The sequence below is a fragment of the Microcaecilia unicolor genome, chromosome 14, assembly GCF_901765095.1.
Source record: "Microcaecilia unicolor chromosome 14, aMicUni1.1, whole genome shotgun sequence".
In the NCBI taxonomy this organism is placed as follows: Eukaryota; Metazoa; Chordata; class Amphibia; order Gymnophiona; family Siphonopidae; genus Microcaecilia; species Microcaecilia unicolor.
This window is the reverse complement of record NC_044044.1, coordinates 44,587,427-44,659,515: the sequence shown is the minus strand read 5'-3', so window position 1 is coordinate 44,659,515 and position 72,089 is coordinate 44,587,427. Positions and strand designations below refer to the sequence as shown.

The window sequence follows — 72,089 nt, the reverse complement described above, 5'->3', positions numbered from 1 at the left end:
TGTGCAGGGATTTATGCCACATTTTCGTTGGTGTAAATGGAGGCATGTAGTTGTAGCCGCTGGGATATCAGCTAAGCGTATTCTATACACTGCACCTAAATCCACTCCACTCATTATTTTATAGACCTCTATCACATCTCCCGTCTCTTCTCTAAGCCCTAGACGCTTCAGCCTTTCCTCACAGGGAAGTCGTCCCTTCCCCTTTATCATTTTTGTCATCCTTCTCTGTACCTTTTCTAATTCCACTATATCTTTTTTGAGATGCGGTGACCAGAATTGAACACAATATTCGAGGTGCGGTCGCACCATGGCCCAATACATAGTAACATAGTAGATGACGGCAGAAAAAGACCTGCATGGTCCATCCAGTCTGCCCAACAAGATAAACTCATATGTGTATACCTTACCTTGATTTGAACCTGCCTTTTTCAAGGCACAGACCGTACAAGTCTGCCCAGCAGTATTTCCCACCTCCCAACCACCAGTCCCGCCTCCCATCACCGGCTCTGGCACGGACCGTATAAGTCTGCCCTCCACTATCCTCGCCTCCCAACCACCAACCTCTCTTCCCCCACCTGCTCCGCCACCCAATTTCGGCTAAGCTTCTGTGGATCCATTCCTACTGCACAGGATTCCTTTATGCATATCCCACGCATGTTTGAATTCCGTTACCGTTTTCATCTCCATCACCTCCCGCGGGAGGGCATTCCAACCATCCACCACCCTCTCCGTGAAAAAATACTTCCTGACATCTTTTTTGAGTCTGCCCCCCCCCCTTCAATCTCATTTCATGTCCTCTCGTTCTACCGCCTTCCCATCTCCAGAAAAGATTTTTTTGCGGATTAATACCTTTCAAGTATTTGAACATCTGTATCATATCACCCCTGTTCCTCCTTTCCTCCAGGGTATACATGTTCAGGTCAGCAAGTCTTTGTTCATACGTCTTGGAGCGCAAATCCCATACCATTCTCGTAGCTTTTCTTTGCACCGCTTCCATTTTTTTAACATCCTTCGCAAGGTACGGCCTCCAAAACTGAACACAATACTCCAGGTGGGGCCTCACCAACGACTTGTACAAAGGCATTATAACGTCCTCACTTTTGTTTTCCATTCCTTTCCTAATAATATCTAACATTCTATTTGCTTTCTTGGCTGCTGCAGCACACTGAGCAGAGGATTTCAACGTATCATCAACAACGACGCCAAGATCCCTTTCTTGGTCTGTGACTCCTAACGTGGAACCTTGCATTACATAATTATAGTTTGGGTTCCTCTTTCCCACATGCATCACTTTGCACTTGCTGACATTAAACGTCATCTGCCATTTAGACGCCCAGTCTCCCAGTCTCGTAATGTCCTCTTGTAAATTTTCACAATCCTCTCGTGATTTAACAACTTATTCATTCCCTTATTGATTTTGATAATGGTAAACTGCTGAGCTGTTATGATTTGAAGTATATATAAAAAAGTGAATTGTGAATTTAAGCAAATAGGGTTGGGAAATGTGGAAAGTTTATAGTCTCCTCAAGTCTATCTTAAAAATAGCTTATGGACTTTTCTTTTAAGGAACTTGGCCAAACGTTTTTTAAACTCTGCTAAGCTAACTGCTTTTAACACATTCTCTGGCAATGAATTCCAGAGTTTAATTACACATTGAGTGAAGAAATATTTTCCCCAAATTGTTTTCCTTTTATGTGTCTGGAACTTTGTCTTTTGGAAATAACTGTTGTGCAATTTCATCCCTTTTCCTTTTGTCTTTTTTTTTCTGTTTTCATTTTGAGTTGGTTTTGTTGACTTTTTATGTTATAACATCAGTTGTTTCTAAATGATGTTGTAAACCGACTTGATATTTGTTTGGAAAGTTGTTTATCAAATTCAATGAAACAAATAAATAGATGTACGTGAGTGGATTTTATCCACAGTTGTTGTAAATTGTGTGAAACTATTTTAAAAAGGCACAGAGGTGCCTATACTAACTTTGTAAAATAGCCCCAAAACAGGTGTTTACTTGGACTTTGTACCTTGCTGACCAATATAAATTTACCTCCCACACGTCTCTATTTTTATCCCTACAAGAAATGGATTGGGGGAATCTGTTTACAAAATTCAGAAACGTTTTGCAACGTTCAGAATATCTTATGAAAAATCTAGAACTTTCCCGGAAGTCCAGAAAACCCCAAGCCTGCCCTATCACAGACCACTGAAAGCCCCTCTGTTGTGTCCTCTACTCCTGGCGAAAAACAGATTTCAAACGATCTTCTCTGTGCTGCAAACTCATGAGCCTCTGAGTGTCCTCTTCAATTCAGCAGCCTCCCACAGAGCTTTGAATGCCACCAAGCATTCATTTCTTGAGATGTAATTTATTTCCCCGGGAAGGCTATGACTCAGACATAGCCCCGGTTGGCACCAGACAAAAGAGCCCATTCTCTGGTCATTCGGTGATAAAGTGCGATTGCTCAGCAAACCTCCGGCACAATGGCGCAATTGAGAAGCGCCGGCTGCAGCGACGTATTTCCAACCCTTAAGTATTATCAGAGATAGAATGAGGCATTCCTCCAGGTCTCGTGCTAGGCAGAATTGGGAAGACATTGAGTTGTCCAACTCCAAGCTTCCTCCAAAAATATGTTTTAGGGGTAATTTGAAAAAGGATTTTTCACTGAGAGACACTGCTGTACACACGTTAACAGGGGAATTCTATCTATAACGCTCAAATTTACGTGTGCAAATTTGGGCACACGGCTAATTGGAGTGCACAATTTAATTGAATAATGAGCCAATTAGTGTCAGTAATTGAATGCTAACAATTATTATGTTAATTGGCAACAATTTGGATTTACGTGCACATCTTGCTTGGCGTTATTTTATGGAGATGCACACATAAGGGGTCGTTTACTAAGACTAGAGCATGCTAAATGTTAGCGACACCCACTATGGGCATTGCTAACGTTTGGCGTGCCCTAAATATAAGCACACACTAAAAATGCTAGCGTGCCTAAGGGCCCCTTTTACAAAGGCACGCTAGCGTTTTTAGCATGCGCAACAAATAAACTTGCGCTAAATACTAGAGACACCCATTTATTCCTATGAGCATTTCTGGTGTTTAGTGCGTGCTAACCATTAATGCACGCTAAAAATGCTAGCACGTCTTTGTAAAAGACCCTCTTAGTGTGCACCTGAAAGGGGGGCTTGGCTATGAGAGGAAAAGGGAAATGGGACTTGATATACTGCCTTTCTGAGGTTTTTGCAACTACATTCAAAGCGGTTTACATATATTCAGGTACTTATTTTGTACCTGGGGCCAATGGAGGGTTAAGTGACTTACCCAGAGTCACAAGGAGCTGCAGTGGGAATTGAACTCAGTTCCCCAGGATCAAAGTCCAATGCACTAACCACTAGGCTACTCCTCCACTGCAGGACGTCAGACTCACAGAAACAGAAGCCTGCGCGGCCGCGTTGCTGATCTGCAAGGGCAGGCTTCTACATGGAATGTTGCTAGTGGAATAGCAACATTCCATGTAGAATCTCAAATAGGCTAAGATTCTGGAATATTGTTGTTCTTTGGGGTTCTACATGGAATGTTGCTACTTTTTAAGATTCTGCATGGAATCTTGTTAATGGGACTTGATATACCGCCTTTCTGAGGTTTTTGCAACTACATTAAAAGCAGTTTACATATATTCAGGTACTTTTTTTGTACCAGGTGCAATGGAGGGTTAAGTGACTTGCCCAGAGTCACAAGGAGCTGCAGTGGGAATCAAATTCAGTTCTCCAGGATTAAAGGTGCATCAGCAGGTCAGGGGCATTCATTAAAGTTCGTACACTATTATAGAATTCGGGAGATTTGCGCCTAATTTTCATGTGAGGATTTACACCAGGTTTCAGTTGGTGTAAATCTTCATGCCAGAGTCGGGCACGGATCCTGGAGCTGCATGCCAGTCTCTAAACGGTGCCCAGTTCAGAGCACCGTTTTTAGAGTAGCGCTCAACACTCATTTTTGTAGCACCCAAATTTTGGGCGCAATTTACTGAATCTAGCTCTAAAGGCTTCTTGTAAAAAGTAGTCATAGGGCTAGATTCTATATATCGCGCCTCGATTACCACGTGAAAATCAAAGGGGATTCTACACAGTACGCTTTAATTTAGGCATACGTTATAGAATACTAGTGGAACCATGCCCGTTTCCTCAACAATGAAATGGGCCCTAGGAAGGCTGTCATGTGAGTTTCTTTTTTTCTCTCTCCCGTGCCCTCCCCTCCATGTCCAGTGATTCTCCTCTTCCCTGCCCTCCCATCCATGTCCTGCGATTCTCTCCTCTACTGTCCTCCCATCCCATCCATGTCTGTCAATTCTCCTCTGCCCTCCCCTCCCCTTCCTCCATCCCTCCCCTTGATGTCCCATGATTCTCTCCTCCCCTCAATTTGTACCTGAACATTCTCTGGCTGGCTGGTGCTGGCTTCCGTTCCGTTCGTAACATCCCTCCTGACGTCAGCTCGCCTCCAGCGTTCCCTTCCCTCTCACTGTTCCGCCCTCTGACGTCATTACGTCTTGACGCGAGGGCGGGACAGTGAGGGGGAATGGAACGCTGGAGGCTGGCTGACGTCAGGAGATGTTACGAACCCAGGCAGCCAGACATGGAACGTTGGAGGTGCAAATTATTATATAGGATGCCGTGTGCTGCTCCGCACGACTAAATTTAGTCACGGTCAATTAGGCCAACTAAAACCTGGTGTAAATTCCAACGCTTACTTACATTAGGCATGGAGCGAGTGTATTCTAAAACAACGCATCTAGATTTTAGAAATGCCCACGCCACACCCACTTTTCAACTATGCGACTGAGGGGTAGATGCACTAACCAAAACGTTAAAGCCCTTCCCTTACCGATTCCTTAGCAAATCGGTAAGAAATGGGCATGCATCAAGGAAATCGCATGCAAATGAGCTGGTCGCTGCTAGCCCTAGCACAGCTGCATATGACTGATGATTTTCCAACTCTTATCAGCAGCTCTGAGGGGGTCCCAGCAGTGGTACCTGCTTTCAGGGGGATCCCAGCAACACCAGCAGCTCTCACGGGGGGTGGGAGGTGCCCCAAATGACCACCGCCAGCATCGGGACATGCGAGGACGTCCAAATAAAAAAACTATTTGGACGTCTCTTTCGATTATGCCCCTCCTCCAGGTCTCTCTCAGCCAATCACAGCGTGTTTAGCTGACACTGGTGGAGGTGGTGGAGACAAGCACTGAATCTGTATTCAAGAAAGCGTGGGAAAGGAGGCGATAGTGGATGCTGGGCAGACTGGATGGGCCATTTGGCCTTTATCTACTGTCATGTTTCTCTGTTTCTATTTAGAGAGGTGTTTCTTGAGTGCAAATAAGTGGATAGAGGTTAGAGAAGGAGTCAGTAGGTAATTTGGGGATGTGATGATGAAGAGGGCTAGGGCCGGAATTTGTAAGTATTTTTTTTTATATATGTTGAGTTTAGAATGCTTGTTGTGTGCTTGGTTTTATGATTATTATTTTTGATGTTCAACTATAATCCCTTTGCAACACAGTGGCTAACGGAATATATATGTCTAAAAAAAATGAAAACATAATGAATCATTCTGTTATCACATTCTCCACTTGCTTAGACAGTCATTGTGCAACTGTCCTCGGTCGAGGGCCATGCACCAGGGGCTCCCTCTGAAGCTCTACCATCGTAGGCACATGCCCAGCCATTAGAGGTCACCCTTGCATGATGACTGAGACTCTCCCCCTCCCCAGTGGCTGTGACCACTGCCCTGCGGCATCCCCAGCATCGGCCGGCCTGGGAAGCAAAAGCGGGTCCTTCCACTTAGCAGCGCCCAGCGCCACCAGGCCAACTCACAAATTCATGAAAACGGGAGCTGTTACAGCTACTAAGGTCCCCTCCATATAGTATTCAAATTGTATCCTCCCGTGCCATGGCGCAGTAGAATTAATCTGTTTAGAACTGTACAGGGGCTTTAAGTCATACATAAATGGTACCAGATGGACTGAAAAGCCTTGGTTCATATTTCCTGAGATGGAAAAGCTAAAATGACTTGCAAATAGGCAGATAGAAAGAACAGCCACCCTCAGCGACACTGTGAAATGAATCCTGCAGTCCGCAAGCAAAGTGAATGCTGTCAGGCCCCAGATGGATCACATCCGGTAGCTTTGACGGATGAAAATAAGTTTACTTCAGCTGTCCAAAGAACAGCACAGATGCTGAGACATTATTAGACCACGTTTCAAGCCTCATGTGACATTTTATTACAACTCGGAGAAAAGAAATAGGCTGCAGGAATTGTTCCCCTTCTGATTCTGTGTGTTAAGAAGTTATTTCTAGGCTGGTGGCTCTCCCCCACCCCCACCTTCCAGAAAAGTCCAGTTGTGTTGCTATTTGAAATGTGGCAGTCAGCACCCAGAACTGCAGGAGGAGCTTTGTAGCCAGAGAGAAGTTAAGGAGGGCAGTGGGCACCCATGAGGCAGGGCCCAATCGATTAAGGACTTCTTCAGTCTAAATATTGTGGACCGGATTTAAGGGTTAGGGCCATAAAAAAAGATGTGAAGACCCTGCCAAGATATTACATGAAGTGAAACCCCCGTTCATTTCCATTTTCCATTTATTTCTTTTTATATCCCGCATTATTCCAAAGCAAGTTTGGTTCAATGTGGTTTACAGAGAACAGGATTAAATAAGTACTTATGTACATAAAACATGTGAGAAACTACATTAGTACATAAGTAATGCCACACTGGGAAAAGACCAAAGGTCCATCGAGCCCAGCATCCTGTCCACGACAGTGGCCAATCCAGGCCAAGGGCACCTGGCGAGCTTCCCAAACGTACAAACATTCTATACAATCAAGCCATTGTGACATCACTAATGAGGTTGGCTCTTATTGGTGGAATGAGCCACTATGACATCACAATAGGTTAAATCACTGCTCTATGTAATAAAAATGAGCCAAGTAGAGGACATAAGTACATAAGTAATGCCACACTGGGAAAAGACCAAGGGTCCATCGAGCCCAGCATCCTGTCCACGACAGCGGCCAATCCAGGCCAAGGGCACCTGGCAAGCTTCCCAAACGTACGAACATTCTATACATGTTATTCGTGGAATTGTGGTTTTTTCCCAAGTCCATTTAGTAGCGGTTTATGGATTTGTCCTTTAGGAAACCATCTAACCCCTTTTTAAACTCTGCCAAGCTAACCGGCTTCACCACGTTCTCCGGCAACAAATTCCAGAGTTTAATTACGTGTTGGGTGAAGAAAAATTTTCTCCGATTTGTTTTAAATTTACTGCACTGTAGTTTAATCGCATGCCCCCTAGTCCTAGTATTTTTGGAAAGATTGAACAGACGCTTCACATCCACCTGTTCCACTCCACTCATTATTTTATATACCTCTATCATGTCTCCCCTCAGCCGTCTCTTCTCCAAGCTGAAAAGCCCTAGCCTCCTTAGTCTTTCTTCATAGGGAAGTCATAGAGTATTACAGTGCGTTGTACTATTTTGCATTATAACTAAACGTTGTACATCATCGTACTAAAACTATGTAACAACATTCAGCATGGTGCTGAGAGAGGGGAGTGGATGATTTAGGGGAGCGAAAGGGAATCTGGGAGTGGTAGGGTGTTTGTAATGGGGGGTCATAATGGGGTTCATGGGATTTGGTATTGATATCCTAAGTCGTTACTGAATTGTTTTGAACAGATGTGCTTTTAGCATTTTTCGAAATATTAAGTAGTCAGTGATTTTTCTGACAGCAGGCAGTAGGGAGCTCTGTGTTTTGATGGCAAGGTACGAAAAGCAGGAGGAGTAAATGGATGTATAGCCTAGTCTTTTGTGGTGTTAGTGGTGGAGAGTCAGAAAGTTTTGAGTTCCTGCAACGGCGTTTCTCATTAGGAGATCGATTAGCATTGTGAGGTATTCAGGGGATTGGGCTTGAAGAATCGTGAAAACAAGTGTTGTGATCTTGAAGATAGTCTGGGAGCCAGTGAAGTGCTTGTAGCAGGGGCTAGGAAGATGAGCTATTTCAAAACTGTGCAAAGCAAATCTGTGGATCTTATGTGGGTATAACTGTCAGCAGGGGCGGCCATTGGGGGATGTAGAGGAGTATGGGGCCATGTGCAAAGACTCACTGCGGGGCCTCAGTTGCATATGTCCAGGAGCTGAAAAACAGGGCCATGTGCGAAAAACACAGTCACTCAATGATAGGGTTGACCCCAAGGAGGTTTGATAACAGGAGATGGCATGAGCCTATCTGGCCTATTATGTGGGCTGAAGCCAGTAGGTGGAGCATGTCACCCTATCAATTACATTGTTTTGGGTGTACCAAGATGGCGGCAGCTGCATTGGGGTGAATTTTATCTCCTTGAGTGGAGTGGATGGAAACCGGCTTCAGCCTTGTGCCATCATGCCATCTCCTGTTATCAAACCTCCTTGGTTGACCCCTGACCGTTAGCCTGGATGTTCCCTAATCCTTACATCTGGCCCTATAGCAATGAGAACAAATTTCTCAAAATACATTCTTCAGTTTCTGTGTTTCTCTTTGATCAGTCTACAATGATATCCCATATGCATAAAAATGCCAAGATGTGAGAACTATTACTACCTACTAGCACTTACTTTCTATAGCGCTACTGAATGTGTGCAGAGCTGTACATAAACACGTAAGAGATGGGCCCTGCTGCACTATAATACTTTCCATATGGTGACGTTCATTATATGAATTTCAGTGTAATAGTGCACTTTTAAACATTACACACTGTATTTTCCTATGGGTATCTAGGCAAGAAGTGGGGTCAACTGCTGAACACAGGAACCAGTACCGATGTTAGACATGCAGGGGCCCAGGGCAGAAACTGGGAAGGGGCCCCCAAAACCTGCCTGCAAGCTATGAGGGGCATAATCGAAAGGGACTTTCTCGATTCGATTTGGACGTCCTCGCAGAATGTCCCAATTCAGGGGCGGGGAAACCCATATTATTGAAACAAGATAGACTCCATCTTTTGTTTAGATAATACGGGTCAGGGACGTCCAAATCCTTAAATTTGGTCGTCCCTAGACTTAGTCGTTTCTGATTTTCGGCGATAATGGAAACCAAGGACGTCCATCTCAAGGTCGTGGGAGGAGCCAGCATTTGTAATGCACTGGCCCCCCCCTGACATGCCAGGACACCCTAGGGGGCACTGCAGTGGACTTCATAAATTGCTCCCATGTACATAGCTCCCTTACCGTGTGTGCTGAGCCCCCCAAAACCCACTACCCACAACTGTACACCACTACCATAGCCCTTATGGGTAAAGGGGGGCACCTAGATGTGGGTACAGTGGGTTTGTGGTGGGCTTTGGAGGGCTCGCTGTTTCCTCCACAAACTTAACAGGTAGGGGGGGATGAAGTTGGGTCCGCCTGCCTGAAGTGCACTTCACCCACTAAAACTGTTCCAGGGACCTGCTTACTGCTGTCATGGACCTGAGTATGACATCTGAGGCTGAAATCAATATTTTTAAAGAAGTTTTTGAGGGTAGGAGGAGGTTAGTGACCACTGGGGGGAGTAAGGGGAGGTCATCCCCGATTTTCTCCGGTGGTCATCTGGTCAGTTCGGGCACCTTTTTGTGGCTTGGTCGTAAGAAAAACATGACCAGGTAAAGTCGTCCAAGTGTTCATCAGGGACGTCCTTGTTTCTTTCAGTTATGGGTCGAGGACGTCCAAGTGCTAGGTATGCCCAAGTCCTGCCTTCGCTATGCCTCCGAGACGCCCCCGTGAACTTTGGCTGTCCCTGCGACGGAAAGCAGTTGGGGACGTCCAAAATTGGCTTTCAATTATACCGATTTGGACAACCCTGTGAGAAGGACGTCCATCTTCCGATTTGTGTCGAAAGATGGGCGTCCTTCTCTTTCGAAAATAAGCCTGTATGTCTCCTTCAGGTTAAGGGAGGTTGGGGCCCTGGGCAATTGTCCTGTTTGTCACCCTCTAACGCCGACCCTGACAGGAACTAACCAATGAGAAGGCAGGTTTAAAAATTATGTTGACCTGCTCTATGGTATCATTACCTCCCTGAGAATTCAAGTGCGAGGGACTGACCCAACCCATTTTTCTGTGTGAAAAAAAGATGAAGGAATTTTAAGCATAAGGGGCTGGGAATCATTAGGCAATATTCGATCTGTGGCAGAATCTGAATGAAATTGGATGAAAGGTTCAACAGTTAGTGGAAGGAGAAGATGACAGATGTGCAGACATGATGATCTCAGAAGACCAATTTCCCTCTGGAAAACAAGGCTGAAAAAGAGAAGCCCATAGGGGCCAGTTTGTCTCCTAGAGAATGAAAGGACTCACCAGACACGAGCGGAGTCATTTTCTGAAGTGCTTTAGCAGATACAGCCTTTCCAAGACAAACAGAAGCGTTCACTGGACGGCCTTTGCTGTCTTCCACATCATTTCTCAGCATTCACCGTGAGCTAGTGCCATGAGATGGGGGCAGAAGATTTACTGCATTACCTCATCCTAGGGACGTCTCTGTCTGACTTTCTTCAAGGAGCTGGAGCCATCACTGAAATAAAGGGGAAAACAATTACAGCTCTTCAAATATGTCAAGTAAAAGGATTTGCACATTTGGCTTAATCTTGGCTGTTCTTTTTTCCTTCGAATACAGAGGGAAATGGTATTGTTATCTCGCTAGTAATGGAGTTTTTTTTCCATTCATTTCTCCATATAGGGCTAGGAAACATAATATGAGAGACTTTGCCAGCAGTGATGCTTGTGCTGATCCCTCTTCCCTTCCTGAGATCCTCCAAAGCTTGGAAGGTGATCAGAGAGCAGTTTGGAGATGGACAAAGGAGCAGGAAGCCAGAGCCTGCCAAGTGAGCCAGTTCCAGGAGAGAAAGTTTGTGGCCAGTCCTCCTGGCCTTAAACTTACATCCCAAAGCTAGTACCTGATTCTACCCCTTGAAATCAGTGCTGCAGGTCCCATAATGCACCAGAATGAGGTTGGCAGAAATCCAGGACTGGCTTACCATCTCCCTTCTGGAACTGAGTTACTTGGAAGCTCTGGGAAACTCAAGTCCACTGCCAGGTCTTGCAGAAGTCGGGCACCTTCCTTGTGACCCAAGAAAGAATGAACGAAAGTGAGAAAGGGAACCCCCACTTCTTCAGATCTCAAGTGGTCCTTCATGTCCTTGATATTAGGATTGGCCAACTGACGATAATCAGAATAAACTGATTATAGCAGTGGATTCCAAACCTGGTCCTGGAGAAACTCCAGCCAGTCAGGTTTTCAGGGTATCCACAATGAATATTCATGAGAGATTTGCATGCACTCTCTCCACTGCATGCAAATCTATCTCATGAATATTCATTGTGGATACCTTGAAAACCTGACTGGCTGGAGTGCCTCCAGGACCAGGTTTGGGAACCACTGGATTGTAATCTGGTTTCCACTCTCCCCCGTCACAGGCATGACTCCCCCAAAGAAAACGGGTACTACAAATCCCTACAGGTAATGGGAGAGGTTGGGTAAAATGAGACAGGATTATACTATGCTGAAAAAAAAAATGGAACCAGCTGATCATCCTACTCAATACATTATCCAGAACATACTCAAGTTCAAAGTGGCGAACAGTAAATCAACAACAGATGAGGTTTACAAAGCCATAAACAAAATATCACATGTAGACCATTGATGGCCAGTTGCAATCTAAAATACTCCACCAGTGGATAGAAACCTCTCAAAGAGGAGAGTTTTCAGTCTTTTATGAAATGCCAAGTAATCCGGCTGACCTTTGATTGCCATAGGCAGTGAATTCCACCACTTAGCACCCTGGTATCTAAAATCAGCAGAGTGAACTGACTTATAATGCATTATTCCTTGTTATGTATCCTCCAGTGGCGTTCCTAGGGGGGCTGACACCCGGGGCGGATCGCCGATGCACCCCGCCCCCCGGGTGCAGCGTCCCCCCCCCCCCGGAACAGTGTGAGGCCCCCCTCGGCGAAAGAACCCCCGATCCCCCGGCGAAAGAACCCCCCCCCCGGGTGCACGCCGCTGGGTGGGGGGGGGGGGGTGCCGTGCGCCTGCCGGCTCTTTGTTTTCATGCTCTCTCTGCCCCAGAACAGGAAGTAACCTGTTCCGGGGCAAAGGGAGCATGAAAACAAAGAGCCGATGGGCACGTGGCGCCCCCCCCCCCCCCCCTTGGTACACCACTGGTATTCTCTACTGTTTATTGTAAGCCACATTGAACTCAAACTAGTTTGGGATAATGTGGGATATAAACGTCACAAAAAAATATAATACACTCTCTTGCAATCTCGAAGAATGACGTCTAAGGTAGTCCCTAGAACCAGAGGTTATATTGCCTAGGGGAATAGTTATTAAGGGCTGCATATAACACGGTGTCATGCCATATAATATTTGAAAGACAAAAACACATAATTTAAAACTTATCCTGGCTTTAATGGGCAACCAGTGCAGCTTGCATAATAATGGAGTGGCTCTATCAAAACGTGATACCTTGAGGACAAGTCTAGCTGCAGTATTTGGGGCCGTTTGTAACCTTTTCAGGACACCCTCCTTACATCCAGCATAGATGGAATTGCAGTAACATTAGGCTTAATCCTGCCCCAAGGCATCTATATCAACAAAGAGATATTGCAATGAGTATTTCATCTTACTTGCCCCTTTCATTTATTCGTATTGCCTTAAACTCTTATCCACAGAGCCAGGACCCTCAGAAGGACTATTGTCTTTGCCCTACCACTTCTAAATTATTCTCACACAGTGGCTCTGTTATCCGAAAGTCATTCACCAGGCTATGTGATCTAAGTCGGTGGGCTTTGTCCAGCTGGCAAGGGACAAGTGTGCAGGTTTCAAAAAAAATAGCAGCCCGGTGTGATGTAAAAATGAGCTTTCTGAAGAAAGGTCAAAGCTAAACTGAGCAGGGAAACTCGCTTATCCTCCTAATGAAGATGGGGAGGTCATGTCTTCCCTACACAAAGGCATTGTGGGGATCAAGCTTACACTACTGCTTTAAATCACCAGAAAATAAATTGCAAATAACCTCAGGTAAACGTAATATAGTTGTCATGTTGGTTGAACTGATAAAGCTAGTCAAGAGATGTATTGAGTTAATCCAGTTGAAAGCTAATACCAACTTTTTTTGTTGAGTTTTATTTTCACTCTGCGCAAAATTACTCAGCCAGGTGCTGCTACCCAGATGGCCAGTCAGACGGTTTCACTGGCGTTATCCGGATTATGCTGCTGAAAATTACACAGACCATGGGAGCCAGGGGGTGCTGAGCACCCCCAGTATTGACCAAGCTCCTTCATGGTGTTTAGGGAGAGCTAACATGTATTGTGTTTGGCACCCATGCTACAGACCACTGGAGCACTGTGGGGACAGAGCCAAGATTTATCCAGAGACTGGGCATACTCAGTGTCCGTATCTAGATACCTATCTGGATAACGTAGGGGTGTGGTTATCAACGTGGGCTATTTTAGCACAGGTCCCATTTTATGCAATGAGATCTAATTACTAATAACTGGGGTTGACATCTTTACGGTAGCCCACGTTGAAAACTTTCCCTCTTAATTAAAGATAAAAGTAATGTCTGTAAAAATGGAAATCGCTACTATCCTATATAATAATTCTCACCTCCAATGTTCTATGCGTCTTGCTGCCTGTGTCCATGGCTTCTTCGGAGTTGGTCTGCTAGGCTCCGTAGCTCAGGTTGACGTCACCGTAGCCATTGTGGCCACACCCCTGGGGGTGGGGCTGTCCTGGGAGTGGGGGCGGGGCCGTGACGTGTCCCATGTCCAGCCGGCTCGGTGCTCTGTGCAGCCTGGGAAAGAGCAGGGCGGGCGGAAGCAGCCAGGCCACGGCGATCAGGAGCAGGAACCCCCCCTCGGCACATCACCCCCCCCCCCGAGTGCATGCTTGCCGTGTGCACGCTGCTGGGGGGGGTATCGGTTCCGCTGGTTCCCTGCTCCCTCTGCCCCGGAACAAGAAGTAACCTGTACTGCCCTCCTGGCACAAAGCCGACATTCATGTAACATAGTAACATGGAGGGGCATAATCCAACTGGGCGCCCATCTTTAAGGGTGCCCCGGCGAAGGGGTGGGGCATCCCGTATTATCAAAACAAGATGGGCGTCCATCTTTCGTTTCGATAATACGGTCGGGTCGACCTTAGAGATGGCCAACCTTGGTTTTGGCCAATAATGGAAACCGAGGACGGCCATCTCAAAAACATACAAATCCAAGCCATTTGGTCGTGGGAGGAGCCACCATTCGTAGTGCACTGGTCCCCTCTCACGTACCAGGACACCAACCGGGCACCCTAGGGGGCACTGCAGTGGACTTCACAAATTGATCCCAGGTGCACAGCTCCCTTACCTCGGGTACTGAGCCCCCCCCAACCCCCCCCCCCCCAAACCCACTACCCACTGAAGTGCACTGCAGTACCCACTAAAACTGCTCCAGGGACCTGCATACTGCTGTGATGGAGCTGGGTATGACATTTGAGGCTGGCATAGAGGCTGGGGGAGTAAGGGGAGGTCATCCCCAATTCCCTCCGGTGGTCATCTGGTCAGTTCGGGCACCTTTTTGAGGCTTGGTTGTGAACAAAAAGGGACCAAGTAAAGTCGGCCAAATGCTCGTCAGGGACGCCCTTCTTTTTTCCATTATCGGCTGAGGACGCCCATCTCTTAACCATGCCCCCGGCCCGCCTTCGGTACACAGCCGATACGCCCCGTTGAACTTTGGTCGTCCTTGCGATGGAAAGCAGTTGAGGACGGCCAAGATCGGCTTTCAATTATGCCGATTTGGGCACCCTTAGGAGAAGGACGCCCATCTCCCGATTTGTGTCGGAAGATGGGCGCCCTTCTGCTTCGAAAATAAGCTAGACATTAACATAGTAGATGACGGCAGAAAAAGACCTGCACGGTCCATCCGGTCTGCCCAACAAGATAAACTCATATGTGCTACTTTTTGTGTATACATTACCTTGATTTGTATCTGCCATTTTCAGGGCACAGACCGTAGAAGTGAAGTAAGTGTTTAATTTCTGCTGCTTACTGAACATTCCAGCTGGTGCGATGTCCAAGGGTTGCATCAGCCGAGAGCACTTGGCACATGGTTTAGGCACCCAGGCACCCCTCTGAAACTTAAAATAAACTCACGACCAGTCAAATGCATTCTGCTTCCTCACAGCTAAACATACACTGTCATGGTATGGCAAAAATGCACAGCAGTTGTGTTGGATACAATAGCACAGGGTTGCCAATAAACAGACTCCGCTGTCATCTGCTCAGCCTCATATTACCAACCAAATCTCTGCCATTGCTAAGTACCTTCAAATATACCCATATTACAGCTGTCTTATAGATGTCTTTAAAATGCTTTCTTGTAGTGCAGAAGGTTATGGAGATTCTCTGTGTAAAATAATGAGTGGAGTGGAATGGATAGACGTGAATCATTTGTTTACTCTTTCCAACAATACTAAGACTAGGGGCACGCAATGAAGTTAAAAACTAGTAAATTTAAAACGATTTTGAGAAAATGTTTCTTCACTCAATGTGTAATTAAACTCTGGAATTCGTTGCCAGAGAATGTAGTAAAAGTGGTTAGTTTAGCTGCGTTTAAAAAAGGTTTGGATGGTTTTCTAAAGGAAAAGTCCATAGACCATTATTAAAATGGACTTGGGCAAAATCCATTGCTTATTTCTATGATAAGCAGCATAAAATGTATTGTACTTTTATGGGATCTTGCCAGGTATTTGTGACCTGACTTGGTCACTGTTGGAAACAGGATGCTGGGCTTGATGGACCTTCAGTCTGTCCCAGTATGGCAATACTTATGTGATACCATTAATTGGATCAAGGCTACTACTACTACTATTAAACATTTCTATAGCGCTACTAGACTTAAGCAGCGCTGTACAAATTAACATGAAAAGACAGTCCCTGCTCAACAGAGCTTACAATCTAAATTGGACAGACGAACAGACAGCTAGGGGTGGGGAAATTGCAGTGGTAGGGGTGATAAGTGAGGGTGTTGAGTAAGAGAGTCATGGTTAGGAGTCGAAAGCAGTAGCAAAGAGGTGGGCTTTAAGCCTAGACTTGAAGACAGCCAGAGACTGAGCCTGACGTACTGGCTCAGGGAGTCTGTTCTAGGCATAGGGAGCAGCGAGATAGAAGGAACGGAGCCGGGAGTTAGCAACAGTGGGGGAGAAGGCAAGGATTATTACAAACATTGATGTGTTTGACCACATAAGTGCTTTCTAAATATATTGGACTCTATTCTGTAAATGGCATCGAAATTGGGGCACTAAAAAAATGCCCACTAAATGTTATTCTATAAACGGTGCTCCGAGTTGGGGGCCATTTATACAGTAATTCTTAGTGCTGGGATCTGTGCCCAATTTTGGGTGTGAAGATTTACAGCAGCTGAACCCTGGTGTAAATCTCAGGCCACCCATGGAGGAAAAATTGAGGAACTCGCAAGTCAGGTGCAACTGTTAAAGCATTCACAAGCTCCTGTTTTGCAAGAGAGAATGCTTTTCCAACGAAAAATGGAGAATTTTGCAAATTATACTAAGCAATTGAATCTGCGTCTATGGAGTTTTCCATAATTGTTGACATCTACAACTAAGGATTTATTTTAAAAATTCTTGATAACGTAGTAACATAGAGGGGCATTTTCTATATGACGTCTAAGCCCGATTTTGGGCGTTTTGCAAAAAAACATCCAAAATTCGAATAGGAAAGTAGGTCATTTTCAAAAAAGAAAAACGTCTATCTTTTGCTTTCGAAAATACTGTTTTGAACAACGTTTTGTGATTTGGACATTTTGTTTTTTGGTCCATTTTCGAAAAAAAAACATCCAAGTGCAAAACGCACAAACTCAAGCCATTGGGATGTAGGAGGAGCCAGCATTTTTAATAGACTGGTCCTCCTGACATCTCAGGACAGCAATAGGGTCCCCTGGGGGGCACTGCAGTGGACTTCTTAAAATGCTCCCAGGTACACATCTCACCATTGCTCCCTTACCTTCTGTGCTGAGCCCCCCAAAACCCACTATCCCCAAATGTACACCACTACATAAGTACATAAGTATTGCTATACTGGGAAAGACCAAAGGTCCATCAAGCCCAGCATCCTGTTTCCAACAGTGGCCAATCCAGGTCACAAATACCTGGCAAGATCCCAAAAAGTACAAAACATTTTATACTGCTTATCCCAGAAATAGTGGATTTTCCCCAAGTCCATTTAATAACGGTCTATGGACTTTTCCTTTAGGAAGCCGTCCAAACCTTTTTTGAATTCCACTAAGCTAACCGCCTTTACCACATTCTCTGGCAACAAATTCCAGAGTTGAATTACACGTTGAGTGAAGAAACATTTTCTCCGATTCGTTTTAAATTTACTACATTGTAGCTTCATCGCATGCCCCCTAGTCCTAGTATTTTTTGAAAGCGTGAACAGACGCTTCACATCTACCCGTTCCACTCCACTCATTATTTTATAGACCTCTATCATATCTCCCCTCAGCCGCCTTTTCTCCAAGCTGAAGAGCCCTAGCCGCCTTAGCCTTTCCTCATAGGGAAGTTGTCCCATCCCCTTTATGCTTACCATAGCCTTTACAGGTGAAGGAGGCACCTATATGTGGGTACAGTGGGTTTCTGGTGAGTTTTGGAGGGCTCACAGTTTCCTCCACAAGTGTAACAGGTAGGGGGAGGTAGGAGCCTGGGTCCACCTACCTGCAGTGCACTGCACCCAACACTAGACTCCTCCAAGGACCTGCATGGACCTGAGTATAACTTCTGAGGCTGGCATAGAGGTTGGTAACTAATGTTTTTCATCACATATTTTGGGGGGGTGGGAGAGGGTTAGTGACCACTAGGGGAATAAGGGGGGGTGTCATTCCTGATTCCCTTCAGTGGTCATCTGGTTACTTAGGGCATCTTTTTGTGCCTTATTTGTAATAAAAGCAGGTCTAGCTCAAAACTAAGTTTTAGTCCTGGACTGTTTTGTTTTGTTCCATTATGGCTGTAAAACATCGAAGTGTTAGGAATGCTCAAGTTCCGCCCTGAACACACCCCTGGCACTCCCCCTTGAGATTTGGACGCACTTCTGTCGGACTTCAGAGAAAAACATCTAAAAATAGGTTTCAAAAATACTGATTTGGACGTTTTTCTCTTTTGAAAATGAGCCCAATAGTATCAAAGTAGATGACGGCAGATAAAGACCTGTACAGTCCATCCAGTCTGCCCAAGATAAACTCATTGTGTGTGCTACTTTATATGTATACCTGACCTTGATTTGTCCTTGCCATTTTCAGGGCACAGACCATATATGTCTGCCCACACTAGCCCCGCCTCCCAACCACCAGCTCTGCCACCCATTCTAGGCTAAGCTCCTGAGGATCCCTTTCTTCTGCACAGGATTCCTTTATGCATATCCCACGCATGTTTGAATTCCGTTACCGTTTTCATCTCCACCACCTCCCGCAGGAGGGCATTCCAAGCATCCACCACCCGCTCTGTGAAAAAATACTTCCTGACATCTTTCCTGAGTCTGCCCCCCTTCAATCTCATTTCATGTCCTCTCGTTCTACCGCCTTCCCATCTCTGGAAAAGGTTCGTTTGCGGATTAATACCTTTCAAATATTTGAACGTCTGTATCATATCATATAGACATGGGAGGACCTGAACCATCCACTTTTCGGCCACCTAGCAGCAGTAGCTGGCAGGGATCTCCATGCCTCAGCAGCTGAAGACATTCTCAGCTCACCAAACTCCCAGGCCATCGGAACTCTATGGCAGTCAGCAGCACAGCTCCCAGCCGCAGTCACTGACACCCTATGCATGCTTCGGTCTCACAAGGGCTCAGTTCGTGCATGAGAGCTGAGCGTGCACGGGGGTGCTGGCCATTGGCAGCCGGAAGCACTGCTACTGACTGGCATGGTTTTCTGGAGGCTTTGGGGGTTTGGTAGGCTCAGCATATCTGCAGCTGGCATGCTTCGGGGATCCCCGCCTGCTAAGGTATTCCATATTTAAGTTTGGGGGGCAGTGGGGTGGCAAGAAAATGGGTCATGCCCATCCAAAAATGGGCTTCTGACCTGCCACTGGCACAGCAGGGGCAGAGTTGTGATGTATGCTTGATTTTTATAAAATGAATGCATACGTACATGGAAAACACACTGCAACAGGCACAATCTTTGGAGCAGGTGTAAATTTGTGCACTGCAGTGGCGTAGCTACTATGGGGCCACGGGGGCCTGGACCCCCATAGATTTGGCCATGAGCCCCCTGCCAATGACCCTCTCAACCCCCCCTCCCACCGTCAACCGGCTGTCTGCTACCTTTGCTGGCGGGGGACCCCAACCCCCGCCAGCCGGTCTTCTTCTTTCATTTTGCTTCTGAGTCTGAAGTCCTGCACGTACAACATGCAGGACGTCAGACTCACAGAAACAGAACGAAGCCTTGCGATCTGCAGGGCTTTGTTCTGTTTCTGTGAGTCTGATGTCCTGCACATTGTACATGCAGGATGCCAGACTCAGAAGCAAAACGAAGGAAGAAGACCGGCTGGCGGGGGTTTGGGGTCCCCCGCCAGCAAAGGTATCAGACGGCGACGGCGGGTTGGCAGTGGGAAGGGGGTTGAGAGGGTCGTCGGCAGGGGGGGTGTCAAAGTTGTTGGTGGTGGTGCTGACGGCGGCGGTGGGTGTCGGCAATGGCGGTGGGGGGGTCGGCAGCACCGGGGGTGGCTAAAATGTGCCCCCTCACCTTGGGCTCTAGATCCCCCCTCCCGCCGAAGTCTGGCTACGCCCCTGGTGCACTATCGGGGCTGGTTCTGGGTTCCTGTTATATAAAAGTCTTATAGGCCCTAGTGTTGCTTTTCTAAACTAGGGAAATAGTAGGAACTTTAAAGGGCATTAATCAGAGGGATGGCAACTGCATAAAAATATATGGAAAATATAACTTTATGTATATTTTCAGTCATAATATTTGTTCGTCTGAATATGAATAAAGTGATTCCTCCTATTTCCCATTCAGACTTGCACATATGTATTACACAGAGAGTGGATGAATTTCACCACTCTCCACAGACCCTGATTCTGCCCCGCGTTGAACAGATTCATTCTGGCCACTGTAAAAAAAGTCCTTAAAGGCCATAATATTCTTGCAGAACATTTCCATATTTCTTCTTGAACTGTTTCACAAATTATTACAAATTATGCACTCAGGGTCCAGAAAGCAGCACAGATGGGGCAGGGGGTATGAAACTGATGTGCAGCAACCTGGACAAAATCCTCACTGGCTTTACGTGGGTTGACTCCAAGATTCTGGGGACCCCCAGAGCCAGAGGAGTGCTGAGATGCATAGGGAGAGGTATAACCAGAATAAAGAGATACAGGTCACCGGTTGGAACTCAGGTCAAATACTGTGTTCCATTCTGCAGGCTGTACCTCTAAAAAGGTATTGAGAGGGTGCAGGCATCAAATATTGCAGGATGTACACCAAAACCCTGTAAGATAAACCTAAATATGAATGCCCTAGAGGACAGACCAAGGGATTTGAAAACCTTAAAGGTCCATATATTTCACAGGGAGCAAACCTTTTTCTATGGCAGCAAGTTCTCTAGAAGATGAAACTGTTGGTTTGAGGCTGCAGGGTCGTAAACTCAGGAGTAAGATCTTAAAAGTGCTGCTTTATGAAAAGAGTCAGTAGAGGACATAAGGAATGGTCTCCTGGTGGGGAAGAAAATACAGTAAAGCCTGGGATAAACACAGAGGATCCCTAACTGTGAAAGGAGGGAAATCTCTGAATCCCTTGGGTCTACGACACTGCTCCAGCAATACAACTGAGTAAACAGGAAAGACCCTAAGGTCCTAATCTGCTCTCATATTGTTGCACCCTGTCCGCTTTTCTTCCTGGCGCAGAACACAACCAGGGATCTTCTATGTCTATCCCAGGATTTCTTGAATACCTTCTGTCTCCTGGGAAGTCGTTCCAAGCACCCACCACATGTTCCTTGAAGCAGTATTTCGGATGTTGTGCTTTATCTGCCCTCTTGGAGCTTCAGTACTATGACTGCTTTTCTAGAGAATTTTTCCTCTGCTTGTTTTCATCTTAAGCTCATGCCTAGCCAGTCTGCCCGTCCGTGCCATCTACCCTCCCTATCGCTCCCTTAAGAGAATCCTATGTTCTTGTCCCAAGCTCTCTTGAGCTCAGATACGGTTTTCGTCTCCACCACTTCCACAGAGAGTCCTTTCAGCCTCTGGAACCTCTTTATAATCTGATGGCTCAAAATTGTTATTCTGAACTTTTATACTGATGACTAATGGTTGACAATGGTCTGACTTCTTCATGGTTTCTTAACAATAGGCAGGCCATCAACCGTTCTGAGGCATTATATGCCAGGAAATGCCTTGTGCAAGCGCAAATATCCACTCCTACCCTAGCTGAGATAATATTTAACCATCTGTCTGACCTCATGTGAAACTTTCTTTAAATCAGTCACCTTACTTTCTAACTCTTCCTACTTTCTTACCTATCTACTATATGTTACATCTTTGCTTTACCCTTCGCTATCGCCTATAATGTTCTATTACGTATTGTGTTGACAAAAAAGGCGGCTGAGGGGAGATATGATAGAGGTCTATAAAATAATGAGTGGAGTTGAACGGGTGAACGTGAAGCGTCTGCTTACGCTTTCCAAACATACTAGCACTAGGGAGCATGCGGTGAAGCTACGAAGTAGTAAATTTAAAACGAATCGGAGAAAATATTTCTTCATTCAATGTGTAATTTAACTCTGGAATTCGTTGCCAGAGAATGTGGTAAAGGCGGTTAGCTAAGCAGGGTTTTTAAAAAGTTTGGACGGTTTCCTAAAGGAAAAGTCCATAGACCATTATTAAATTGGACTTGGGGAAAATCCACTATTTCTAGGATAAGCAGCATAAAATGTATTGTACTTTTTAGGGATCTTGCCAAGTACTTGTGACCTGGATTGGCCACTGTTGGAAACAGGATGCTGGGCTTGATGGACATTTGGTCTGTCTCAGTAGGGCAATACTTATGTAAGTAGTATACCATGCGATACTTTGTATTGTTATTTGAATATTTTTACTTCTGTAATTGTCTATTGCTCTTGTTTGATCTATTCTTTCTGTACACTGCCTTGAGTGAATTCCTTCAAAAAGGTGGTAAATAAATCCTAATAAATAAAGCTTAGTGCATCCTATTTTATATGTATAGGCTGTGTTACATTTAGATCATGCTAATGTCTGTGACTTGCCCAAGATCACAAGGAGCAGCAGTGGGATTTGAACTGGCCACCTCTGGGTTGCAAGAGCAGTACTCTAACCACTAGGCCACTCCTCCACTCCACTTAGTGTGCACTAAGCTTTAATAAAACAGCCCCTAAGTTATTGCTTCCTGTAACTTTTACTTTCTACTTTTCCAAATGAACTCCTTTCTGCGTAACCTTGCACAATTTATTTTGCTTTGCTTCTGGAAGTAAAATATAAAATACTTGAACATTGGCACTAAGCCAGACGTTCTGCGATGTTTGCCGGTCATTTTGCCCGACTGTTCAACTTTTAATCTCTTCATTCTGGGGCCCAAGGCAGTCACCATTATGTTCTGTTACCATAGCACCCAGTAGGATCACCCTACTGTTCAAGCAGAGCCACCACCCACCCCTAAACCCTCCGGTCTATCTGTTGTACTGGAAATGAGACTTTCGCCAGCTGAATATTTAATAGAGAACTCGGTGGTCCACAGCACAAACTGATTAGGAACAATTTCAGTTGTAACAGTCCAGTCCTAGCACCCTCAGCCGCAGGCTCTTTCATGTGCCCAAGCTCAGTACTGAAGTCAACAAAATCATTTGCATCTCTGAGAAGAGATTAGCCAAGCTGCCGTTTTAATCTTTGGTGACTGACCACATTTTAAGAGAGATGACATCATCTGGATTTAAGTCACGCTACACTGGATAATCCATCCAAACTCCATGGATCGATTCCAAGCTTTGTCTAGTCGCCTAATGGGTTGTAGACCTCACATTTGATTCCCATAGACCAGACACCACTGCTACTTACCAGAACGATAATTATCCCCCTCCCTCCCCACTCATGCTCACACACAACAGAAATGCCAGCACTATCCCAGCCATAAAGGGCAATTAGAAGCAAAAGGACATGACTGCTGTCCATATAAATAGGTTTCTGCATCTGAAACAATATGAAATTTTACCCCCCATGCCCAAGAGTGCAAGAGACATTGCTAACTGAAATCCAGAGTGGAAATAGAGAGACAGGAGCTCCCAGTTGTGACTGTCAACCAACATGAAATAAAAAGAAATTATCATGTAATGATCAGGGCCGGTCTTAGGCAGGGTCGACAGGGGCGGTCGGACAGGGCCCCACACTCCTAGGGGTCTCGCATTTCTGGCACGTCTGTCCTCCTGTCTTGGAACCCCTCCTTGCTCTGTACCTTAATGTCCATCCACATTTCAGTATAAAGCGGCAGACAGCGACAGCGATTTTCATATACCATCAGCTGCCAAGCCCAGAGCTTTCTCGCTGCTGCATCCCGCCCTCTTTTGATGTCACTCACTGCTTCCTCAAGGGCGGGATGCGGCAGCGAGGAAGCTCTGGGTTCGGCAGCTGATGGGATATGAAAATCGCTGCCGCTGTCTGCAGCTCTCTACTGAAACGTGCTAGATGCACATCAAGGTATGGGTTGAGGTTCGGTTTCCGAGAGCTCCATACCTCCTTTTAAATTCTGATAAATTATGGCTTATGGTGGGGGGGGGGGGGGGGCAGGGCCCCTGGTAATGATTCCAGACTTAGACGCATTTTCAGATTTAACGTTGATTGCTTTATTCCTTCATATTCAAGGCACAGAGTACATGATACAGCTTGTGTCAACTGGCATAATCCTTTTAACCTGCGTGCTAGTTAGAGAACTAAATAGGTTGCACAAGCAGATAATAGGTCTGCATAGGCAACGAACACCTGAGCCACTGAGTAGAAATGACAATGTCCCTGTCAACTTCAAGCAAATCCAGAATATTGACATCATTGTGTAAGAGTTGTTAATCTTTGGGTTACACAGTTTCATTCAAACGCTCTTCCTGGTGCCCAGTTAACGGCTGAGCAAAGTGTCATGGTGGAAATGCAGACTGACTGTCACCCAGCAGGCCTCAACAGAAAAGCAAACAGGTGGCTTCTGTATCACATTGTCTACAAAGAGTAAATCGCATGTAAGTGCCCTCTATATGCACTGCTCCTAGGTGCATCTTTTGGTACTTCTGCTCGTTTCCTTCAGCATCTTGTTATGCTTATGTACACAAAAATGGACAGACTATGATCTCATCAGTTGAATATATGGGATATGTGTGCTTACCAGCTGTATGCCTGCTTTCCAAAGTATCAGGGGAATGCATGCAGGAATAGTACGGTGCATTTTGATTGGACGTCCGGATGGGTTTCTTTTTTTATTGGTAGTACAATGAGTGAAGACTCTTATTAGTAAACTCATTTTATAATAAAGGTGACAGCTTGCTAAGAAAGGCAAAGTGATTTGTTTAACTACTATTACAGTGTAAGGCACATGTCAACAGCCGAGCAGCATTCTCTTGAAATAGCCCTAGGAAACAGCTGACCGAAAACCGCCTAGCAAAAAAGGCACAGCTCTGCTTCTGTTGGTTTTAAGGAACAGCTGGTACAGTCTAAAGTAAGTGTAAAGCAACAGATGCCATATCTTCTTTCAGAAAAGGTCCCTTGATCTAACTCAAATACGCTAAACAAAATAAATATATTTAAAATAAGCAAATTTGCTTATGATCTAAATGTGAAAGATGTAAACCAGCCAGCCAACTTCATGCAGGTATAAAATGTCATTCTGTAGTTAATGATTCCATTACAGCAGAAGATAAACTGCTCCATCAGTGGTAACAATATAAAAGAACTCTCTCTCAGGAATGGGGCTGGCCCAGTGGCCATGCTCTATATTGGGTCTTCTGCTCCAGCTCTTACAATCCTTGGGGGAAGGGTGTCCAAGTCATCGTGCAACAGTGACACCTAGTGGCCACATTTAGGGCCCATGAATGCAGGACTTCTGCTGTATGGCCCCAGCTGAGGATGGTCACTGCAGCGACTGAGCTATGTCAGTTGGAAGGGAAATATAAAATATAGTGTGTGGGGGGAATCAAGTAGATATGAATGAAGACTCATGGTACCCTAGCCCGAAAGGCTGGCTCAGATTAGGCTTCAGAAGCAGGAGGTAACTGCCACCAACCTCCAGGGGGGAAAAACAAAACAAAGATAGTACCTCAGGAATAAAACATAACCTTACCTATCAAGGAACAGTTTTATTTGAAAAGAACTGATAAGGAAACAGAAACAAAATGGAGGTTGTCCACTGTGTTCTACAATATCAATTGCCTTCCTCCATCTTGTAAATACTGAGGCAATTTTCTGATATTTCACAAGGAAGTGTGAAAAAAAAACCCTCTCTACTCTGTAAGTACACAACTTCTTGCATCTTCGCATGCCATGTACAAAAACAAAGATCTTAAGACACCATTAAAACAAATAATATGAATCAAAATATGTTTGAGAGTTGTGTTTCCGATTGTCATTAAACTGGGCTAATAAACTTTTAGCTGAACCAATTGCTAGATGAATGGTATAATAACACCCCACCCCACACAAATGTTTAATTTCACATTTAACAAGAAAATGGAGTAAGCCTCAGTCATCTTCCGATGACCAAGAATCTTCCTTCTCTGTGCCTGGTCCTGCAAGGGTCTCGTGTTGGTTTGTTTCTGTTGTATGATGTTGATCATGAACATATTTTCCTTTAACATACGGGGTTTCAATTATGTTAGAGAGATCGGCTTCCGTTCCTTTGGCTTCAGGACATCTATTACCTTCAGAACTGTGTTGAATTTCTTCGTCTTCTGAGGCCAAGAAGAGGACCTCATCTAGCTTTTTGGCTTCTTTGTCTGATGTTTCAAGCAGTGTCTGGAAAAGACCATCACTCTTTACTTCTGATGTAGGAAACAGAAGAATTTTGCCTTCATCTAGCTCTTGGGTTAACACGGTCTCTGCAAAATCCTCTTCCCCAGAAGTACTCATAATATCATCATCAAGTTTTTCAGTGCTTCTTTGATCATCCACTACTGTTTTTTGACTTTGTTCCAGATATGAATAGCCATTCAGCATTTCAGTATGCAATACACTTAGATCTTTCGAGTTATTCTTTTCAACAGAATTATTTTCTATTGCAAACTCCATTTCACTCAACAAAGCTTTCTCTGTGTGTTGGATAACTTGTTGTTCTTGAAGCATCCCTGTTTCGGATGTATTAATTAAAGAGTCACTTGGAGCTTCAACAGCTATTTCTTCATTTTGTGTTGGATGTGCAGCTTCATAAGACTGATTTGAAATATCAGAACTTGACAATATGTCTTCATGGAAGTCAGCGACCTGCTTTTCTCTTGGTAATGGGTCATTTTCTGAGGAAGGTTTATCTTCCAGCTCTTGTGAAGAGCTAGAAGCATTTCTATCATTATCACATTGACCTGCTTCATCAAGTCCATTTTTTCCATCTGGGAAACCTCTTTTGCTGAGGTCTAGCTCAGAACTGCAATCTGTTCTTGTCACACTGAGTGATTTCTCTTCCTTGTCATCAAAGGAAACTGAATTTTCACTGCCTGGGCTTACGGTCTTTTCTTTTTCATTCTCTTGAAGTGTTTCATCCCTCCCCAAGATGTCTTCTAAGGTACCCAATGCAGACACACTCTGGATGCTTTCAGCTTCAACATAACTAGAAAAGTTCAAGTCTGAAGTGCTTTCCTTCACAATCTCCACATCATCTGTCCCACCATACATCAAAACATGCTCTTTGGAGAAATCATCTTGCTTGGAGTCTGGTGCAAAACATAAGTCATGATGCTCACTCACTTCTGGATATGACTCTTTCATCTTGCTTTCTTCATTATCTTCCGTTTCTTCAAGGACTATCTCAACTTCATCATCAGATTTATCATCCAAATTATCAATCTCCTCTTCATTCTGTTTAGACCCAATTATTTTATTTGGTGACATTTCAGGACCAAGACTGGCAGTTGTTTCTGAAAAGTTAGACTCGCTGTATGTATTTCTGTCATCTTTTAGAGCTGATGACTCATCCCTTGCTAATGAATTATCTGAAGCTGCAGTACCATCTAAATCATGTATTCCTTGATAGTGATTGTAAGGTGTGTCATCTGCATTGTCTATGTTTCTGTTTAAAATTGACTCAAGTTCATCTACTGCTTCTTCCTCAATTTTGGGAGTTGTCTGGCTGGTCATGTGATCTATCTGGTCTTTGGTATCTTGCAAAGAATTTAGAAAGTCCTCTGAGGCGGAAACAGTATCTATGGTACCTTCTGTACAAAGATATACGTCATCATCTTTGTTACCTTCAGTCACTGCCACACCTATGTCCACTTCCTCATCATCAAAAGTGGGAAGGGGTGTAGTGTCTGGCAAAGTTTGCTCCAATATGTATTCTTTACTAATTTCTAGTTCTTGTTCTTTTATTTGCTTGTGTGAAACTCGTTTAATGACACTTGTTCCTGAGAATCAACTGAGTCTTCTGGATCTAAATATCCACTTTTTATCTGATAAGCCATGGATGTTAAGGCACTGTCACCTAACATCTGTTCTTCAGGTAATTCCTCTTGAACTTCCAAGCCTGTGGGCACTGTAGGCATGTCTTTGTCCTGCTCTGTTTTTTGAGATTCATCCAGTAATTCCACCTGAACTTCCAAGCCTGTGGACACTGTAGGCATGTCTTTGTCCTGCTCTGTTTTTGGAGATTCATCCAGTAAGTCCTCCTGAACTTCCAAGTCTGTGGACACTGTAGGCATGTCTTTGTCCTGCTCTGTTTTTGGAGATTCATCCAGTAAGTCCTCCTGAACTTCCAAGCCTGTGGGCACTGTAGGCATGTCTTTGTCCTGCTCTGTTTTTGGAGATTCATCCAGTAAGTCCTCCTGAACTTCCAAGTCTGTGGACACTGTAGGCATGTCTTTGTCCTGCTCTGTTTTTTGAGATTCATCCAGTAAGTCCTCCTGAACTTCCAAGCCTGTGGGCACTGTAGGCATGTCTTTGTCCTGCTCTGTTTTTTGAGATTCATCCAGTAATTCTTCCTGAACTTCCAAGCCTGTGGACACTGTAGGCATGTCTTTGACCTGCTCTGTTTTTGGAGATTCATCCAGTAAGTCCTCCTGAACTTCCAAGCCTGTGGAAACTGTAGGCATGTCTTTGTCCTGCTCTGTTTTTGGAGATTCATCCAGTAAGTCCTCCTGAACTTCCAAGCCTGTGGACACTGTAGGCATGTCTTTGTCCTGCTCTGTTTTTGGAGATTCATCCAGTAAGTCCTCCTGAGCTTCCAAGCCTGCGGACACTGTAGGCATGTCTTTGTCCTGCTCTGTTTTTGGAGATTCATCCAGTAAGTCCTCCTGAACTTCCAAGCCTGTGGACACTGTAGGCATGTCTTTGTCCTGCTCTGTTTTTGGAGATTCATCCAGTAAGTCCTCCTGAACTTCTAAGCCTGTGGGCACTATAGGCATGTCTTTGTCCTGCTCTGTTTTTTGAGATTCATCCAGTAAGTCCACCTGAACTTCCAAGTCTGTGGACACTGTAGGCATGTCTTTGTCCTGCTTTGTGTTTTGAGATTCATCCAGTAATTCCTCCTGAACTTCTAAGCCTGTGGGCACTGTAGGCATGTCTTTGTCCTGCTCTGCTTTTTGAGATTCATCCAGTGCCACAATCTGTTCCTCGCTGTTTTCAGGGATCAATGTCTCTTTAATATGCTGTACACTAACACTTTGGTCTTCCTTGTACTCTCTTGTGATATCCATATATTCCTCCAGAAAAACATCTTGAACAAAGCTAATATTGGTTTCCATTTCTTGCACTGGGTTTCTGTAGTCTGTTGGAGGTATCTCCTCAGCATAGTCTTTCACATCTTCGTCATCTGTAATTACTTTCAGTTCTGAATCCAAATTGTCCACCGTATCACTGGTATGATCCTTCCTTTCTGCACTTGCTGCAGAAGGATCTCCCCATGTTGTCTCATAGGAGAAATCAATGTTTGTAGCTTCTTCAGTTTCAGAATGGTCTTGTTTACTCTCTTCCCTCTTCGAGTCACTCTCTATTGGCAGCCATCTCTCACAGTTCTCCTCTTTTTCTTCATCACTTCCTATGGTTTCCAGTTTCAAGATACTTGCCTCCACTGCTAAAGTTTCGTGGCCCAAGATATCCTGACCAAAAGGATCTTCTGTCAAACCTGTGTTCTCTTTTTCTGAAATAGTCTCAACTCTCAAGTTCTCGTGTCCCAAAGCGTTAATTGTCTCAGTGTGATTCTCTTGTCCCACTATATCTTCTTCTAAGTCCACATTTTCATGTCCTTCAGTATTGTCTTTAGCTATATCTAAGGTCTCTTCTATCTTCCTCTCTGAGGTCACCTCTGCTATACCTGTTGCATTCTCTACATCAATGTCCTCCTTATCTGCCAATTTTCCCTGCTTGCTTTCTTCATCTTGTTCAATTGAGACATCATCTCCATTAACATGTTTCTCTTCTGTATCTGCAAAGAATGATTCGTGATACCTGACGGCTTCACCAACTTGCATCTCTACCCTCAACAATTCACTTTCTTGTACTTCTTTTTGTGATTCAAAATCATTTCCCCGTAAGATGCTTGCCAATTCTTCTACTTTCTCACCTTCTGACATTCCTATAGTTGAAAGCTCAATGTCAGACTTTTTTCTGTCAAACTTTTCTAAATCTACTTCTATGCTGCTCGGACTATCTTGATCACTTCTGCTTGTGTCGTGGCTGTCCCTTTCAGTTCCCGGTGGCTTTTTGAGGTGTTCAGTCAAACTGCCTACCACATAACTGCTAATCACTTCAGACTCTTCATAATTTTCAGTGCTTAGCAGATTAGGTTCTTCCTTATCAAGTGCAGCATGCTGAGAGGATATGACATCCTCGGAGGAATCAGTTTCACACCTTTCATCGGTGAACGGAATGTCTGATACCGCTTCTATTTTTTGCATAGTAGTATCTCGCTCCTTAATGCTTTCTTCTCTTTTTTCTACATAAGGACTCTCCAGGTCCTTGGAATTTCCTGTGTCTGCTTCTTGAGAACAGTTTTCAAAATCATGTCCTTGGTCACTGGGAGCATCATTTGATATCTCGGCGTCTTTCTCTGGGTCAGTTTGTGATGCCGGTATTCTTGTTGGCATTTGACTCTCGTACCTTTGTACAAGGTCTTCCTGAATTATTTTTACATGGGTGGAAACTAGACCATCGGTTTCTACTGAAAGAGAATTTCCATTTATTTCTTGATCATTGGAAGATAGGTCATAGCTGGCTTCTTTTGCTTTAAGCAAGCTAGGTTCAGTGTCCGAATGAAATGGATTAAATTCCCCATCGCTTTCTTTTACTTCTTTCAAAGCCGCCTCTAACGTTTCAGTAACCAGCTGTGCAGCAGAGAATGAATCCAGCATTGTCTCACCATTAAACTTCTCCTCCTTACCGCACGGTATCTGATCTTCTGTGTTGAATTCTTTTGTTTTCTTATGAAATTCCTCCACTAGAGTTTGATGGCCTTTTTCTTCTAAGCAATTCTCTGCTTGTTCTGTTTCAGAGTACGGAACTGTGTCGGGGCTTGACAAAATGTCTGTCTCTGACACTACCAATGGCATACCATCCAGGACCGACAAATTCTGGAAAAGTGGATTAGAAGTGGTTTCCACTTTGGCCTTGGTGATTACTTCATTTGTACTGGGGAGTTCCTGTCCTTTTTCTGTTTTAATAGCAGAATCTTTTTTAAAGCCAGAGACACTGGTGTACTTAAGACTGTGAGATTGAAGTACAGAGTTTACTTTCTGAAACTCCCTAGTGACTGGACTTCCACCCTTTGGTGAAATGGTCGACTTTATGCTCAAGAAGGCATTCGGGGCTTTCTTTGGTGGCGGTCTCCTCTCTTCTCTCTGGACAGGGGTTGAGCTCAGTCTATATTCCCTGGAGACTGATCTTCTGACATCAGGAATCACAGCCTGCAGCTTGCTGCTGCCTAGCTCTTTCTTGTTCTCTGAAAAAGCACACAAAGAAAACAAGGACATTCAGCATCAGTTTGCTTCTGTAAATGTTTTTCATGCCAACTAATACTACTCTGCGAATTCTATAAACTTGTACACCCGACCTTACGCTTAGTGCAGAAATTTGCATGAGCAAGTAATAGAATAAGGTCAGTTGCGCATGTAAATTAATTTAATAATGAGTTGCTAGTGTTAATGAGCAATAAGAGGCTTTAAGTGGAATTAATTGGCACCAATTAGCAGAGCGGAGTAGCCTAATGGTTAGTGCAGTGGGTTTTGATCCTGGCAACCTGGGTTCAATTTCCACTGTAGCTCCTTGTGACCTTGGGCAAGTCACTTAACCCTTCATTGCCCCAGGTACAAAAACGTAGATTGCGAGTCCACTAGGGACAGGGAAAGTACCTGCACGTAATGTGTACAGAGCTGTGTACATCTAGTAGCGCTATAGAAATGATTAGTAGTAGTAGTAGTTGCAAGCACAACTGCTTTTGGTCAGTAGTCCTGCCACTAGGGTGTGTGACCGTGGGAGGGGCATGGGTGGATCATGAGTGTATCTAGCAATTACAGGGGCATGTTTTAGAATAGAAGTATGAACGCAACCAACTGCTTACAGTTAGATGTGAGGACTTACATCAGGCTTTGACGTGGCGTAAGTGATCACGCCTAAAGTTAGACGCATGTGTTGACTTAGGCTAGTATTCTGGACTTATAGCATCCACATCTAGCACACTGCATCCTGGCACCTAAGTTTAGTTGCCCTTTCTTGAATCTATCCGTGTATGTCATTGATACAAAACCTATAGGAGACAATTGTATAAGAGGTGCCAAAAGTTGAGGGTCAAGATGCAGCACACCAAGAGTTAGATTCTATCTTGGCGCCCAAAAAAGCGCTATTCTGTAAGCCGTGCTTAAATTAAGGCGCGGTTTACAAACTAGCACTTACGTCCGGGAATTGCGTCTAACTTTAGGCAAGGCCATTTGCACCGACTGAAACGTGGTGCAAATGTACGCACCTATATTTGACAAGTATCCCCGTTATTTTATAACATAACAATTTGTGTTAATTTTAGGAACACCCTCATTCCATCCATGACCCTCCCGTTTCCGCCCCCTCTTTTTCAGATGGCGTGTAAATTTAAATTTACACATCAAGTGCCAATGAAATATAATTAGTGTCAGTAATTGTTTGTTAAAAAGCCAATTATTGGTGCTAATTATTTAGTTATTTATTTTGTTACATTTGTATCCCACCTTTTCCCACTTATTAGTAGGCTCAAAGTGGCTTACATAGGTCCGGAGAGGTGGTTACAGACTCCGGTGTGAACAAATACAGTATTGGGGTACTATTACAGTGACAAGTACAGTAAAGAAGTATCGGTAAATAGGTTGGGGTGATTCAGACAAAATGTTAGGGTGTGATCATGCATCGGGGATGAAAACTGCCCGTTTCATGATTAAAATGCCACATTTCATTATTCTGTGTTTATGTCAGATACTGTGGGGTGTGCCTTCTTGAACAGGTGAGTTTTTAGGGGGGTTTTCAGAATTCTAGATGATTATTTGTAGATTTCAGGTGTTTTGGTAGAGAATTCCAGAGCTGTGTGCATATGTAAGAGAAACCTGACGCATATATTGATTTATACTTTTATAGAATCAGGGGATATGTGCTAGGTCTACAACGGTCTCTGGGTGACCAGATTCTGTACAGAACACTAGTGTAAGTCGGCTTTTATGTGGTAACATTTAAGCGTGCCCACTCATGCCATGTCAATAGCAGATGCAAATGCGCACCCCTAAATGTACACCATACCAATTAACTTACAATAGTAAGTAAATGTGGGAGCTGCCCATGCCCCACCCACGTGTATAAACCCTTGACGGGTGAATTGCGCACTGCTGAACATGTAGATAGCTCTTGCACACTTAACTGTAACAATCACGTGCGTAAATGCTAGTTTGGTATCACTTACGTGCAGGGGAGGCCCAGGGCAGGGATGAGATGCCGCGCCACCTCCTCCTGGTCTGGCATCTCCCCCTTCCCTCCTCGATCCTCTTCCCAAAAAGTGGCAGTGATTTCCATAAGCTGTCCTGCTGGCACCGCCCCCTTCACTCTACTGCGTCCCGCCTCCGCGTCTTGTCGCAGAAGGAAGAAGAGGCCGGTGCCAGCGGCAGAGGCAGCCTATGGGAATCGCTGCAACTGCCACTAAGGTAAACGTGGGGAAGAGGGTTGAGGAGGGAAGGAGAGAGAGCCGCCTGAGGACCCCCTAACGGTAGGGTCGCCACTGCTTACGTGCACAACTGGCACCTAACTTTAGGTGGCCTGTTTTAGAATGAGGGGGTACTACATAGGACTGGTGGAAGATCCATGCCTACTGTTGCACTATTGTATCTTGCAACTGATTTTCAAAGAGTAGCTATATGAGTGGTCTGCCTTTGAAAATCAGAATTACCAGCTTTGAAAATACACATGCATTTCCCCTTTCCTGACTCATTTCTGCTGCCCCTGGGATGGGCCATTTTTGCCAAGGCTAAATTTAGCCTCCCGGTAGAACAAGACGGCTACTTTACCAATGCTGTTGACTGCGATTTTCACCATAGAGGATCAAGGCGATACCTTTCCCGTACCAAACTGTGCTTGACAGACTCTGTACTTAAATACAACACCCAGCTCAACCTTTGCAAAAAATCTATCAGCTACATTTTGGTTTCTAGACACACACTTTGTATGTCAAGTATGACTCCAATAAAACAAAATGCAAATTAGCTGAAAAAGGCATACCTGCATCTGATCTATTGCTTCTTTACAATGAACATCATTTTGGGCTTAAAAGTCTGTCATCAGTGGACAATGGTAAACCTTTAGCCAGCTGTGAAAGCTGCAACCACACCAAGCCCCTGTGGCGCTCACACCACGCAGGCCTAAAGCCAGACCATGACACATAGGCCAGAAACAGAAGAAGGAGCCTAGCTGGGTGCGGGGGGGGGGCCCCACTTCTTGTCTACACCAACACTCCTCCACATGCGGGAGGGGGGGGGGGAAGGACAGACGCTGGGGCCATGGGAAGCAGGCCATCCCTGAGTGCAGTACCTATAGAAAGTTCTGGGCCCTACTTCAGTCCACAGACAGCCCTGATTATTATGCCCAAGCTCTTGTCCCCTTTCTCGTGCTTCTGTTCAAAAGTTACATGATCGAGGCTGTAGACTCAACTAGCTTTCTTCTACCTAAAATCACAGCCAAACCCTTTCCAGCAGGGACAGCCTTAGGAAGCAGCAGGAGGTTGCAATGTTGGCTTGCTCAGGAGATTCATTTTACCTCTAAAGGTGGTTGCTAGCGTGTAGTCTACCACAGGCATTTGCAGTCTTGTGCTCTCCGCTTCCAAGAGTGTCCTGAAATGCAGACAGGATGAATGATTACTCTGATGCTGACAAACACCCTTTTGCCACCATACAGCTCTAATTCATTGGTAAACAGCTGAAGTTACTAGCGCACGCCTCAGTTAAGTTTTCTTTTCTTTCAAGCCACAGTGTATTCTTTGTGCCTTGGAATTTTAAACATGAGATCCTGCTCAGAAGCTCAAACCCCCACACCCATGGCCACCACCTCAAGCCTCCCAGAGGAAGGACAGAGTGACGCCAAGCAAGGACTGTACAGCATCCACTGTTCTCCATGACTACAAAGCCACTGTGATTTCTTTCTGGGGCAGAGGGGGATGAGATGCACACTACACGGTTATTTTTAAAAGATTGGTTTCATTCTGTATAATCTTGAGAAGGTTCCAACCTCAACTTTATTTAAGTTCTTTGGTGGGTTTAACATTATAATAAGGTGAATTATCCATTATAGCACTGTACAGGGGCGGATTGAGAGTACTCTGGGCCATCCCACCGTGTTGCTGCTGTCCCCTCCCTCCACCTTCAAGGTCCCTGGTGGTCTAGTGGCTGTGGCTTCTTCGGGGGCAGGAAATAAATCCTCCCTTTCCTGCCCACCAGCTGTCTCTACTCTGCCCAGCATGGCGCCATGTTTACAAAATGGCTGCCAAGACATCCCACGGTAGTTTCACCTCTTGCGACACGACCGCAGGAGTCTCAGCAGCCATTTTGTCAACACAGCGGTGCAACCAGGGAGCGGGCGCTAGATCACACCAGGGCCCTGTAGGGCCTGTAGTGTGCAGCGGCGGGCAACTGGGCAGAGCCTCTGGGCCCCCTACAGCTTCTGGGCCCTCGGGCACTGCCCGGTTGCTCAAATGGTCAGTTCGCCCCTGGTACTGTATAAATAAGAAATATGAATTAAAATAATGTCAACAAGATAAGTGAGTGTTACTATGCATTGAGGATTGTCAGCTTCATATTAAATTAGACTTAGAAGTTTCTTGGAGCAGGAACCACCTCTTCCACGTGTCTGAAAGCAGGGCTGGCGTTAGGGGATGGCAAACAGGCAATTGCCCGGTGCCTCCATACTACAAGAGGCTCCCAAGCCTCCCTCTTGCTGAAGGAGGCATTGGCTGAAGGCAAGCTTTGGGGTCCCCTCTGAATGCCTAATACCAGCCCTGTATGAATGACCTTATGTAATTAGGATCTCATTGTTGAGCTGCAGTCACTTAGATGTCTGATTGAAGGACATCTCAGCAAGTGAGGAGGGGGGGGGCAGCAGAACCCATCCCACAAGCAAGGTGGATGAGTAGTCCTAATGGCTAGTGTGGTACACTGAGAACCAGGGGAACTGAGTTCAATTCCCACTGCAGCTCCTGTGACTCTGAGCAAGTCACTTAACCCTCCATTGCCTTAGTTGCAAAAAGCTTAGATTGTCCCACCAGGGACAGGAAAAGTACCTGTATATAATTGTAAACCACTTTGGTTGCACCACAGAAAGGCAGTATATGAAATGCATGACTCATACCCCTACCCTCCATAACAGCTGAGGAACCAGTCCTGTCTGAAAATAAGACAGTGTTAGTGCAAGAGGAATTTGGGAGGCCAGAAGGGGAGGATGGGGGAGAAACGGGATCATATGTTGGAAGGAAGAGGAGGGGGCCCTGGCCTGCATAAGGAGGAAACTTTTAATTTAAAGTGCCCAGAAAATTAGGAATCAAGTGGAACAATAGAAGAGGTCGCTACTGAAGTTATCCCAGCTTTGCTATCAGATTGCTTGCAGCCATATGACAAAATAAAGCCTACATTTAATGATCATGCATCGATACTGATATTCTTGGATCACTGAGGTGTAAACTGTTAGGATTCTCTTTTCACTCCAAGCCAACCTAAAGAGTTTGACCCAGTCCTGTATTATACAGTGAGGATTAAAACCAAGCCTGAATCAGGGCCCAATGCACAAAGCTTACTGTGCTGTTAACATTTGTTTTAGACTGGTTCTTGCCAACCTAAAGCAAACATTATTTAGCGAGCAATGCCCAAAGGGGTTTCCTTGGTTCTAACGTGTGCCCTTGGCAGCCACTGAGAACCCAATGCAAATGAGCTCATTAGTATTTTAATGAGTATTCTGCTCTGGAGCTGTCGGAAGAGGAATAAAACACAAGCAGGCTGCTGCAAAGGTTGCCTGCTTGTGCTCCCTACCTCTCCCCCCCCTCGTGACACCCCCCACACCTAACACTAACCCCCCACACATGGCCCCTTCCCAACAACACCACCACACCCCCCTCGGCACCCTGAAAACATTCCCTGGTGGTCTGGTAGACACCAGACCCACTCCTCGACAACATTTCCCGGGTGGTCTAGTGATCCCCTCCATCATCCCTGCCCTCCCCGGTACCTTAACAAAAGTTGGGCAGGAGCAGCAGCTCCTACCTCGGTGCTGCCGCATTTAAAATGGTGGTGCTCAGCTCCTGCCCGGGGAGGGCAAGGGAGGAGGGAGGGGATCGCTAGACCACCAGGGTCATTTGCTGGGATGGGGGTGTGTGGTTCACTTGACCACCAAGGAGTTTTGTTGGGGGGTCAGGGGGGTCTGGTGTCCACCAGACCACCATGGAATTTTGTCAGGGGTGTTGGGGGGGGGGGGGTCGGGAGATGCGGGGGGTCAGGGTCTGGGGTCAGCGAGCAATGCACCAAAGGAGATCCGTGCATCTCATTTGCATGTGATCTTTGTGCATTGTGCACTGTTTGCAATTCGCTAAAGTTTAGCGGGGCAGCCGCTTTGTGCTTTGGGCCCTCAGTGACTTAACCATGGGTGGGCCCTGCCAGCTGAAAACTCCCAGCATTTCTCCCTCTGGGAGATCGGGGGGGGGGGGGAGTCACTTAACTCTACCCCCTTCCCGGTATCTTTAAATCCTTTAGTTCTTCACCAGCAGCAAGCAGCAGCACATTCCACCTGCTTGCATCAGCCCAAACCTGTTCATGGGACCAGGAAGTTGCGTCAAAAGGAAGGCTCAGAACCGGCGCGAACACGGAGAATGAGTTGCTGCTCACTGCTGGCAAAGACCTAAAGGATTTAAAGGTACAGGGGGTCGGGGAAGTGGAGTTAAGTGACCCCTGATCGCCTGGGAGAGATGCCAGGCAAGGGGATGAGGTTGTCATGACCACCCAAAATTGGGTATCTGGTTATACCCTTGGTCTGAATCAGTCTCTTTGGATGCTCATGGGAGAGCTGGTCTCCATATATCTTCACACATGACAATGCCTTTAGCTTCTGCTCACCCAAAAAACCCAAGAACTCAGCTGTAAAGAGAGTTAACTGAGCCAGTCTGTCCCAGCCCCCCCCCCCCCCCCCCCCCCCACGAAATGGCCTGGAGTTGGATGTGGGCACTGTGCATATAAGCTCCTACAGATAACTCCGCCCTTATTCAAGAAGGGGCTTCTTATTAAGAATTTTAAAAAACAAATTTGTTGAGATTTACCTATCGTAACTGTTTTCATTATTATCACCACAGTCACATTGACCCTCAAGTGCTTTAAGGGGATTAGACTATATTCGGTTGCCTGATTTTGCTATGTGCATTAAAGGCTTGCTTCCAAACTGAGATTCCACCCCCCACACACACACACACTTTATTTTATATCAGGTAGCACAAGCACATGGGTATATCATTTATAGATACTGCCTGACACTAACTCTCTGATTAGACTTCAGTATTATTTTTAATCTGTTAGCATCTGAAACAATGAAGGAATAAACAAAATCCTCACATATCAAGCTAGTGTTTGGTTTCCTTGCGGTGTTAATCAAGACCAAAAAAAAAAAAAGGCCGAAACACCCTAGCCAGATAGCAAAGTTATAAAAGGAAACTACCTCTCCACCCTCATCTCTCCCTACACTTCTTCCCAGGAACTCCGTTCACTAGGCAAATCTCTCCTAATTGTACCCTTCTCCCCCATCGCTAACTCCAGACTCCGTTCCTTTTATCTCGCCGCACCTTATGCCTGGAATAGACTCCCTGAACCATTGCATCAAGCTCCATCCCTGGCCGCCTTCAAATCCGGGCTAAAGGCCTACCTGTTTGATGCTGCTTTTAATTTCTAACTTGTCACCTGCTCGTAACCTTTATCTTGTCTTCTTCTCTTCATTAGTCCCTTCCCTTATGTCCTATCTGTCTGTCCTACCCTTATCACTACTACTACTTAACATTTCTAGAGCGCTACTAGGGTTACGCAGCGCTGTACAATTTAATAAAGAAGGCCAGTCCCTGCTCAAAGGAGCTTACAATCTAAAGGACGAAATGTCAAGTTGGGGCAGTCTAGATTTCCTGAATAGAGGTATGGTGGTTAGGTGCTGAAGGCGACATTGAAGAGGTGGGCTTTGAGCAAGGATTTGAAGATGGGCAGGGAGGGGGCCTGGCGAATGGGCTCAGGGAGTTTGTTCCAAGCATGGGGTGAGGCGAGGCAGAAAGGGCGGGGCTGGTTGTAGGGAGGCGGGGATAGTGCTGGGAAGACTTATACGGTCTGTGCCACAGCCGGTGGTGGGAAGCGGGACTGGTGGTTGGGAGGCGGGGATAGTGCTGGGCAGACTTGTACGGTCTGTGCCAGAGCCGGTGGTTGGGAGGCGGGGCTGGTGGTTGGGAGGCGAGGATAGAGCTGAGCAGACTTATACGGTCTGTGCCACAGCCAGTGGTTGGGAGGCGGGGATAGTGCTGGGCAGACTTACTGTATATGGTCTGTGCCCTGAAGAGCACAGGTACAAATCAAAGTAGGGTATACACAAAAAGTAGCACATATGAGTTATCTTATTGGGCAGACTGGATGGACCGTGCAGGTCTTTTTCTGCCGTCATCTACTATGTTACTATGTAAGGAGGGATTTGTCTTGAGAGCGGAGGTTATGGGTAGGAACGTAGGGGGAGGTGAGGGTAGAGAGGTAGGGAGGGGCTGCAGATCGAGTGCATTTGTCCTGTCTGTCTGTCCTGATTTAGATTATAAGCTCTTTTGAGCAGGGACTATCTTTTCTTCGTGTTAAATTGTGAAGCGCTGCGTACGACTGGTAGCGCTATAGAAAAGATTTATAGTAGTAGTAGTAGTAGTAAGTGTCTTCTTCCTCTTGGGTCTCTATGGACTCCAAAAGGACTGATATGTAGTGCTTATGTTTGCATCTTTTGCCTTCAGGCACAAAACCCTTTGCCCCCTGCTGTCACAGACAAATGCTTGCAGGCATGGCTGAGTTCTTGAAATATGCCACTGCTTTATCTTTCTTGGTACTTATTTTTTTTTCTGGTCCTTCAAGGAACAACTGTCCAGTTGCACAGGATGACATAATGACTAGACTGGGGGTGGTGGAAGAGCAGGGGTGGGTGGGTGGGTGGGGTACACACTCAACCTTATTTGCAACAGGCTCTGTTCTCATGCTAATAGGACTTTTGTATAATGCCATCTGGAAGGGCCGTTGCCCGTAGCAGAGGATAAAGGAGAGATCCTTGACACTGGAGAAATGCAGGTTTCCAGTAAGTTCCCATGGAGGGGTGGAACCTCTTCTGAAAGGGAGGGGTGAGGAGGTGGTAGGAGTGGGGGGTAGCAGACAAAGGAAGCTAAACTCTCTGCCCACTAGTTGAATTCAGATGGTCAGGTCCTATTTTCTTTTTCACTTGGGAGGTGGGGGAAGAAGTTTCTTTTTTAATCATTTTTTTTTCTGATCTGACGAAGAAGGCCTGCTAATCAAAAAATGTATTAAGTTAGTCCAATAAAAAAGGTATCATCTTAATTTATTTTCTATGTTTTATTTTATTCCATTTCTATTGATTATTATTTTTAACCCTACAAAGCAAAGAACGTTAAAAAAAAAGGCTTTAACGCTCCAGTTGGAAGTTCTGGAGGGACAGTGTTGAGATCTGAAGCATTGCATTCCTCACCCTTCAGTGTTTCTGTCCGTCCCCATCCCCCCTCAGGCAGCTCTTCATTTCTCTCTGAAAAGACCCTCTGGGGGTCTTTTCTCAGGGCCAGTTTCTCTGTAATCATCTTTTGAACTCTGAAGGAAGAGAAACCTTCTCACTACACATGACATGACTCCTTTTTCTCTGCGCTTTGTTGCGTACTTTTACTGTACTTCAAATGAATGTTAATACCAGTGGCGTTCCTAGGCTGCCTGACACCCGGGGCGGATCACCGATGCGCCCCCCCCCCCCGGGTGCAGCGTGGCCACCCCCCCCCCCCCGACGAAATTACAGCCCCCCCCCCCCCACCGGCAAAATTACACCCTCCCCCCCTGGGTGCATTTTTACCTGCTGGGGGGGGGGGTGCTGTGCGCCTGTTGGCCGAGTCCGCTCATTCCCTCCCTGCTGCTCCCTCTGCCTCGGAACAGGAAGTAACCTGTTCCGCGCAGAGGGAGCAGCAGGGAGGGAATGAGCGGACTCGGACCAACAGGCGCGCGGCACCCCCCCCAGCGGCGTGCACCCAGGGTGGACAGTCCCCCCTTGGTACGCCACTGGTTGATACCAGGACTGTGTCATACAATCTGGCAATGAGAAACCATCTGCATCCCTTAAAGCTGTGGTTATAAAGGAAAACCATATGGAGGGCAACTAGTTTGAGTGCAAGTGGTTGACTACATAGACCTTATTGTATTTTTTAAAAAATTGCAAAGGTGACTATCAGGCTCATTTTCGAAAGAGAAGGGCGCCCATCTTTCGACACAAATCAGAAGATGGGCGTCCTTCTCACAGGGTCGCCCAAATCAGCATAATCGAAAGCCGATTTTGGGCGTCCCCAACTGCTTTCCATCGCAGGGACGATCAAAGTTCACAGGGGCTTGTCGGAGACGTAGTGAAGGCGGGACTTGGGCATGCCTAACACAAGGGCGTCCTCAACCCATAATGGAGAAAAAAGGGCGTCCCTGACGAGCACTTGGACGACGTTACCTGGTCCTGTTCTTCTTATGACCAAGGCACAAAAAGGTGCTCGAACTGACCAGATGACCACCGGAGAGAATCGGGGATCACCTCCCCTTACCCCCCCCCAGTGGTCACTAACCCCCTCCCACCCTCAAAAAACATCTTTAAAAATATTTTATGCCAGCTTCAAATGTCATACTCAGGTCCATCACAGCAGTAGGCAGGTCCCTGCAGCAATTTTAGTGGGTGCAAAGCACTTCAGGCAGGCGGACCCAGGCCCATCTCCCCCTACCTGTTACACTTGTTGTAGTAAATGTGAGCCCTCCAAAACCCACCAGAAATCCGCTGTACCCACATCTAGGTGCCCCCCTTCACCCGTAAAGGCTATGGAAGTTGTGTACAGTTGTGGGTAGTGGGTTTTGGGGGGGGGAGGGGGTTGGGGGGCTCAACCCACAAGGTAAGGGAGCTGTGTACCTGGGAGCAATTTCTGAAGTCCACTGCAGTGCCCCCTAGGGTACCTTGTTGGTGTCCTGGCATGTCAGGAGGACCAGTGCATTATGAATGCTGGCTCCTCCCATGACCAAAGGGCTTGCATTTGGTCATTTCTGAAATGGGCATCCTTGGTTTCCATTATCACCGAAAATGAGAAACGACCATCTCTAAGGACGACCTAAATGTCAAGATTTGGGCGTCCCCGACCGTATTATCGAAACGAAAGATGGAAGTCCATCTTGTTTCGATAATATGGGTTTCCCCGCCCCTCCACCGGGACGTTTTGTGAGAACGTATTCAGCAAAACTTGGGCGTCCCTTTCAATTATGCCTCTCCACGGGACTCATTTTCAAAGCACTTAAACTTACAAAGTTCCATAGGTTACTATGGGTCTAATATTCAGACCAAGGAAGGTAGCCAGGCTACCTCCTGTGGTCAGCACTGAGCCCCAATATTCAATGCCAGGCCGTTTTTGGTAACCGGCATTGAATATCCTGGCATATTTTGGCCAGTGAGGCTTGCCACGCTAGCAGGAGCTCTTTCTTCAAAGTGATTTCATCACTACAGGAATACGTTATACTATATGTTTATACAGCTCTGTGAAGTTTTTGATTTGAAGGACTTGACCCCTGAGGAAGGCTCTCCAGCCAAAACACGGCCCTTGTTGGGTCCTTTTTATGGAGTCATTTTTGGATACTTTTTACCTATGGTCAGTCTTGGTTACTTGGTACAGTCCCACTTCCACCTTACTGGTTTTTGTTTTTTTGTTCTTCTCCTGTGGAAGCTGCATGGACCCCCTTTCTTTGGGGTTTTTTCTTTGTATTTTGACCGGTTTCAACTTAACTGGGCCAAGTCGATATTCAGTGCTGGCCAGTTAAGTTCAAACTGGCCAAAGATAGACCAGTTATTTCAGCGGCCTAATCTGGCCACCAATGCGCTGAATATCGGCAGATTAGCTGGCTATATCGCGTGATATAACACTATGACAACATTCAGCAGGAGACAGCCAGCAAAGTGCCATTTAACTGGCCAGGAGCCGTTCGTGGCCGGTTGAATGGTTTTAAATATCGTCCAATATGTAACTTTGTAAGTCTAAGCATTTTAAAAATACGCCTCCACGTGTCTTTAGAAAATACTAGCGTAAGTGGCAGAAATCACATCTGTTTTGCAGGTGTGGACATGCACATCTGCTCTTGAGTAAATGTCTGCATCTAGATATTTCAAATACGTGAATAAAATAGTGTATTTTATCACCTAAACACGTGATAACTTCGCCCCATACACATTTACCAGTAACATACACATTATCACATCATTGCACGGACTTTATGACAGTCAGTATAAGAGGACTTTTATGTGGTAAGAGTGAGCAGCTGGTGGAATAGTTTCTCAAAAAAATGTTTCCATTTTAGAAAGAAACATGATCATTTTCAATTAACTAGGGACCAAGAATGAAGGCCAGCAGGCTTCTAAAATCTCCTCTTTTCTATCATAACCTAGGCCGCTAAATGGACCTAAGCAATTTGCAAACTCAGCTAATTTATCAAAGGACGGTCTTCCATGCACCAAAACCCTTGATAATTCAGGCCCTTAGGCTTATTCACTTGAGAGTTTTTCTCGACAGATGTAATCAATAGAAATCAAACAAAATAAAGCATGGAAAAGAAAATAAGATGATACCTTTTTTATTGGACATAACTTAATACATTTCTTGATTAGCTTTCGAAGGTTGTCCTTCTTCCTCAGATCGGAAATAAGCAAATGTGGAAGATGACGGAATATATAAGTGAAACATCCAAGCATTTCATTGACAGTCTAACAGGGTGGGGGTGAGTAGGAGGTATGCATGGGAACATCAAAGCATTTCTCGACAGATGTAAAATAGAAAGAAACTCTTAGGCCTCAGTTCTGCAGTACAAGATATGCAAAATGATGTATTTGTTTGGATTTACCTCACGTTTTTTCATTGGTAGGTTAAGGTGAGTCACATTCAGGTATGTCTCTGTCTCCAGATAGCTTACACTTGATGTGTTACCTAAGGCAACAGAGGGCAAAGTGACATCTTCAAGGTCACAAAGAGCATCAGTGGGAGATGCAGGATTTGAACCCTGGCTCTCAGGCTATTATACTCAGCAGGTGGTCTTTAAAAGACAGGGCTCAATTACCAACATACTGAATTTTTTTTTATTTTGGGGGTTGGGTGGAGGCCTTAATGGGTTTAAGTCTAATTTTAGTTCTAAGCCATGAATGCAAAAAGTCACTTTTGCCAGCTGTCTGTCATTCCCTATATACCCCCCCCCCCCCCTCGTAACCTTCTGATTCATACCACATAGGCTACCAGGGTCGAAGTGTAAGCGAAGCAAGGTTTCCCTGACCTACTCAGTTAGTACACAGCATATCACTGGTATAAACCCTGTCCCACCCCCAAAAACTTTACAAGAAGGCCGAGTTTAACACCTCCCCATGTTTGGAATTGAACTGCTGGAAACAGCAAACTAGAACACAGAGCTGAAAAGAGCATCAGTGGAATTGCGACATTAAAGAAAAAAATAAAAAGCAGTGTTTAGCTTTCAAACTTGCTCATAAAAGCTATTGATTATTGTTAGAAGTTTAAAGACAGATGAAGAACATTTGGTGCAGAAAACAAGAACAGACTTGGCTTTATGCTTGGATACACAGGGTTCTGATGGCACATTGCACAAAATGATCTTGCCTTTATTTAATTTTTGTCATTTCATTTGATTTATACTGTGTATTCCTTTGTGGCATCTACTCTTATGGACTATAAAGTGGGAAGAAGATTCTTCTGATAGCCTGTGGCCAAACAGGGTCAGCTTGATAGACTGTGGTAGTGATAAGTGCAGCCACGTCAAGACACCTAGGTTTGACCCTGCTCCATCGGACCAGTTGAGGCTCTGCGTCCTATGAAGAGAAAGTACACAGACCCCTTCTTCCCCTCAGACACTCACAGGAAGGAAACCATAGTCAGCAGCACCTATGGTTCGAAAGCAGGATCGATGCATACATATAGAGGCATATTTTCAAAGCACTTAGACTTACAAAGTTCAGTAGGTTACTATGGAACTTTGTAAGTCTAAGTGCTTTGAAAATGAGCCCCATAGAGTTCTGAAGAGAACCAACCTCTGTTGCCCTCCTTTCCTCCCCTCAACAAGCATCATCACTGTTATGGTTTCACTACGAAGGGGAGGGAGGTGGTGAGAGAATAAAACAGGAGGAAACATCCCCAATAACTGTAAATAAAGACTGATTGTAGGGGCCAGTTTACCTAAAAGCCAAAAACAAAACTACCAGAAAAACTATATTTTCAAAAAAGCCCTATTAAACAAAGGTCCCAGAACGAAATCTCAAAATAACTTGATTAACTTTTATCATGTCAAAGGCAAAAACTCATGTATAATTTCTGTGCTAGTGATATACAATATCATTACAATCCTAAAAGATTCACATTTTCTCCATGGTCAACACAGCTGCTAGAACGGCTTGGAATAAGCTGTTCACGATTCCCTGTAAATGAACCACGCAAGGGTTGATATTAGGCGGATAAATGCTGCTCACTGGGGCCATATCTGGATTTTCAGTGGTATTATCTTATTTCTTGTGGGATCATTTTACAGTTATTGTACAATTGTCTATTCTAGCCTTACTGGATTAAGGCAACTCTTTGTATTTAGGGTTGATGGTAAAGCTTACTTCTAAGCTTCAGTTGATTCAAAACTCCGCAGTGAGATTAATTTTTTGTAAATCGAGATTACATCATGTTTCTCCTTTGCTGACAGAGCTACACTGGTTACCAGTTCAGGCAAGGAAAGTGCTATGTCTGGTATTTAAACTATTATATGGTGTTTATTCTGAGGATTTATCACAACCGATTAAAGTTTTAAATGTTGGATTTGCAATCATCTTATCTTGGCTTTTCCATCCATAAAGGGTGTGAGATTCAAGGCTGTTTTCTCATATGTATGTATTTATTATTAGGATTTATTTGCCGCCTTTTTGAAGGAATTCATTCAAGGCGGTTTACAGTAAGAATAGATCAAATAGGCAATTAGAGCAGTAAAAATATTCAAAAACAATACAAAGTATGGCATGGTATACTACTTGCAATGACTACACAATACGCAATAGAACATTATAATTGGTAGTGAAGGGTAAGGCAAAGTTGTAACATATAGATGGGTAAGAAAGTAGGAACAGTTAGAAAGTAAGGTGACTGATTTGAAGAAAGTTGCATAAGAGGTCAGAGAGATGGTTAAATATTATCTCTGCTAGGGTAGGAGTGGATAAACATTCTCTCTACTTTTCAGCTGTTCGTCTTTGGAATGGTCTTCCTGTTGAGATCCGTCTTTTGAAAAAATATTTTTTATTTCATAATCTTTGAAGACCTGTTTGTTTTCTTGATGTATTGATGTTTTTACTTTTTTTTTTTTTTTGCTTTTTTATACTTAATTTTCTGTTATTCCTGATGATTGTATCAGTTCTATTTGTTGGTCTCTCGCCTTGAATCTCATACAAGGGAGTTGGCGGGTTATAAAATCCTCTATAGCATAACATAACATACACGCCATGACACATTAGTAAATAAGCACCGCCATACTGGGAAAAGACCAAGGGTCCATCAAGCCCAGCATCCTGTCTCTGACAGCGGCCAATCCAGGCTTCAAGAACCCGGCAACCCCCCCCCCCCCCCCCCCAAAAAAAAAAAAAAAAAAATTTAATAATGTTCAATGGACTTTTCCCTGTCACTACATTCTCCAGCAACGAGTTCCAGAGTCTAACTACACGCTGAGTAAAGAAAAACTTTCTCCTATTTGTTTTAAATCTACCATATTCTAGCTTCATCTTGTGTCCCCTGATTTTGTTGTTGTTTGAAAGTGTAAACAAACGCTTCACATCTGTCCGCTCTACTCCGCTCATTATCTTGTAGACTTCTATCATATCACCCCTCAGCCACCTTTTCTCCAAGCTGAAGAGCCCTAACCTTCTCAGCCTTTCCTCATAGGGAAGTCGTTCCATTCCCTTTATCATTTTCGTCACCCTTCTCTGCACCTTCTCTAATTCCTTTATATCTTTTTTGAGATGTGGCAACCAGAATTGGACACAATACTCGAGGTGCGGTCGCACCATGGAGCGATACAACGCCATTATAACATCCTCGTGTTTGTTTTCCATCCCTTTCCTAATAATACTCAACATTCTGTGCGCTTTCTTAGCCGCCGCAGCACACTGAGCAGAAGTTTTTAACGTCTTATCAACGATGACTCCCAGATCCCTTTCTAGGTCCGTGACTGCTAACGCGGAACCTTGCATGACATAGCTGTAATTCGGGTTCCTCTTACCCACATGCATCACTTTGCACTTGTCAACATTGAACTTCATCAGCCACTTGGACGCCCAATCCCCCAGTCTCGCGAGGTCCTCCTGTAATCTTTCACACTCCTCATGCGACTTGACGACCCTGAATAACTTTGTGTCATCTGCGAATTTAATTACCTCACTAGTTACTCCCATCTTTAGGTCATTTATAAATATGTTAAAAAGCAGCGGTCCCAGCACAAACCCCTGCGGGACCCCAGTAACTACCCTTCTCCACTGGCATGTATTTTGTCAGGAAGTGTGTATGGGGCACAGTTTGCAAGAACTCATGTATTTTATAATATTGTTTGAATATATATTATTGACAATGTTTCCGATTTTGGAAATATTGGGACTTTTCACAATAACAATTCAACCCAAAGCCTATCTGAGCAACCGAAAGTCTATCAAGATGTGATATTCAGTAGGTGACTTTCCGGCAACATATTTCTCTAGTTCATGTGCTTCTCTAAAGTTTTCCAGGTGTGCTCGGGCAGAATAAGAGACAAGATCCAGCAAACGTCCTACCTGTAAGTAGCCACCTCAAGGCTAAGAGACATCTTTAAGTGCATCAGCTGTTGCCGGTCTTCAAGGATCTGTGCTATCTGGACCCTCAGGTTCTGTTTCTCCTGCTCAAGTGACTCCATTTCCAACTAGAAACATGGACACAAAAGAAAATCCCATGAGACAACCTGGTATGATAGTCAACAGTCCTTTGTACTGTACAATATGTTTTTGGCTCTTGCTGATCCCATCGAGATGAAGGACAATCTGTAAGTAGCACAGAAGGGAGCAAACAAAGTTATACTGTCATCCATAAAGATGTAATTGGTTAGCAATAAATTTAGCCTATGACACAAGGAGGAAGTGCAAGCTGGGACTGGTGTTCTTTTAGCCCAGTGGTAGAGTATTGGTAAAAGAAGTTGATATCTCTGTGTGGTTACATAAGTACATAAGTATTGTCATACTGGGAAAGACCAAGGTCCATCAAGCCCAGCATCCTGTTTCCAACAGTGGCCAATCCAGGTCACAAATACCTGGCAAGATCTCAAAAAAGTACAAAACATTCTATACTGCTTATCCCAGAAATAGTGGATTGTCCCCAAGTCCATTTAATAACGGTCTATGGACTTTTCCTTTAGGAAGTCGTCCAAACCTTTTTTAAACTCCGCTAAGCTAACTGCCTTTACCACATTCTCTGGTTGTGCTATATTTTAACCAGAAATAATGTGAGGTTTTAGAGCCTACATTGGCCCCTTCTTCAGATAAGAAGTAACATGAGAGAGGTTTATTTATTTGGATTGAGCTCCCATCTTTTTAGTAGTAGGTCAAGGTAAGCTATATTCAGTGGCTTGAGGCAATGGAGAGTTGAGGGGGGTATTTTACTTAGGCGCGCTGGTGTTTTTAGTGTGTGTTTAAAAATAGGTGTACGCTAAATGCTAAAGACGCCGATGTATTCTTATGGGCGTCTTTAGCGTTTAGTGCGTGCCTATTTTTAACGTGCACTAAAAACACCAGCACGCCTAAGCAAAAGACCCCCTTAGTGACTTGTCCAGGATCCCAAGCAACGGCAGTGGGATTTGAACTGGGATTCCCTGGCTGTCAACACAGTGCTCTAACCACTAGGCTACTCTTCCATGTCAGTGTTGGCAACTTGGCTTAAGCAGTCTGCTCGTTTGCCTGTAGTTATTTATTTATTTATCTGTAGCATCTATATCCCACATTTTCCCACCTATTTGCAGGCTCAATGTGGCTTACATTGTTCCGTAATGGTGATCACCAATTCCGGCAAAAGAGAAAATACATAGTTAAGATGGAGGTGACAGAGTGGATTAGATATTCAGGTAGAGAAAGTTCATTTTCATGCTGAGAACTAAAAGGTATAAGATTAAACTTCAAACGTGATAAATCAGTTTGAACAAACAGAAATAATAAACTTCAATCGTGAATAGATTAGTTTGAAGAATCAGAAAATTAAAGGTTACGTTTTGTGAAGTTCCAGTGGAAATTTCTTACTGGTATTTAGGATGGATCTTTGCGATATGCCTTTTTTAATAGTTATTTATTTATTTATTTATGGTTCATTTATACCCCACAGTTTCCCACAATTGCAGGCACAATGTGGCTTACATGAATTACAAAAGTAGAGAAGTACAACACATGAATTTTACAGCAGAATAAGGAGAGAACACTAACAACAATTAGGGTGACTAATAAGCAGAATTACTAATGGAGTAAGTTTTTTCAAAAAGGAACGTTTTCAACATCTTCTTGAAAAGGTGATGATCAGATTGAGATTTTAGGTTCAGAGGTAAAGCATTCCAAGTCTTCGGGCTGGAGTAGGGAAAAGTAGAGGCAAAAAGAAGCTTGTATTTGACACCCCGGCAAGACGGATAATGAAGTTGGAGATAGGTGCGGGCTGTGTTGATGGCATTACACTGCTTTAGCTAAGGATATCTCCCAAATGCCAGTCTTACAACCTTAACATAGTAACATAGTAGATGACGGCAGAAAAAAGACCTGCATGGTCCATCCAGTCTGCCCAACAAGATAAACTCATATGTGCATACCTTACCTTGATTTGTACCTGCCTTTTTCAGGGCACAGACCGTACAAGTCTGCCCAGCAGTATTTCCCGCCTCCCATCACCGGCTCTGGCACGGACCGTATAAGTCTGCCCAGCACTATCCCCGCCTCCCACCACCGGCTCTGGCACAGACCGTATAAGTCTGCCCAGCACTATCCCCGCCTCCCAACCACCAGTCCCGCCTCCCATCACCGGCTCCGGCACAGACCGTATAAGTCTGCCCTCCACTATCCTCGCCTCCCAACCACCAACCTCTCTTCCCCCACCTGCTCCGCCACCCAATTTCAGCTAACAAACACTCTTTTTCACAGATAAATATGTAGCAATAAACAAAATTTGAGGTGAAATTTTAATCTAGGGAGACTTCAGCGGTGCCCTTTGCCAGCGTTTTACCACTGTTGCAAGATATTTCAGCACCTCAGCTCCTCATCAATCTCCTATGTTATAAATTTCTTAAAAAGCTTTAACTTCCATTAACTTCTAGTATTTCGAATAGCTTCAATAAATATTAAATACTCATCTCATCTTCACATAGAGCAAATACATATAACGTCAGATGAGGGGACACAACATCCGACATGCATGTTTTGCCTCCACAGGCTTTTTCAAGGACTGTCCCCAAAATCACCCTTAGCACCAGCTCAGCTCCAGAAGTCTTGCAAGGTCACTGCTTGAACTCTCGGCAGCCATTTTGAAGCGGTGCCGGGAGCAAGACAGGTCTACAGCCGCGCCAGGCAAGAAAGAGGGGGCACTAGAATAAGGTACAGGAGGGGAGGGGAGTCATGTGGGTGGGGGGAGGCTGGAAAATTAGGGAGGGGATATACATGGGGGGTAGAGAGAGGGAATCTGGTTTTCTTTGGGGGGGGAGGTCAAAGTGACGGGGCAGGGTGGGGGTGTGACGGGCAGGACAGGGTGTGACGGGGCAGGGCGTGTGCCCTCTTTTTTTCTTACGGCAAATATGGTAACCCTACAATAGCCATTATGGGTGAAGGGGGCACCTACATGTGGGTACAGTGGGTTTCTGGTGAGTTTTGGAGGGCTCACAGTTTCCACCACAGGTGTAACAGGTAGAGGGGAGGTATGGGCCTGGGTCCACCTGTCTACAGTGCACTGCACCCACCACTAGACTACTCTAAGGACCTGCATGCTGCTCTAATGGACCTGAGTATAACATCTGAGTTTGTCATAGAGGCTGATAAGTACTATTTTTATTCACATTTTTGGGAGGTGAGTGAGGGTCAGTGACCACTAGGAAAGTAAAGGGGTCATCCCTGAATCTCTCCAGTGGTCATCTGGTCATTTAGGGCACCTTTTTCTGTTTTATTTGTTAGAAAAACAAGTCTAGACCAAAACGTTCACCCTAGACATTTTGGTTTTGTTCCATTATGGCTGTGAAATGTCCAAGTGTTATGCATGCCCAATCCCACCCCAATCCCGCCTTTGAAATGCCCCCAACATGCCTTCTTTTGATTTGGACGCACCGCGGATGAAATGCATAGGTGCACATCAGCAAAACAGGTTTCAAAAATACTGATTTGGATTGAAGAAATCCATCCAAATGGTGCTTTCTCACACTTTTGAGACGTTTTTCTTTTTCGAAAATGAGCCCCTAAGGCCCTAAGAAGCAGGTATGATCTGAGCATTTTGTCAGAAATGTCGATAGTGCAGCTGAATTTACTACCACCTAAAGAAGAAGCGGTAAGTGCAGCTATGCTACCCCCCCCCCCCCCTCCCAATCACACTCCGCATCCTCTGATACAACCAGCCTCCAATTCCCTCTCTGATCACATCCTGCACACACCAAGATGACCCTGTTCTCCCCCCCCCCCCCCCAACCAGTCAATGACCAAACTCCCAGATACGGGCCCCAAACCCCCCACCAAATCAGTCCTGCCCCCACGAAAAGCCCAGCTCACAAGCAAACCCATCCTCTACAAACTCCCCCCTCCCTCCACCCCTAGATTTCCCCCCAGGGCTTATCCAGGAATCAGAATTGTGGTGCAGTGGGGTCAAGTGACAGTGATCCTCCTCCACTGCCACCCAGGTCAGCGCCTGATTCCAAAATGGCACAGACGACCCCTAGTGGTAGTTTTGCAGTACTGCCAGCAGTACCACAAGATTAGCACTAGGGGTCATTGGCACTGCTCTGTCCCACTGCACTACCAATTCTGATCCCTGGGTAAGGGTTGGGTGAAAGATAGGGGGTTGGGGGCAGGGATTGTCATACTGCTAAAGAGAGAGAGATGTACGCACTGTGAGAACACAAAGATGCATTCTCCATATGCTGCAGAAAAATGAAGACTGCGCAAGCCGTGCTTGCATGGGAAGGCACCAGTGCGTGCGCGGTGGGACGCTGCTAGAAAATGCTAACTTAATCTCACTAGTCAGTATCCACGCTGGGCTCCGTCAGATGATGTTGCCCAGCTGTGAGAATACAATGGCCTGCTCGTCCTTGGAGAATACAATAATGTGTAATTTTACTCTTGACATGTCATAGGAGTATGACTTGTAATTTAAAATATTTGCTATGACTGCCACTTGAAATAATAATAATGAGCGTTACCCTTTACAGCAGGTGGCGCTATAGGTTGGGTTAGAGTGTGCACCGCTGGCCAATGATGTCCAATGAGAACATGTCACTTTTCCTTTAAATTCTTTTAAATAACAAGGATGGAACAAAGAATCTTCCAGGAGCAGATTGAATTAAACTCCTAATTGCATTAATCCCGTGGAAGCAGAGTAGCTTCAGGACTGTTGTAAGTCTGTTTATCATGATATACGAGCATAAGATTATTAAATAACGAACGACAAACAAGGCTGGGTCCAGAAAGCAATACACGACTCTCTAAATAGACACTTAAGTACGTTGTTCATAACCCGTGACTTTTACCCAATATCCAACACAACATGAGAGATAAATGCTGCCATCATAAAGCATTAAATAAAGTTTGTAAAAGGAAACAGAGCCCCAGAAAGCTGTGAGATACTCCATGCCACTGAATCAAGAATATACCAGTAGTTGAATAATTATAATAATAGAAGATATGGCTAGCGGTGTGCCTAGGGGACAGCACACAGTTAACTGATGCATTCTATTGGCGCAGACAATCCATCAGAGGGTTTCAATTAGGTTGCGGACATTAGAACATCAGCCATATGGTAAATGGTTCTACAGTTCAGGGAAGGAGCACACCCTTTAAAAATGTGTGAAGCTAGGCGTCAAATTTGCATCTGAACTGGGGGCTGCCAAGTTAAAAGATGAAAATGTCAGAACAGATCTTTTATTTTCTACCAGGAAACAAGAGACCCGAACAATCCCAGAAATTCCTAAATCTGACCTTGCAGTGGTAGCTATTGCTAGCTGATTCCATTGGTTCTGCTCTGCAAGACTCTGTCCCTCGTTCACTTTCTCTATTGTCTGCCTGCCACCTGCTTTATCTGGGCTTTTCCACTCCCTTCCATTTTTCTTCTCCTTCCTCTGTGCCGCTGTCTTTTTCCTGTACCTGTGTTTTCTTACAATAGCTGCTTGCAACAGCCAGGTTGCCACACCGGGTACAGACTTTCTCACAACAAATCTTCCCAAGATGTCCTTCTTAAGCAACAGGTAGGTTGATTTGCAAAAGGGTTTAGGAGCCTAGCTTTGAGAATTGACGTCTAAATTGGTCCCTTTGGAAACCGATTAGGGCTGAGATTACTAAAATTTGTGTTCAATTCTAAATTTTGGAGCCTAAATTGGGAATGGAAAAAAGTTGATTTTCAGCGCATTTATTAGCAGTTAGCACACGGCTCATTATATTCCTCTGAGTCATGTGGCAGATATTAGCATTTAGCACGCACTAAAAGACCTCCTTATTGGCTCCTAAATGTAGGAAAATAAATAGCAAGTCTAAATTGAGCATACTAAGGGACGTGGAGGGGCATAATCGAACGTCGCCAGCGAAATAGATCGCCAGCGATGTATTTTGGTGGCGGCGCAACAGCTGGCCGGAACCGTATTATCAAAAAAGATGGCCGGCCATCTTTTTTTTTCGATAATACGGTTTAGCCCAGCCAAATGCCAGAGTTCCGCCGGTTTTGAGATCGCCGGTTTTGTTTTTCAGCGAGTAGAGGAGTGTGGTAGCCGTGTTAGTCCACTCTTAAGGTTATTAATAGAAATCAAACAAAATAAAACATGGAAAAGAAAATAAGATGATACCTTTTTATTGGACATAACTTAATACATTAATTGATTAGCTTTCGAAGGTTGCCCTTCTTCCTCAGATCGGAAATAAGCAGAGATTTACGGAAATTGATTAGCTCATAATTTGTTTTTAAGTTCCGTGGCAATGCATTCCACAGCTGCATGCTCATGTAGGAAAAGCTGGACGCATGTGTTAGTTGATAACTTCCCACCTAAGTTGTAAGATCCTAAATTTAGGTGAATTTTCAGCTGAAAACTTAAGCTCTTAAGTTTAGCAGAACCTAACTTAAGGCCCCTTTATTAAAGTGCGTTAAGCAGTTAAGTCTAAATTTAGTAAATGGTGCCAAAATTTGGGAGTAAAAAAACAAAATCAGTGTGGAACGCTGTTCTATAAATGGCGCATCCGAGTTCCTCCTCATTTACAGAATAGCGCTTAGAGCCGATTTCCACGCCAAACTTTGGGCACAAGGATTTATGTCAACTAAAACCTGGTATAAATCCTGGCACATAAGTTTGGCGCAGATCCCTGGTATTCAATAACACTGCGCACTTCTTTAGTGGCTGCCCTGAGCCGCCCACTCCCCTCCCATGTCCGCGGCCCCTTTTGAGTTGCACGCTAAAACATTTGCATGCAGATCTTTATAGAATATCGCTTAGCACGATGAACGTGCAAATCGAAATTGTTAGGACCCAATTATTGGTGCTAATTAATTCACTTTGAATGGGCTGTGCCAGCATTGCTGCGCGGCAGCCGCTAGTGCAGCTTTGTAAGTAGGGGGGTAAGTTAGGCACACAACTGGCACTATTCTATACCTTGTGTGCCCACATTTGCATGATAGCAGTAGCGTAGCTACGTGGGGCCATGGGGGCCTGGGCCCGCATAGGTTTGACCCTGGACCCCCCCCCTCCTGACGACCCTCTCGACCCACCCCCCCCGCCGCCAACCCTCCCCTCCTCACCGCCATCACCTACCTTTGCTGGCGGGGGACCCCAACCCCCGCCAGCCGAGGTCCTCTTCTTCCAGTGCAGGGCTTTGTTCTGTTTCTGTGACTCTGACGTCCTGCACGTTGTCAGACTCAGAAACAAAACGAAGGAAGAAGAATTCGGCTGGCGGGGGTTGGGGTCCCCCACCAGGAAAGGTAGCAGACGATGACGGCGGGTTGGCGGCGGGAGGGGGGTTTGAGAGTGTCGTTGGTGGGGGGGGGGGTCAAAGTTGTTGTTGGTGGTGCTGGCGGCGGCAGCGGGTGGTGTCGGCAATGGCGCTGGGGGGGGTCGGCGGCGCCGGGGGGGGGGGATAAAATGTGCCACCTCACCTCGGGCTCTGGACCCCCCTCCCGCCGAAGTCTGGCTATGCCCCTGGTAGTTACAGGAGTGAATTCTATATATGACGCCAAAAAATGCGCGATTCTATAAGCTGCGGTTTATAGAATAACACTTATGCATGGGAACCACGCCTAACTTTAGGTGCAGCCATTTGCAACAGCTGAAACGTGGCGCAAATGTACGGGCCTAAATTAAGTGCATATCCTCTCTCATTCTATAACAAAGCACGTAAATGCTATGAACGCCCCCATTCCACCCATGACTTTCCCATTTTCATGCCCCCCCTTTTAAACTCGTGCATGAAATTTAGGTGCAAATCCCTACATTTACATGCATATATTTCAATTAAACCTAATTAGTGCCAATAATTGATTGTTAATAAGCCAATTGGCACTAATTAGCTTGTTATTCAGTTAAACTGTGCATGCTAATTGGATGGACGCCCACATTTACGCGTACAAAGTTTATCGACCTTTCTAGAATTAAGGCGATAATGAACAATTGACAACAAAGGACATTTGAGAGTAGAGTTGAATGATTCGGTGTTCTCTGATTCAGACAAACACGGTTCCAAAAAAGAATAACAGATTCTAATACGCAGAAAGAGTTATAAGCCCAGCATATGACAAGTGGCAGATCCAGCTAGGCAGGAGGTTGAAAGTCTCAGACGGGTGATAAAATGCCACTGCCAGTCAGTGGACTGCCAAGATTATCCTGAAAATCATACTCGCACAATAATGTTCTTAAGAAGTTTGATACACAGGGTATTTGAAGATATTTATAGACTGGCTCTACTGAGGATCTGCTAGGATGGTCAGTATTTGGAACGTAGACAGGAAAGAGTCGAATCCTAGTAACCAAGTAGAAGACGGCAGAAAAAGAGCAATTGGCCCATCTAGTCTGCCAAGTTATTCCTGTCCACCTTGCTAAGGGCATATCCAGCTGCCAGTCACAGAACGTAATCAGTTATTGGCTATCCCTCTTTTTCAAAGACCGTTTCTAACAGCCTGAATACTAGTAAGCATGCAAGATTCCCTCACTAAGTCACCCTCAACATTCCTTCCTAGCATTTTGAGGCTGCCATAAAATCTTAAATCTCTGGGTCGTGCCAATCAGAGCCTTGTTGAATTTAACTGTATCTACTAGGGACGTGAATTCATAACAGATGATCCTACGGCCGCACAATCCCACCCTCCCAACCCAAAGCTGCATGCTTTAGTATAAACTGACAGTTACAGTAGATACAGTAAGGCGGGAATACTCATGCAAGTGCAGAAAAGTCTTCTGGCTGTTCTGTGCTTTGTACTAGCCCGGTTGGTTCCATCACCTTGACGTCACTAGTTTTAATCCGAAACTACAGGAAAAACCATTACTTTTCTGTTTTTCTCACTGAAAATGTTTGCTGCGTGCTGCAGCCCTTTATACCGCAGCGGTTGAAAAAGGCTGTAAAAAGCCATGCCCATGCAGTAAGATTTCTCTTCCCGTGTGGCCATGCAAGGAGGAGCACTTGCCGCTACCCATTCAGGTGAGCGGTAAGAGCTCCCTCGCTAACCCGGCAGTAACTGGAAAGGCGTGGTGCTGCCTGATTACCACCCCTTAGATTGTAGGTGGGCGGGCTCATGCAGTAATCCTGTGCTAACCAGTTACCGCGCATTAATGTGGATGTGATTACTGGTTAGCGCTCTGCCTCTGACATACCCCCTCCAACAAAAATGTTTTAATATTTTCTAGCACATGATTAGCATGTGCTGATTTGGAACATACCACAGGATACCTGAGTGCATCCTGCAGCAAGCCATTTAGTGGCCTAGTGGTTAGAGCACCGGTCTTGCAATCCAGAGGTGGCCAGTTCAAATCCCACTGCCGCTCCTTGTAATCTTGGGCAAGTCACTTAACCCTCCTTTGCCTCAGGTACAAACTTAGATTGTGAGCCCTCCTGGGACAGAGAAACAGAAGCCTGCCCTTGCAGATCAGCAGAGCAGCCGCGCAGGCTTCTGTTTCTGTGAGTCTGACGTCCTGCACGTACGTGCAGGACGTCAGACAAGCAGAAGCCTGCGCAGCCGCGTTGCTGATCTGCAAGGGCAGGCTTCTACATGGAATGTTGCTAATGGAGGAGTAGCCTAGTGGTTAGTGCAGTGGAACATCGAACGTTGCTACTATTTGCAGTGGTGTCACGAGGGCGGCTGACACCCGGGGCGGGTCGCCGCTGCGCAACCCCCCCCCCCCCCCATGAGAACATACCTGGAAGGCGGTGAGGGGCGGGCGGGAGAGCCAATCCGCAGAGTGCACGCCGCTGGGGGGTGTCGGCGCCTCGCTGGTTTTCTGCTCTCTCTGCCCCGGAACAGGAAGTAACCTGTTCCGGGGCAGAGAGAGCAAGGAACCAGCGAGGCGCCGACACCCCGCAGCGGCGTGCACCCGTGGCGGATCGCCCCACCGCCCCCCCCCCTTCCTACGCCACTGACTATTTGAGATTCTAGATGGAATGTTGCTATGATTGGTGATTCTACACGGAATGTTGCTCAGTGGAGGAGTGGCCTAGTGGTTAGAGCACCGGTTCAAATCCCGCTGCCGCTCCTTGTGATCTTGGGCAAGTCACTTAACCCTCCATTGCCTCAGGTACAAACTTAGATTGTGAGCCCTCCTGAATGTAACTCACCTTGAGCTACTACTGAAAAAGGTGTGAGCAAATCTAAATAAATAAATTTGAAGCTACAGTATAAGCTCAATGGAGCTATGACTCTTTTATGCTTCTATACAGTGCTGGGTACATCTCGTGGCTCTACAGAAATGCTACTTAGCGATAGGAGAAATATGTTTTTTCTGTAGTAAATTCAGACTTGGATAGGGCTGTCTCAAGACCACTATCACTCACAAAAATATCAAATATCTAAAAAGCAATTGCACATCATATAATGTTTCAAAGCTATTTTCAGATATTTGCTTTCATTAAATTATGATTTGATGATATGGTCACTGTTACTATTGATTTTTTTAGATTCATTGTTCCCCGTTCTCCAATTGTGCACCGGAATTGTTGATTTTTATGATTGGCTTCTAATTGTGTTGGAAGTCGCTGTGAGAAATCCTTGAGACTTAGAAAGACAGAATAGAAAATCAAAGTAGAAAAAGACATTTAAGAAAGGCGATTACCCCACATGGATGTATTCTATATGGAATAATATGACATTTTAAATCTCTCGTTTTTAGTCTGGAAATGTCCTCCTCTTCTTCTTTGGACTTTCAGCTCAGTCAGAAATGGGCCTCTGTTGGACTCCAGTAAAAACGAGTCTTCAGTCACAGCTCTATAGATAATTTTCCCCTTCCAGCTAACTTAGCTCAGGTCATAGCAGTGGCAGTCTTTGATGGGGAAAGCCATGCCCCAGGGCTCTTTCTGAAACTCTATGGCCATTAGATGTCACTGTCGCATGGGCATGATAACTTGCATTCTGTCACCCTGACACATTCCCCCCACCCTTCCCTCCCAAGAGCCTTGGCAGCATCACCAGCTGACCCAGAGCAGAAGATCTGCTGTGGGAATCGAACCCAGGCCCTCTGCATGGTAGAGCGTGCCACCAGGTGGTCCTAAGGCTTCCTTTTACAAAGCCATGGTAAAACGTGGTCTGCGGTAGTGTGGATGCATCTTTTTGGCAGGCGCTGGGTCACTTTTTACCACGGCTGGGATAATGTGCCAGGGAAAGGGCATGCGGTAAGCGCTCATGCGCTACCTGTACGGTAACCATGCAGCACGCGCCAATGTGAGCACACTGCTGATTACCACCGAGAATGCCCCCTGCAGTAGAAAATAGAAAAATATTTTCTACCGCGGGATTCAGTGCGCACCAAACTCAGAAGTACCGCCCAACGCACTCACTACCCATGGCTTTGTAAAAGGGCCCCTAAATACTGTATCTTAATGCGTTGTGATGCAGATCAGAATTAGATTAGTCTAAATTTAGAACAGAACAAGAGCTGACTGATTTGTTTTAAGAAATAACCTGCTCAGAATAAGGGGCATAGCCAGACCTCGGCGGGAGGGGGGTCCACAGGCCAAGGTGGGGGGGGCACCTATTAGCCCCCCTCCCCTAGCCGTCGCCCCCCTCCGCCACCCCTCCCCTGCCACGTTCAACCCCCCTCGCCACTTTCGACACCCCCCCCGCTGCCGCCGACCCTCCCCCGCCACTTTCAAGCCCCCTTCCCCCTCCACCGACCCTGCCCCGCCGCCGTCGTATGGTACCTTTGCTGGGGGGGGTCCCCAACCCCCGCCAGCTTTAGTCTTCAGCGCCGGTCTCTGGCATGTTCGCTCATTTCGCTGATTTGTGCAGTGAGTCCTGACATCCTGCCATTCCTTTAGGTGAAACTGAGCAGTTTCACTTAAAGGAACATGCTGGACGCCAGGACTCACAGCACAGATCAGCGAAGTGAGCGAACGCGCCGGAGACCGATGCTGAAGAAGACAGGCTGGCGGGGGTTGGGGACCCCTGCCAGCAAAGGTACCTTGCAGCGGCGGGAGGTCAAAAATGGCGAGGGGGTCAAAAGTTGAGGGGGCCAGGACTAAATCTGTGGGGGCCCATGCCCCCCATGGCCCCACGTAGCTACGCCCCTGCTCAGAAGCCTGTAACAGCCAGCAAAACTGGAATGTAGTCAAGACATTTTTATCCATTGAGCATGAAAGCTCTTTAAAAAATTCAAAACTACTTTAGGGATCACTTGTGGTATATCAAACGCTGAAAATAAATAAAGTCTAATTACAAAGGGCCTACCTACGTCCAGCGCACACCAAATCAGCATTACTGCCCGGCTATCGCGTGCCCCAGGCAGTAATTCTGAATTTGGCGCACACCAAAAACACACGATAGAAAATATTTTCTATTTTCTACCGCATGGCGCTTACCCGACAGTAAGCAGCAGTGGACGTGCGCTGCATGCCTACCGCCCGGGTAGCGCGTGAGACCTTACCGCAAGAGAACAGTTGATTCTCTGCCTCACCCAGTGGCGTAGCTATGTCGGGCCTGAGGAGGCCTGGGCCCCCGTAGATTTGGCCCTGGGCCCCTTGCCAACGACCCCCTTGAATCCCCCTCCCTCCACCAACCCTCCCCTGCCGTCGCCGCCCACCCCGCATCAGATACCTTGTTTGCTGGCGGGGGTCCCCGAACCCCGCTAGCCAAAGAGAGTCGTCTTCAGCACCGGAGTAGCGCCTTCGTTCAACCAAGTTCCTGGTGTGATCAGCTGTTTCTGATGCTTTACGTCCTGCACGGGGCTACATGCACGGTGCAGGACGTAAGGCGTCAGAAACATCTGATCACACCAGGAACTTGGTTGAACGAAGGCGCTACTCCGGCGCTGAAGAAGACTCTCTGGCTAGCGGGGTTTGGGAACCCCCGCCAGCAAACAAGGTATCTGATGCGGCAGCGGGGCGGGCGGCGACAGCGGGGGAGGGTTGGTGGTGAGAGGGGGGTTCAAGGGGGTCGTCGGCAGGGGGGTCCGATGTGGCGGCAGCGGCTCGGGGGGGCGGCGGCTAAACAGTGCCCCCCACCTCGGTCTCTGCCCCCCCCCTCCTGGCGAGATCTGGCTATGCACCTGGCCTCACCGTACCTAGGGAAACCGACGCATTGAAACCGGATACTGTGGGGTCCTTTCACAAAGGCGTGCTGAAAAATGGCTTGCGGTAGTGTAGGCGCGAGTTTTGGGTGCGCATTGATCCATTTTTTAGCGCACCTGTAAAAAAAGGCCTTAACATTTTTGCCGAAAATGGATGTGCGGCAAAATGAAAATTGCTGTGCGTCCATTTTATTTTTTGTTACATTTATACCCTGTGCTTTCCCACTCATGGCAGGCCCAATGCGGCTTACATATTATATACAGGTACTTATTTGTACCTGGGGCAATGGAGGGTTAAGTGACTTGCCCAGAGTCACAAGGAGCTGCAGTGGGAATTGAACTCAGTTCCTCAGGACCAGAGTCCACCACCCTAACCACTAGGCCACTCCTCCACTCTGAGACCTTACTGCCAGCCATTGATCTAGCAGTAAAGACTCGCGCGATAGCCGGGCAGTAATGACCTACGTGTGCGCCATATGCCACTTGGCTCGCGCCTGTTACGTGCGCCCGAAAATATATTTTTCAGACGTGCGTATTGGTCGCACACCAAAAATGAAATTACCACAAGAGCCAGGCAGTAGTCAGGCGGTAACTCCATTTTGGCACGTGTAGAGGCTTACGCAGCTTAGTAAAAGGACCCCTGTGGCAGACACATGCGTTTTTGTCACTTTCTGTATTCTGAGAGTAGTATTTCTGATATAGCCTTCTTTGATCTTTTTTTTTTTTGGCCAAAATGTTTCTCACGAGTACCTTCCTGCACCGACCCATTCCACCCCAGTGCAGCTGAAGATGCTTCTCACTTGCAGTTGCCTAGCTGTACAAGATCCAGGGTTTTCAGAATGCAACAGATGGCTCTGCTAATCTGTCTTGGATTATATCCGGGGCACACTCTACACTCTCATTCCCAATACGATTACACGTTTCCGCAGAAGGGAAAATGTTTGGAACCAGGTTTTACTGTCTCTGGTAATTTGAAATTAAAATTGAACACAGAATTTCCTGGGTATTATATGATACCAGGATGGCCCGGATCAATGTATTCATGATTTACAGATATCACATTTCTACGCTTTTAAAAACGAGGAAACGTCGTGTTCTGGTGTTAAAAGAGAGAAGGATATTCAGGTGACACATGCCATATAATTCTTTTAAAAAAGATAAGGTATCACTGCTATTTTACTTAGACCACATTGCAATAGAAATTATTTTTCACCCCAAATTTGATATTTATTCTGTTTTTCCAAACTCACCCAATTTGGGTTACCCTATAACAGAAAACAACTCATCATATCACAAGAAGTATTTTCTTAGATAACTGCATTTATGTTTTCCCCCACCTGGAATTTTTCCGCCTCTTGCTGCTGGTTCTGCCATTCCTTGGAAAGATGCTCCTCGAGGATTTCTTTTTGCATCTTCAGGCTCAGCAGATCCTTCTCCAGCTTCTGCAGCTGTAGCTGATTCTCTCTGTTCTCCTCCACCACCTTCCACAGCTTGTCCTTAGCTTCAGAAAGATTAACTTCCAACACCGAGACCTCATTCTTGTAGGTCTCCACAGCCCCTTTCCAGATCTCAGAAAGCTGCTTAGAATAGTCCTCCACTTCCACGGGCTGGAAAGTCACAGGGGCTACCCTGAAGTTCTCCAGTCTTTGTGAAAATGTGACCATCTCTTGTTCTAACCCGCTCTTTTCTTGTTCATGAACTTCCAGAAGGGTTTCCAGCTCTTTCTCCAGTTGGATGGCTTTTTCTTTCAACCAAATTTGAGCCCTTCCTTCTTCTTCTAATATTTTTTTACCCTCTGATAGCTGTTTCTTTGCCTCTTCTTGTGCTAGCCTCTCCTTCTGACATTTGCTCTTCACAAACTGCATCTCTTCATAGAGATTGTCCCTCATCATCTCCACTTGACTCTTCTTGCTGAAGCTCTCCTCCAAAGTAGTCCTCAAAGCATGTATCTCTTCCTCGTATTTAGTTCTCCAGGACTTATCAACCTGATTGCCCCTCAGGCTTTGAATCTCTGCTCTAAGGAACTCATTTTCCTCTTCCAAAGATTTGACTCTGGTAAGGTACGCTTCCAGACGCTTGTTGAGGTCCCACATCTGGAGGGATTCTTCTCCCAAAGCCATGGATCCTAAGTAGCTTTCCATGTTAAACATCAGTTCAGTGCCTGATAAGCGGAACTCAGGGAATGAATTACTGCCTGAGCTGAATGAGCAGTGAGAGAATGGTTTGAAAGGAAGCAAAGCAGATGTATTCATACCCTGCCCTCATCTAAAAGTGGGAGGCACTTCAGCCTGTGGAGAGAAAAAAAAAAAAGCATGCTTTAACCCTTTAGAGCAGGAGAGGCATTCATTGAGTGTGATTTATTAAAAGGAAAAGTATCCAACGCATTCATAAAACATAGAGAAAACACTTTAAATATAATATGATCGCAGTGTTCCAAACATCATTCTCTCGTGCATAATTCAGAATGAAATTCATCTCCTTATCTTTTAATTGTCATTTCCATTCTGCCCTCACACGTGGAAAACTACTAATAGATTTTGGTTGAACTAATTTTAATACCTTGGTAAAGTTTTTAAAGGTCATTTTAAATGCAGTCACCAGAATGGCTAGCCCAGTGTTTCAGGGGCAGTGATGCAGGCTGCCAGGCAAAGGATCAGAGATTTAAGCCAGGTCCTTTGCGTCCTAGACCTGCCATGGATGGAGACACTGTGGGAGCAGCGTTCACAGCCTCTTCATGGTAAGGAACGTTAGTCTTTGCTCAACAGCAACACCTAGAGGACAATCCAGGACTCGTGCTTCTACCGTGACCATTCTTAGCATTTCTAGCCCTAAAAACGTCAAAAGCAATCTGTGCCCTCTGGGTACTATACAAGATTTCAAAATTACAACAGAAATGTTTATGGAAATTCAATCAACTTCCCACAATTCCCTGGAAAAATATGTGCACATACAGGAGGGGATTCTAAAGTATCACATACCATGTAAATGAGTTTATCTTGTTGGGCAGACTGGATGGACCGTACAGGTCTTTATCTGCCGTCATTTACTATGTTACTATGTATATAGGGTGCCTAAAAAATCAGCACGGAAATCAATGTCGACTAAGCGTATTCTATAAGCAGCGCCTAGATTTAGGTGCGGATTATAGAATATGCTTAGTTGATATCCCAGTGCCTAGAATTATGTGCATTCATTTACACCAAGGAAAACGTGGCATAAATCCCAGCGCATAGATTTAGACGCACTGGGCCATATTCTGTAACTACGTGTGTACATTTTGGAACGCCCAGGAAATGCCCATTTACCCAGCCGTAACCATGCCCCGTTTTGCCTGTGTGCATTAGAAGTTAGGTGTGCTGGATTACAGAATGCGCTTAGCGAATTGTGCATGTAAATTCTAATTATTGACAATTAGTGTTCACTATTGTTTGTTAAGAGCTGTTATCGACGCTGATTAGCTTTGTTAAGCCAATTAAGTTACACACCTTGCTATAGAATACTCTTGGATTTCAGCATGGATCTCTAGGCGCGTTATATAGAATCCATGGGATAGGGGTGAATTCTATAAATCACACCTAAAATATTGGTGCTGAAAAAAATGCTTAACATAGTAGGCGATGGCAGAAAAAGACCTGTAAGGTCCATCCAGTCTGCCCAACAAGATAAACTCATATGCGCTACTTTATATGTATACCCAGTGGCGTACCAAGGGCGGGACGGTGGGGGCGGTCTGCCCCGTGTGTCAGTGGGTGTGGGGGGTGTTCCGCTAGCGCTGCAGTCAGCCCTCGTCTCCTGCCACCTGCCTTTAAAGAAAAAGGTGTGAAGCGGCGTGGCAGGTAGCGCCTCGCGTCTGCCCTGCTTGTAAACGAAGTAAATCTCCATTCTCCTCCTCGTCGTCAGGCCTTCACTCACTGGGGCCCGCCCTCCTCTGAGGTAACTTCCTATTTCCGCGAGGCCGGGACCCAGTGAGTGAAGGCCCGACATCGACGAGGAGAATGGAGATTTACTTCATTTACAAGCAGGGCAGATGCGAGGCGCTGCCTGCCACGCCGCTTCACAGCTTTTTCTTTAAAGGCAGGGTGGTGGCAGGAGACGAGGGCTGTCCTCTCTGGATGAAGCTGGTGGTCGTATCGGGGGCTCAGATGGGAGAGGGGGGTTTCAGATGGGAGAAGGGGGGTGGAGAGGGGGGTTTCAGATGGGAGAAGGGGATGGAGAGGGGGGTTTCAGATGGGGAGGGGGCTTCTCAGATGGGAGAAGGGGTGGGGGCTTCTCAGATGAGAGTGGAGCTGAAATTGGGGGCTGAAAAGGAGGGGCAGGTGGGAGATGTGGGCTGGGGCTAGAACTAGGGGCAGGTGGGATAAGGGGGGCTGGAAAAAGGGGCAGAGAGAGGGGACAGATCTTGGATGGATGGATGGATTGGGGGGAGAGGGATGGCAAATGGTGAAGGGGCAGACAGTGGATGGAAGGGATAGAAAGGGCAGACAGTGAACGGAAGGGGGAGAAAGAGAGGGCAGACGGTGGATGGAAGGGGCAGAGAGAGAAAGCAGACATTGGATGGAGGGGACAGCAGAGAAGGCAGACACTGGATGGCAGAGAAAGAATGAAGACAGATGCTGGATGGAAGGAAGACAGTGAAAAGAAGATGAGGAAAGCAGAAGCCAGAGACAACAAACTGTAAATAAAATATATTTTTTTAATTTTTTTTTGCTTTAGGATAAAGTAGTATTGTAGCTGTGTTAATAAATGTTTATAATAGAACATGTAAATAAGGTAATCTTTTATTGGACTAATTTTAATAAATTTTGACTAACTTTCGGAGAGCAAAACCCCCTTCCTCAGGTCAGGATAGGACACTGTAACAGCACTATACTGTATTGATCTGAGGAAGAAGGTTTTGGCCTCTGAAAGCTAAATGTATTAGTCCAATAAAATGGTATTATTTTATTTTCTATATTTGTTTTATTTCTATTTGTTAATTTGTAAAGTGGTGATTGGTACTTGCTAGTTTTTTCAAATTTACATTTGCTGTCTTTATATTTTGCACAGTACCAGGGGACATTTTCTGTTTCTGTGGTGTTGCATTGTATGCAGAGTCTGGCATCTTGTGGGGTTCAGTTTAATTTTTGTCTAAATAGAAAGTTTATGATTACTTATTCTATAGTGGATTAGGGTGTATCTGTGTTTGTGAAAAAGACATGGCTTTCAGTTGGCATTGACTGTGCAGGATTGACGATCTGTACTATTCTGTCTGGTTTCATTTTACAATAGGTGAATTGATGTTCTAGGGCTCACTGTAGTGTTTAAGTTGCTTTCCTTTTCCTTGTATGACTCGTAGAAATGACTGCTTATGGTATGGTAGAATTGCTCTATAGGTCCTGAGTGTTTTGTATTCTCGGTATGCCTAGTACTGGATTTTGGAGGGGGGTGTTAAAAAAATGACCGGCCCCGGGTGTCAACTACCCTAGGTACGCCACTGTGTATACCTGACCTTGATTTGTATCTACCATTTTCAGGGCACAGACCGTAGAAGTCTGCCCAGTACTAGCCCTGCCTCCCAACCACCGGTGCTGCCACCCAATCTCCGCTAAGCTTCTGAGGATCCATTCCTTCTGAACAGGATTCCTTTATGTTTATCCCATGCATTTTTGAATTCCATTAAGTGGCATAGTTTATAGAATGGCGCTTAGGCACAGGGGTCACGTGTAAATTTAGGTGTATCCATTTGAACCAACAAAAACCTGGTGCAAATGCCCTACCTAAATTCATGCACGGAACCCCCATAGTCTATAATTGTGCAGGTAACTCAAATCCATGCCCTACCCCAAAATGCCCATGACCTTCCCATTTCTGCACCCTCTTTTCTGGTACTTGCATAAAATTGTATGCACATAAATATTAATTTATTTCAATTGCTTGTTAAACCAATTATTGCCATTAATTGGCTGTTATTCAATTAAATTGTGCATGCGCCCAAATTTGTTACGTTATATAATATGTCTTACAGCCTGCCAACCACCTACTCAGTTCGTGATGGATTACAAACTACAAAGAAACCAGATCCAATATATCTGGGGGTTTCTGTGGGTACAACCAAAGTGGTTTACATATATTATATGCAGGTACTTTTTCTGTCCCTAGTGGGCTCACAATCTAAGTTTGTACCTGGGGCAATGGAGGGTTGTGACTTGCACAGGGTCACAAGGAGCTGCAATGGGAATCAAACCCAGTTCTCAGCCCACTCCACTAACCATTAGGCTACTCCTCTATAACTGTATAACTTCAGTCGCGTTCAGCTTTTTCTTATTGTCACTGGTGTCATTCCAAGCATCCTCCTCTGTGATACACCCACTGCTCACTCTATTCTTTTCTTTTTTGCTGCATTAGTGCTGGTCTTATTACCAGCTGAACACCTTTCCTTTCAACCAGGTCAGGATTCCCTCATTACAGGTAACATCACTCATTTCTCTCCATATCCAGCCCTGGTCCTCACTCTGATCCTTCCAGAAAGGAATCCGCTTGCTTATTTTTATTCCTTGGTACCTCAACTTCTCAACTCCCTGCAATTTCTTTTCCCCAGTTTTCATGCTGTCCATTTTATTACTGCTACACTGATGGACCTCAGAAATACGTTTTTGTACACCCCTACCCTCATATCCAAAATCATTGTATAACTATACTTTTGTTCTCGCATATGAGCTACCTTGAACCTGAGCTTGCTTAGGATAATGGGAAATAAATAAATAAAAATATAAATATAACAAATTGCTGAAGAGAGACCTCAGGGACATTTTTAAGTGGGAAGATGACAGAATGAAACCAAAGCAAAAGCATTTCAAGAAAACATATAAATATTAAAATAAGGAAAACTGTGATTGTGCTCACATTTCTCCAAAAGCATATCTCTTTGCTGACCCAGAAGTGGATACATTAGTGTTAGTCTCTGTCAGCTGAGCATTCTTTTGCCAATACCTACCTAATTCATTTCAAAGACATCTCACTCTCAAATTTTACAGTGAACTAATTTAATTTAATATTTTTGGTCTACAGTCTTCAGATTTCACCCAAGTGAGCTCTCTGACATTTTAATTGCGATGTTCTGGCAGTGCTATCCTGGTCCCTGAAACAAGATCCAAAAGTCTTACTACACAGAACTAGATTTCCACAAGTTCAATGACGTGGTGCCATTTCTTGTGCCAACATATATTCACAAAGATTTTTGGAATGAGAGCAAGTATTAAACCATAACAGATAACACAAGACAGCAACTAGAAACTAAATATTAGATAATGTCCCCACCTAGTGGCTTGGTGGAGTATAACTTTAAGATGAGAAAAATGATGAGAGAATGCTGCATTTTCTTTTTCATTTCTATTTATTCACATGCCACTCATCTAAAATTCTAAACAACTTACAAACACATGATATAATTTAAAGCAGTCACACAGATTCAAGCAATGCAGACCACAACAAACACCATCAAATTCAGTCAGTAAAAGGTAAAGCAAGAAGCTTCTCCTGATAAAACCTGGATGAAAAAAAAAAGTGTTCATTCTATTACAGAAAACTAAAATATCAGATTTCATTTCAATGTGATCACCTCACTTGTTATTCCTGTTTCCAGGTCACTTATAAATATGTTAAAAAGCAGGAATCCAACTATTTATTCTTCTCCATTGAGATTACTGACCATTTAACACTATTCAACACAAGGAGAAAACTCAATGCCTAAACCTATCATCCCCACACTCCTCCCAACTACTCTTAGCACCCCTAACGTCACGATTCCCATATCCGACAACCTGAAAATTCTAGGAGTAACATTAGACAACCATCTATCTCTTGAAAATCACGCAATAGCCACCACAAAGAAAATGTTCAATATGATGTGGATGCTGAAACGTGTCAAACCATACCTCCCCATTAAAACATTCCGCAGCTTGGTAAAATCCACAGTACTTACCCACGCTGACTACTGCAATAGTATTTTCATTGGTTGTAAGGCCCAAGTCCTAAAAAAAACTCCAGACTGCCCAAAACACGGCAGCCAGACTCATTTTTGGTTAATCACGATTTGAGCAAGCAACACCTCTACGCGAACAGCTCCACTGGCTTCTTATCAAAGAACGAATAAACTTCAAAGTACACACACTGATTCACAAGATTATCCACAGAGAATCCCCAAGCTACATGGACAAACTAATTGACCTTCCACCCAGAAACGGATCAAAATCTTTGCGTACCTATCTCAACTTACACCTTCCCAACTGCAAAGGACTCAAGTACAAAACTTACTATGCATCCAACTTCTCTGTCATAGGCAGCCAACTCTGGAACGCCCTACCAAGACCCATTCGAGCAATCAACGATCACCTAACCTTTCGGAAACTGCTGGAAACCCACCTTTTCAAGCAAGCTAACCCAAATGATCGAACTTAAACTTATGTACCCATTCACTCAACACCCAACCAAGCGTTAATAACAATGAACTAGACCCCCTCCCACCAGTCTTCCCACAACCTCTTCCCTCCCCCTACTCTCTTACAACAAATCCCCCAACTAATACAACTCATCCCCTCCCTACCTCTCCCACCTCTACTACCCCTTCTCTTGTTCTATCACCTAACTACTTTTATCATTCTACGTTACTACAGCTTTACTACAGCTTGTACTTCTCTCTGCAATACATTGAAACCCTATCTACTATGTAAGCCGCATTGAGCCTGCCATGAGTGGGAAAGCGCAGGGTACAGATGTGATAAATAAAATAAATATTCTCTGCTTTTTATCTTTCAACCAGTTCTTAATCCACAATAGGACATTGCTTCCTATCCCATGACTTTTTAATTTCCTCAGGAGTCTTTCAAGAGGTACTTTGTCAAATGCCTTCTGAAAATGCAGGTACACAATATCAACCGACTCACCCTTATCCACCATGATTTGTTCACCCCTTCAAAAAAATGTAGCAGAATGTACAAACCAGTAATTATTGATAAAGGCAAAAAATCAGAATCATTTTAGATTTAACTCTACTCTGCAAAAGAATATTAGGACCTAAGCAGAAAAAAAATTGAATAGTGAAATGAATTAGATTGGATGAACTTTATAGGACAGCAAACAAAAACAAAAATTTGAAATTCATTTATTACATGCCCCCTGAGTAAAATGGTTGTGAAAGTTGCTTAGCTGTAATGTAAGTTTCCTTGGACAGCAGGATACATCAGCCATATATATGGGTGACATCTGACAGAACCAGGCTGGACCACTCTCCCAAGGTAAAACCCAGAAGAGTCTAGAAAAACCATCTGGGCATATGCCAGTGCTTTCTGTTGTGTGACAGTAGCTCCTCCACTCATGCCATTCCAATTTAGGCTGTTTCAAATATTAAGAAGAGGATTGGGGGACTGTGTGGTGAATATATCATGCTGTCCAAGGAGAACCTACATTACAGGTAAGCAACTTACTTTTCACCATGGACAAGCAGGATAGAATATGATATGGGAGACTCAAAAGCTTAGGGAGCAATTTTACTGTGGATGAAGAAACCTTGCACCTGGAATCTGTGCTGTGGAAGGTTGAAGCCAATTTGGAAAAGTAGACTAAACGGTGTTCTGATTCAAGTAGATATTTGTCTGAAGGAGCAAAACAATCTAGTGACTGTTAGAAGCCAATTTTTGTTGGCAAGCATCACTTATGAATTTACTGTAGGTGGAGCAGAGACCAAGAACACCAGCAGTCCCACTAGAGGTTCCTAATCAACCTGCGTACAGAACGGAGCTTATTTTTGAAGCATATGGACATCTCATTTTCCCAAATGAACATCCATTATGCTTTAAATGTCCAAATCCCAATTTTGCAATGGCAGAAAAGAGATATCCAACACTGCAGAACGTTCAAATAGCAAGGGGGCATGTTGTGAGCGTGTTTTGGGTAGGACTATAGAGGGCCCAAAATCAGGACGTCCAATAGCAATTACCAAACGGGAAGAAATGTCCAAGCCTAAAAAGACATCCTTATGTCACGTTCAGGCATAGTTGGTCAAAGTACTTAAGTAAAAGTAAAATACAAAGAATACAAATACAAAAAATTTGTTTCTGAATACAAAGAACTCTATTTGAACTTTACCCACACCCTTTTCTTAATTTCATTTCCCATCTAGTCCTACCTAATTATACTCTCACCTATCCACCCTTAATTATTTATTTGTCCTTCAGATACTCTAAATCCCTGGTTACTTACTGCACAGGTATTAATTTGCTTTTTGAACTTACTGTAATTTGTGTTTTCTGTACATTATGTTTTATTTACTTTGTTTGTTTGTAAGCCACATTGAACTTGAGTCTATTTCAGGCTAATGTGGGGTATAAATGTCATGAATAAAATAAAAATGTGTATTTTCATACTAAAACTACAATGAACACATTAAAAAGTGTACTTAAGTGAAAGTAAAAAAGTTATTGCCTAATATAATACTTTGAGTAAAAAGTAAAAGTACCACAACTAAAATGAATGGAACTATTGTTAATGTTTTTTTTATCCCAACAACTTTATTGCTCTACAGTTCAAACCACTTTGCTTTTAGTAAAACTTAATTTTTGAAAATGACTGTCACTTATGCGAGTGCACTTGCGAGTCACAAATCCAGCATAACAAAAAAGGTGTCCAAAGTGGATTGTTAAATCTGATAAAAAGTTCCTTCAGATCAGGCCAGGTTGCAATATTACTGATGTCTTCTGACTGGGTCTGCAGGTTTTGATCAAGGAAATCTCTGAGACACATAGCAATGAGTACTTTTATCAACATTACTGTCATTATCATCTGCTTTAGAAGTAGTGCTGATTCATCACTTACATCTTGGGCATGATACCGAGATGTGCACGCAAATTAATTGGCTAATGAACAATAATTGGCAGCTAACCAATTATTGACATCAATTCGTACCCATTAGGATTTGCATGCACTTCTGGCTATGAACTGTTCCATAGGGGCCCTTTTACTGAGCCACGTAGGTGCATACATGCATCCTATGCACATCAATTTTGAACTACTGCCTGGCTACGGCGTGGCCCGAGCGGTAATTTTATTTTTTACACGTGTCCACTAAGTGCACCGTA

General features: G+C 44.9%; 1 protein-coding gene across 1 annotated transcript; it reads right to left on the bottom strand.

The window, feature by feature from the left end:
* Positions 1 to 24,536: 24,536 nt before the first annotated feature.
* NES (nestin) lies at positions 24,537 to 63,182 on the bottom strand. The gene is given in 5 exon segments (XM_030187138.1): positions 24,537 to 27,594; positions 27,597 to 31,154; positions 34,475 to 34,548; positions 47,819 to 47,943; positions 62,316 to 63,182. Coding segments are annotated over 5 exon segments (6,408 nt in total). The 5' UTR covers positions 63,129 to 63,182; the 3' UTR covers positions 24,537 to 25,756.
* Between the last annotated feature and the right edge of the window lie 8,907 nt (positions 63,183 to 72,089).